The sequence below is a fragment of the Pelobates fuscus genome, chromosome 3 (genome assembly GCF_036172605.1).
Source record: "Pelobates fuscus isolate aPelFus1 chromosome 3, aPelFus1.pri, whole genome shotgun sequence".
Classification (NCBI taxonomy): domain Eukaryota; kingdom Metazoa; phylum Chordata; class Amphibia; order Anura; family Pelobatidae; genus Pelobates; species Pelobates fuscus.
This window is the reverse complement of record NC_086319.1, coordinates 392,081,998-392,154,086: the sequence shown is the minus strand read 5'-3', so window position 1 is coordinate 392,154,086 and position 72,089 is coordinate 392,081,998. Positions and strand designations below refer to the sequence as shown.

Here is a 72,089-nt window from a genome sequence, read left to right as displayed (position 1 = left end):
GCCACCATTTGGAAGACGTAAAACAAGGCATGAGCCAGTATGTTGTGGCGCTGTGGCTTAGTTGGTTAAAGCGCCTGTCTAGTAAACAGGAGATCCTGAGTTCGAATCTCAGCAGTGCCTATTTTAGTTCTAGAATTGGAAAACTATCTTATGTCCCTCATCATTATTGCACCGAATCTACATCTCTTGCGTTATGGCACATAAATCACACAAGAACAACCACTATATATTAAATATATGTTGACTGAAAATTCATCAACCTAAAATTTGTATTTGCTTCTCTGGCAGTTTAAAAAGGAGATACTATATGTGTCTATCTTATTTACTTCACAGGGTCATTCTCAGTTTATTTGATCCCCTAGAATGTTTGATTAAACCTTTTTGTTTCTTGTGAAAGCAAGGCCTTTTTCCCATCAACTTTCTCAAAGGGTTTTCCAAAGAAGACTTCTTCCAGGAGACATATAGCACAGAGACGTGCTTTGGAAGCATAATCTGTGCCCCCGGATTACAACTATAAGGCTCTACGTGTTCAAGTGAGAAAGCCATCCCGTTGGCAACCATCTTTTTAATATCCAGCAAAGATTCCAAGAATTATTCAGCTGCTAATCTGATTTTGGCCATTAAGTAACAGTTCTCTTTTAAAACCTTTCTAAATATTTCCTTGCACATTCTCAATCTATAATTTGAAAGTCCTGAATACTCTCTCTCAATATGCTGGGACCTGTGATGGCAGCTGTGGACAAGATGGAGGCATGGGGAAGAAAGGCAATGGCCATCCATAAAAGTAACCAAAACACAGAATGCAGAGATCCTGAGTTCGAATCTCAGCAGTGCCTATTTTAGTTCTAGAATTGGAAAACTATCTTATGTCCCTCATCATTATTGCACCGAATCTACATCTCTTGCGTTATGGCACATAAATTACACAACCGATCCGTGTCAAAATAAGTTAAGCTTTTCACTTGGTCTCGCATTTAGGATTCCTGGTTTTTCAGACATAGAGGTGAAAACTAATAATTCTAGGAAACCTTTTAAAATGCCAAGAACTTTTGGTTGTCTTGTGTTACCCACTCTAGAGTACAGGTGACAGAGCTTCCCATATGGTCTAGCGGTTAGGATTCCTGGTCTTCTCCCAGGCAGCCCGGGTTCGACTCCCGGTATTGGAATTGTCCTTAGCTTTTCTTCTTTAGTCACCTTTTAATCTCACCCATATAAGTAGATGTCTCCGGTTCACTATTCTATCCGCACCGGATTGAAGATTGCTCCTAGTTAGAATATAGAAATAAACCTCGTCTTCCAATACATCCTGGATGAGAGAATTTACTACCCGTTTCATTTTATGTGCACAGAACAGGACTTTTCTAAAGAACACATCAACATTCAATAAACCTAATGTTAGTATTTGGCAGGGAAAAAATGACTTTTGCTTGAAATGGAAATTGTCGCTTCTGCCTAAAGCACAAGAAAGCAGCCCTTGAGGATTATATGCAGATAGTTTTTTACCAATCCAGGACCTTCCAATGAAGTCATGTCTTGCAAACATGTCAAAAATTTAGATTCAAGGCACCTTACATTAACATCAAGACACTGACACTCTAATAGTTTTACTCGCCTAAACCCTTTTAAGGCATATTGCTGATATCAAAGAAGGCCACGCCACCTTTGCAAAAACGTACTTCCTCCAAGAGCACATTAGACAGGGTGCTTTTAGCTTCCGCAAGGTTGCCAAAACTTTCTTTTCGGTGATAGATTTTACTCCCAAGTATCTTTTGGACACAAGGAACATGACGGCAAACGTGCAGAAAGGTCTCCAAAAATGTCAGCATTTCATTATATGGGAAAATCAGCCAATCCAAAGATTCTCCAGAGAAGCTAAGCGATTTACCATTTAACCAGGCATGGCAAGGGTTTGCATTTGGCGTATTGCTTAAGGTTCTTCTTGATTTTTCACTCAGGTGGTAGAACATCATGCTTGGCTTTTCTTTCTTTTCTTTCTCCAAGCGTCTGTGTGTCAGACTCACAGTAGATACTGTGCCCACTTGCCCAGTGCCACCACTCATATCTGGTGTCACAATAGCTTGCATTTAAAAACAATTTTTTTTTTTACACTGTAATAGATTAATTAGCAGTTAGTTGTCTGTTAGCGTCTGTGTGTCAGGCCAACAGCGTGTACTCTGCCAGTGTGCACAGTGCCACTCATATCTGGTGGCACAATAGCGTGCATTTAAAAACCCACAAACTTGTTTTCACTGTAATAGATTGAATAGCAGTTAGTTGTCTGCAAGCGTCTGTGTGTCAGGCTCACAGTGGATACTTTGCCCACCTGCCCAGTGCCACCACTCATATCTGGTGTCACAATAGCTTGCATTAAATTTTTTTAATTTTTTTATTTTTTTTAAATTCTTTATTTTTGTCGTGCACGTATCAACAATAATTACACAGAGCCAGACAAGCGTCTGTGTGCATCTTACAGTATTTGAGAACGTAATAGGTTAATACAGCACATTTTTAAGGCATAAGTGTAAAAAAGGAAAATCATAACACACAATTCTATTTGGGAACAGTGAGTTGGATGACATGCAGCACTCCATACATAAGCAAAATCGGATTCCGTGATGATGGGTAATGGCAGCCTAGCTACTTGCGTAGTATGTTGATATAAAAAGAGGCACTACGGCTATGATATAAACCCAGGATAAATCGGGGAAATAATGGAAACAATACATTCATTGCACCTGACCACAATGTATATTGGTATATTGACATCACATGCCATTCCCTGATATGTGTCCAAGGTGTCCGCTGTCTAAAGTTTGGTATTGTAGTGTGCTACTTGTATGGCAGCTAGACAGCGATCCCAATCCACGTGAGTGCCCAACCTGCTCACAGACTACATTGTTCATCCAACCGTATCTTCGCATCTGAAGGAGGTGTAAAAGAGGAAAAAAAAAACTCCACTCATGGAGAGACCAGAGGGAGGGGAGAGAGAAAATTTAAAAACAAGAAAAAGGGTGAGACTGGAAAAAGTGAAAAGCCAGAGCAAAGAGAGAGGAAAAAGGTGAGGCCGCCGGAGCATAAAGAGCAGGGTAGGGGCGAGGAGAGAAGGAAAGAGAGAGAGAGAGGGGGGGGGGCTCCGCAAACAAAAAGCAGCGCCGTCAAACACTGCTCAAACCCAGCAGGCTATTGTCCCACGGTTCCCATGTCTTTTGAAACAATGCCATCGTCCCCCGCACTCTAGCAGTTAAGTCATCCATTATTCTACATTCCCTAATCCTAGATATCACTCCGGGGAAGTTCGGGCCCTCCGGGGAAAGCCGCGCAAACGGTATAGCACGGCGCTCGCTTAGGGTTATTTTACGTACCAAGTTTTGTTCCCTCCTGGTCCAACCATCGAGAGATCTATTGAGTAGATATACCCAGGGATCCATACGAAGGGGTCTGTTGAATGTCTGCCTTAAGAGGTCTTCTACTGACCTCCAGAAGCCGGTGAGTTTCGGACATTCCCACCACATGTGGATATACGTGCCCCGGGAACCACAGCCCCGCCAGCAATCATCATTATCTAATTTGTGCATGCGAAAAAGTTTTAAAAGGATTTATAAACATGCGAAAAAGCTTTAAAAGGATTTATATACATGCTGTGGGAATGTCAATTTTCATTGTATTTCAATTTAATGCACAGTTTATTGATATATGTTTTTTCATTTATGCCCCAATCATTTTTTCTGCATGCTTGACACAAATGAGTACATCTTTACAATATACAAGATATATGTACATCCTTCTACTTGCCTAATACAAATTGTAAAAAAAAAATATGGGTTAAAGAGCATAAGGGAAGTGACAGACACGAATATAGGATACTCTGCTACTTTCCCTACTTATTGCCCACAAGTAAAATGGGGACTGCAATACCAGAAGTGATGTCACTTCCTGTTACAAACAGAAAAAAAAAAAAACGATTTTGACAAGCCACACTACACTCCCCCCAAACGAGTGATGTGATTGGCTAACCAATGAGGAAATCTACCAATGAAGAACCGGACCAGGATATTTAAACCAGAATGAGGAGGAGAGCAGTGAACACCGATTGAGAAAGCCCTCAAGTAGGGTGAAACGCGTCTCGGAAGTGAAGGATATTTATGGGACATTTTTTTATTCTATTTTATTTGTTTGTATTTTACTGCCTGCTGGCAAAATACATTTTTATTTTTAATTCAAGTCTCCTCTGATCTTCACCAAACCTGCTTCAAGAAGGGAAAGTGTTTCCCTTATTGACACTCAAGCTGGTAAACTCAGAGCAGAGTACCTGGCTCTGAATAAGGTGAGCACCTATTTAAAGATACAGTATACTCACCTTTATAACCTAAGTTACTACACTATATTATCTCCTATTACGTTTTCTTTGTATCTCTTATCTCTGAGGGATTCCACCAACGCTTCAAAAAAAGGGGACAAGTACCACCAGACGGTACTAAAGCGCAAGTGATTTGAGCCTATCCCATCTTAGGCTCTAAAAAATGTGAGTTAGCATTCTGTTTTGATCACTGCACAACGGTTAATTACCATACAGATTTGCACTATTATTTCCCTGTATATGTTTTTCTTTCTATGTATATATAGGCTGAATTTAAAGTGATACTGCAACAATATCAGGACTAGACAACCCTTGTTATAGGGTAGGTATCCATTATTATCACTGTATGCTCCACTCATATAGGTGAACTGCCTCTCGCTTTTCTACCTTTCTTCTAGTTTCTACAATTTGAGGTGGGTGTGAGGGACCCCCACAAGAGTGTTGTAGCATCTACACTATTTTCAATATTTCATAAGCGCCTTTTATACACAGTTTTATTAATCTTTTTCTCTACAATTGGTTGTGTCTCTCTCACACTGTGTGGCTGCTCAATTTAAAATCAGTATGTTTTCCCACCGTATGCAATGTGGCAAAAATATAGATCTGATGTTTGATGAACAAACAACCCCTATGGATAACATAGGTGATAACATTGATACCCAGAATTGTCAATATAAATTAGAAAAAGCATTATGGAGAGAAATGAAAATAAAATTGAAAGTGGCAACAATGGAGAAGTATATTAGGGAGAAAATCACCCCTAGGGGCCTCAGATTTACAAAAAATCCATCCTTTGATCAGGACGAGTAGGAATTTGTAGAGGAATGGATTAATATGCTGGAGAGTTTTTCTTTTGGGCTAATGGGCTTAATTGTCAAAAGAAGAACCAGCACTCTCAAAAAAATTGATAATGAAATCAATACTTTACAGGATATATTGAACACGAATATGTCATCTGATAGATATTCCACCATGGTAGATAACATTCAAATTAATATTAGCAAATTAGAAAAAACAGTAATAGCAACTAAAAAAAGGAAATACGTCAGGGATAAGAATGATTATGCTCGTAACCAAGTTCGTTCTTACTCTAAAACACAATCCAGACATAGAACTGAAGACCGCAATAATTATGGTCCAAAATATAAACAGGTGGATAGGAGGTACCAACCATATGTTCCTAATACACTACAACAACACCATATGAGATATACTGCTGGAAATAGAGATTCGGGGTCCATACACACCACAAAGGTGTCAGGATCGGGACAGGGATCCAACACGCAGAGTACTAACAGTAGAAAGGTACGTATACCGGGCCTTAGAATGGCCGGACTAACGTACAAAGAATAGTCAGAGACAAGCCGAGGTCGGGGGAACGAGAAGACAGGTAAGCGAGAGACAAGCCGGGTCAGAGGGATAACAGAGATAAGCAGAATAGTACAACAAGCCGGGTCAGAACCAAAGAGAATACTAGAATACAAGAGCACTGAGTGACTAGACAAGCTAGAACCACGACAGGGCAATGAGCTGACGAGTGAAGCCAGCTTAAATACCCTGAGTCCAGAGAGTAGGCACGCCTCAGCTGAGTGCTGATAGGCTAAAGTCCATAGAGTGGCAGGTCGCTCGGAATAGCGTCACGACGTCACGTATCGAGCGTCATGTTAGAAAAGGAAGCGGATCCCTTGCGGCCAGCGTTAGAATGACTGGATGGACCGCGAGGAACGGGAGATATGGCGTGTCTGGAAGGATAAACAACCAAGTCTCTACCCTTCTCAGAGGTAGAGACATCAGGTACCCTGACAAAAGGTTAGGGACCATTCCAAAGGGAGGAACCCTTCAGCACACACAAATACTTGCACCCCTGAACAGGTAGTAAGAAGAAGGGAACCCAATAGATCACTCCAATACACATTTCCAACAAAAAGCCAATCACCATCAAAAATCTTTTATTCCCCTCCAGAATAGATTTAGCAACTTGGAGGTGTCCCCGGGAAGGGGGGATTTTCAAGTGACTTATACCAGGGACAAGCACAAGGATATACCAAAGAGATCTTTGGGGAAAAGAACGAGGAGTTTAGAAGAAGGGGAAGTAGAGGAGGAACAGCAATACAGAAGAGAAAGACAAGGCAGATGGGATCCATAGAATCTGAAGGTATCTTCAACCTTACAACCCGAGTATTAACTAACACGCAAATTACACTTTTATCGAAAGGTTTAAAGTATGCTCCAACTAAACCAATAGATAAATTCAATGTGTATGTGGATCTTCAAAAATTTAAAAGGAAATTGTGCCTAAAAAAGTTTTTTTCTAAAAAACCCAATGAACTCCATTGATCCTCCTCAAGATGACTTCATTCACTCTAATCTTAAAGAACCGTCCACTTTCTATCCCCACTCTCTGATTTCAGAGGAGATCATTACATTTGAAAAGATGGTAATGAAGGAAGTTAAAAATCTCAAAGCACCAAAAACATGGGAACATAATCTTAATAATAAAGAAAGAAATACCCTTAAAGATCTTAAGAAGGATGACACATTGGTAATCAAACCAGCTGATAAGGGAGGGGGAATAGTTCTAATGGAAAAAGACAACTACGTTAAAGAATGTCAAAGATTATTGATGGATGAAAAAACATACAAAAAATTACCAAAAGACCCCATTAATGATATAAAAATAACTTATAATCAACTTCTAGACCAGGGTAAACTACTGGGGATTCTAAACAATAAGGAACAAAAGTTCCTTGATGTTCACCATCCAAGAACCCCAGTATTTTACCAACTCCCTAAAATACATAAGGATAAAAGTCACCCCCCAGGAAGACCTATTGTATCTGGCATAGGCTCTATATCTAGCCGTTTGTCTCAGTATATAGATAGGTGCCTTCAATCTGCAGTCCCACGCTGCCCCAGCCATCTTAAAGACACATTAAGTATACTTAACATCTTGAAAAATCAGATATGGGAAGATAACTTTTTCTTGGTAACAGCAGATGTGAGTTCACTCTACACCATCATCTCCCATGAACGAGGATGCCAGGCCACTAGGTTTTTCTTGGAAGAATTTGGGGAATTCCCTGGTGATCAGATAGATTTCATCATTGAGGGAATCAGATGGATCCTTACCAATAATTACTTTTGGTTTGGAGGTGATTTTTTCCTTCAGGTCTGTGGTACGGCGATGGGCACCAGATTCGCCCCCAGTTACGCCAATTTGTTCATGTCATTTTGGGAACATCAACATGTATACACGAGGCGGGACTGGGAGGCGAGTCTGGTGCTCTATCGCCGTTACATAGACGATATTTTTTTAATCTGGAGGGGAGACGAAGAGTCCCTACTATCCTTCTTGTCAGAACTTAATGACAACACATGGGGTATTAAATTGGAGAGTAACTACAGCCGTCAGTCCATTGATTTTTTGGACCTTCAAATATACATAGATGACGGAGAAATTAAAACTAATTTCAAAAAGGTAGATGTCAATAGTTATATTGAGGAGACAAGTTGCCATTTTTCACCCTGCCTTACCAACGCACCTAAAGCACAATTGATGAGGATCAGGCGAAACTGTACTGATAATGAAGTTTTTAATATCCAATCTTGCAAAATTCTAAATGATTTTAAACAAAAAGGCTATAAAGCCCAACTATTAGATAAAGCTCAACGTGAAGTTGCTCTAAAGGATAGAGAGTCACTCCTACAGTATAAAACACCGCCCACTGAGACAGAGGAACGTAATCTAGCGTTCATTTGTGATTTCAGCTGCCAGAGTTATACATTAAAAAGAATTTTCCAGAAATACTGGCCAATTCTACAAAATGATACGTTCCTGAATAAGGTCTTACCAAATAAACCTATTTTCACCTATAGAGGAGTTCCCAGTTTAAGGACCAATTTAGTACGTAATCATATAAAAGAACGTGCAACGATTAAAAATGTCTTTAACCAAAAGAATGGCTTCTATGGCTGTGGCACATGTGGTGCTTGCAGAAATAGCGGCCAAAAAAAAGAGACATATAACTTCATTCTCTACCTGCGAGTCTCAATTTCAAAGCAAACAGCCTAACAACTATAAAATAAATCAACTTATAACTTGCTATTCGAAACGAGTCATCTATCTTATCACATGTCAATGTGGTTTAAGTTATGTAGGTAGGACCAATAGATCCCTCTATATAAGAATACAGGAGCATATCCGTAATATTAGGAAGGGTTTTGATAAACACAGCCTTTCAGCACATTTTAAACACAAGCACAATTGTGACCCAACCCAATTGACATTTATGGGTATTCAAATTGTTAACATCAATTGGAGGGGTGAGGATCCAATAAGGAAGATGGGACAACAAGAGATGAGATGGATTTTCAATCTCAACACTATGATTCCCACCGGCCTTAATGGCGATTTTGAAATGTGTCATTTTTTAATGATATTATCCCGAACAGCATGTATTAACCCTCTATGTTTATTATGTATTTGGAGTGAATAGATCCATTTCCCTTTATAAGATGCTTATCACATCTACTCTATACGATTCAAGTGAAACTTTAATCACAGGGGATTTAAAATTATTATTACTAACTAAGTTGAATCTTATCTCACTATATAATATATGTATGTAGCTACTGCTTTAAAGCTTTAAAAGGATTTATATACATGCTGTGGGAATGTCAATTTTCATTGTATTTCAATTTAATGCACAGTTTATTGATATATGTTTTTTTATTTATGCCCCAATCATTTTTTCTGCATGCTTGACACAAATGAGGACATCTTTACACTATACAAGAGATATGTACATCCTTCTACTTGCCTAATACAAATTGTAAAAAAATATGGGTTAAAGAGCATAAGGGAAGTGACAGACACGAATATAGGATACTCTGCTACTTTCCCTACTTATTGCCCACAAGTAAAATGGCGACTGCAATACCAGAAGTGATGTCACTTCCTGTTACAAAGAGAAAAAAAAAAAAAAGATTTTGACAAGCCACACTACACTCCCCCCAAACGAGTGATGTGATTGGCTAACCAATGAGGAAATCTACCAATGAAGAACCGGACCAGGATATTTAAACCAGAATGAGGAGGAGAGCAGTGAACACCGATTGAGAAAGCCCTCAAGTAGGGTGAAACGCGTCTTGGAAGTGAAGGATATTTATGCGAAAAAGTTTGCCTAGAAATTCTGTGCCTCTTTTTCTGCCAAATTAAGTCCCCCATTGATCGTTGCAGAGGGGCCAGTTGAGTTTTCGTGACTCGGATGGGAAGAGCCTGAAACAAAAACAATATGCGTGGCATAAAAAAATGAGAAAAAGGAAGAAGAAGAAAAATAGAATAGGGAAAGAAAAAACAGCGTCTGGACTCAGTCCAATGCCAGGCATCTCTGGTCTTACCAAACGCCAGAGCGTTTCAGGAACGTGCTCCCACAGTCCAGCCACAATCAACGTTGGGAGGAACAATGGGTCAGTGAGCTCCCAAACCCAGGTGCCTCCCTTCCCTATATCGGCGCTCTCATCTCAGCATCAGTGGTAGCTCCTGGGAAGTAGGGCCGTCCCCTGCTAGCGTCCCAGGCCTCGGTGTAGTAGGGAGGAAAAATTGAGGCCCCATCGAGGGTGTCGGCCATTGAATCAGAAAAGGCAGAGCAAGTGGGACCGGAAGTCGAATATGTTGAAACGATATAACTTAACACAATATAACATAATATAGTACGATATAAGAGGGGAAATTGGGGCATTTTATATTCTTTTCATTTTTATATTTCATTATTTACGTTTTATCATTTTTTTTGTTGTTGTTGTTGTTATTATTTATATTTCCCACTCCCGTTTTGGCTGTTTGGGAAAACGAGAGTCACAGCATGAAAAAGGCCGGATTCCCCCAATCCCCAGACCCCCAATCCCAAAAGGTCCTGCTCGCCCAAGTTAAAGGGGCACACAATAAGAAAAACTGCCCAGCGGGGGTACATCATCCCCAGACCAACTAGGGACCCCCCAAATACAAAGGTGGATCCCCCCCCCCCCATGAAAAAGAGAAAAAAAAAACTTCGCGCCATTCAACTTGTAGTTGTGGAAGCTCTCCCGGGTACATCGCGACCGTCGGCAGGTCCGGAGGCGTCTGGATTCCCAGTCCCTGGAAAAAACGTTTCGGGTCTCCACCAGGTACGAGAATGTGCGCTCTCCCATCCCGGAACACCATCAGCTTGAAGGGGAAGACCCAGGCATATTTAAGGCCTGCACCCCTCAGTGCTCCAGTAATCGGCCTCCAGTACCTCCGTCGCTGTAATGTTGAAGGGGCCAGATCTTGGTAGAGGGAGATCGTGGTACCTTCATGTCGGATCGGCCCCTCCCGGCTCCTCATCATTAAGACTTCTTTGGTGCGAAAAACAAAATATTTTTTTCACTGTAATAGATTAATTAGCAGTTAGTTGTCTGCAAGTGTCTGTGTGTCAGGCCAACAGCGTGTACTCTGCCAGTGTGCACAGTGCCACTCATTTTTGGTGGCACAATAGCGTGCATTTAAAAAAACACAAACTTTTTTCACTGTAATAGATTGAATAGCAGTTAGTTGTCTGCAAGCGTCTGTGTGTCAGGCTCACATTGGATACTGTGCCCACTTTCCGAGTGCCACCACTCATATCTGGTGTCACAATAGCGTGCATTTAAAAACAAAAAACCTTTTTCACTGTTATAGATTTAATAGCAGTTAGTTGTCTGCAAGCGTATGTGTGTCAAGCCAACAGCGTGTACTCTGCCAGTGCACAGTGCCACTCATATCTGGTGGAACAATAGCGTGCATTTAAAAACAAAAAACTTTTTCACTGTTATAGATTGAATAGCAGTTAGTTGTCTGCAAGTGTCTGTGTGTCAGGCCAACAGTGTGTACTCTGCCAACCTCTGCCAGTGCACATTGCCCCTCATATCTGGTGTCACAATAGCGTGCATTTAAAAACAAAAAACTTTTTTCACTGTTATAGATTGAATAGCAGTTAGTTGTCTGCAAGCGTCTGTGTGTCAGGCTCACAGTGGATACTGTGCCCACTTGCCCAGTGCCACCACTCATATCTGGTGTCACAATAGCTTGCATTTAAAAAAAAATGTTTTTTCACTGTAATAGATTAATTAGCAGTTAGTTGTCTGCAAGCGTCTGTGTGTCAGGCCAACAGCGTGTACTCTGCCAGTGTGCACAGTGCCACTCATCTCTGGTGGCACAATAACGTGCATTTAAAAACCCACAAACTTTTTTTTCACTGTAAACGATTGAATAGCAGTTAGTTGTCTGCAAGCGTCTGTGTGTCAGGCTCACAGTGGATACTGTGCCCACTTGCCCAGTGCCACCACTCATATCTGGTGTCACAATAGCTTGCATTTAAAAAAAAATATTTTTCACTGTAATAGATTAATTAGCAGTTAGTTGTCTGCAAGTGTCTGTGTGTCAGGCCAACAGCGTGTACTCTGCCAGTGCCACTCATATATGGTGGCACAATAGCGTGCATTTAAAACCCCAAAAACTTTTTTCACTGTTATAGATTGAATAGCAGTTAGTTGTCTGCAAGCGTCTGTGTGTCAGGCCAACAGCGTGTACTCTGCCAACCTCTGCCAGTGCACATTGCCACTCATATCTGGTATCACAATAGCGCGCATTTAAAACCAAAAAACTTTTCTCACTGTTATAGATTGAATAGCAGTTAGTTGTCTTCAAGCAGGTGTGTCAGGCCAACAGCGTGTACTCTGCCAACCTCTGCCACTGCACAGTGCCACTCATATCTGGTCTTACAGTAGCTTGCACGCATAGTACCACTAATCCCAAAAAATGACAGGCAGTGGCAGGCCACCCCGCAGGGGCCATCGTGGTCATGGTGCTGTGATTCCCCTTTGCCCTAGAATAATGCCCAGTTTTCAGAGGCCACGCACCATGAACTTCTGAGGACATAGTTGACTGGCTAACACAGGACACCCAATCTTCTACAGCTTCCGCTCGGAACCTTGACGCACCATCCTCCTCCAGCTTAGCTTCGGGCACCTCTCAAGATACCACTCACCCGCCTGCCGCCACCACCAACACTAGCACCACAGCCGCTTCACTTGGTATGTCAGAGGAGTTATTTACACATCCGTTTGAAGAAATGAGTGATGCGCAACCATTATTGCCAAAGGATGTAGATAACAGGGATATGTCTCAGGCAGGCAGCATTACACACATGGACGTACGGTGTGATGATGATGATGTTGTACCCGCTGCTGCTTCCTTTACTGAGTTTTTAGATACAAGTGAAGCAGTTGATGATGACGATGCATCCATGGATGTCACGTGAGTGCCTGCTCGGCAAGAAGAAGAACAGGGCGAAAGTTCAGATGGGGAGACAGAGAGGAGGAGGAGGAGACGAGTTAGAAGCAGGGGGAGGTCGTCGCAAGGAGCTAGTGGCACAGTTAGACAGCATGCATCGGCACCCGGGGTCAGCCCGACAGCACGCCAATCAACGCATGCTGTGTCCACCACCAGAATGCGGTCATTGCAGAGCTCAGCAGGGTGGCATTTTTTGTGTGTGTCTGCCTCTGACAACAGCGATGCCATTTACAACCTGTGCCAAAAGAAACTGAGTCGTGGGAAGTCCAACACCCACCTAGGTACAACTGCTTTGCGTAGGCACATGATCGCACATCACAAACGCCTATGGGATCAACACATGAGTACAAGCAGCACACAAACTCAAAGTCGCCATCCTCCTCCTGGTCCAGCATCTTCAGCCACGTCAACCACTGCTGTCCTTCTTGCCCCCTCTCAACCATCCGCCACTCCGTCTCTCGCCTTGAGCAGTTCCCGCTCATCTGCCCACAGTCAGGTGTCTGTCAAGGACATGTTTGAGCGTAAGAAGCCAATGTCAGAAAGTCACCCCCTTGCCCAGCGTCTGACAGCTGGCTTGTCTGAACTATTAGCCCGCCAGCTTTTACCATACAAGCTGGTGGAGTCTGAGGCATTCCAAAAATTTGTGGCTATTGGAATGCCGCAGTGGAAGGTACCCGGACGAAATTTCTTTGCACCAAAAGGCAATCCCCAACCTGTACTCGATTGTGCAAAAGGAAGTAATGGCATGTCTGGCACACAGTGTTGGGGCAAGGGTCCCTCTGACCACTGATACCTGGTCTGCAAAGCATGGTCAGGGCAGGTATATCACCTACACTGCGCATTGGGTAAACCTGCTGACGGCTGCCAAGCATGGAATGCGTGGCTCTGCAGAGGAGTTGGTGACACCGCCACGACTTGAAGGCAGGCCTGCTGCCACCTCCTTTACTCCTCCTACTCCATCCTCTTCCATAACCTCCTCGGCTGAGTCCTCTTCTGCTGCTGCGACTTGCTCCACATCAATGGCACCCCCCCAGCTCCCCAGGTACTATTACACATCCCGGATACGGCAGTGTCACGCCGTCTTGGGTTTGACTTGCTTGAAAGCAGAGAGTCACACCGTACAAGCACTCCTGTCCGCCCTGAACGCACAGGTGGAAAAGTGGCTGACTCCGCAGCAACTGGATATCGGCAAAGTGGTTTGTGACAATTGAAGTTGGGCAAGTTGACACATGTGCCGTGCATCACCACCAGAAACAGCCTTATCAGCATCGCTTGCTGGACCTGCGGCAACGCTGGAAGAGGATTGTGAGGAAGAGGAGTCAGAGGAAGAATGTGGCTTTGAGGAGGAGGAGGAAGACCAACCACAACAGGCATCCCAGGGTGCTCGTTGTCACCTATCTGGTACCCGTGGTGTTGTACGTGGCTGGGGGAAGAACATACCTTCATTGAGATCACTGAGGAGGAGGAACGGGAAATGAGTAGCTCGGCATCCAACCTTGTGCAAATGGGGTCTTTCATGCTGTCGTGCCTGTTGAGGGACCCTCATATAAAAAGGCTGAAGGAGAACGACCTGTACTGGGTGTAACGGACCGTTTCAGCAGACAAGGGGTTAAAATCCGTTTAGGCGATAATCCCCTTTTTGAGACACAGCTACTGCAGAACACCAAACTCCCGAACTGGATACAAGATAACACTCCGAACTGGAACAGCTGAACAAGAAAAGCATACAATCCGCTTACACTCCTGGCAGTCAGCTTACAATCCAATTTCCCCCAAGAACGAGACGACACTTCATTTTGAGGTTTAAACAGGAACTGAGGACTGGCTCATCCAGCCTGGCTTTTATTTCCAACTCACACATACAGGCCACACCCAGGGGGAGGCATAAAAGAACCAATGACATAGATGTTACCTCCCACACATCCCCTCCCCTTAGTGTGACACATAATCCCATTATGCATACAGTTTAAAATATACTTTTACACAACTTTCCTAACTCTAAAACCATACATCACATTCACATAAAAATACATATCCACAATCAATCCATTCAGGGGAACAACATATTAAAAAAATGGCATGGATCAGACCAGTGGTTCAAAAGTTAGTAAAGTATCTTTTAAAACCCCTAGCTTCCCAGCTCAGACTGTTTTTTACAGAGCCTTCTCTGTGCTGGAGAAGTAATCTAATTATCTCCAGCACAGAGACAGACTCCATTGACCACATGGTTACAGAAAGACATAAAACACTTTAAAATACAGAAAGTTACTTTTTAACCATAACACACAGACATTTCACATATCCCCAGATAGCTGGGATCTGAGCGCACAAAACTACCGAATAGCGCGCAGAACCTATTCACACAGTACAATTGCCATGGAGCTAAAGTCTTTCCCATAGTCTTTCATTATATGAATAGGCTCCATGGTATAGCTATCTGGGGTATCACATTCCCATAAAGTCTGGTCCATAGTCCAAAGGCAGCAGGCGGGCAACCAGGCTTCTCCAGTTCGCAGTGGCGAAGTCGGTTTCGCCACACTGGGTGTCCACGCTACTAGACCCCCGGTATAAGCAGAAAGTGACTGAAATTTTACCAAATTACAAGTCGGAAAGGATGCAGCATTTGCAAAATAAATTAAAAAGTATGCTTTACACAGCATATAAGGGTGATGTCACAGCACAACGGGAATCTAACAGGGGAAGAGGTGAAAGTAATCCTTCTCCTCCCACGACCACGACGGCAAGGACAGGACGCTTTAAAGACGTGTTGTTGATGGAGGACATGCGGAGCTTTTTAAGTCCTATGCATCGCCACAGCCCTTCGGGATCCACCCTCAGAGAGCGACTCGACCGACAGGTAGCAGACTACCTCGCCTTAACTGCAGATATCGACACTCTGAGGAGCTATGAACCCCTTGACTACTGGGTGTGCAGGCTTGACCTGTGGCCCTAGCTATCCCAATTTGCGATAGAACTTCTGGCCTGCCCCGCTTCAAGTGTCCTGTCAGAAAGGACCTTCAGTGCAGCAGGAGGTATTGTCACTGAGAAGAGAAGTCGCCTAGGTCAAAAAAGTCTAGATTACCTTACCTTTATTAAGATGAATGAGGGATGGATCCCGAAGGGACTGACAGTGGGCGATACATTAGACTAAAAAAGGCCCGATGAGATGAGCTGCCTTGGGCTAAAATTGGTGACCCTATGTAGGAGGAACAGTCCCTATTCTGCTCGGTGTCTGTGTGTATCAGGGTCCCTGAGGACAGGTGTCAATCCATATATGCCAAGTGACCCTATGTAGGGGGAACAGTCCCTATTCTGCTCTGTGTCAGTGTGTATCAGGGTCCCTGAGGACAGGTGTCAATCCATATCTGCCAAGTGACCCTATGTAGGAGGAACAGTCCCTATTCTGCTCTGTGTCAGTGTGTATCAGGGTCCCTGAGGACAGGTGTCCATCCATATCTGCCAAGTGACCCTATGTAGGGGGAACAGTCCCTATTCTGCTCAGTGTCAGTGTGTATCAGGGTCCCTGAGGACAGGTGTCAATCCATATCTGCCAAGTGACCCTATGTAGGGGGAACAGTCACTATTCTGCTCTGTGTCAGTGTGTATCAGGGATCCTTAGGATAGGTGTCAATCCATATCTGCCAAGTGACCCTATGTAGGGGGAACAGTCCCTATTCTGCTCTGTGTCAGTGTGTATCAGGGTCCCTGAGGACAGGTGTCCATCCATTTCTGCCAAGTGACCGTATGTAGGGGGAACAGTCCCTATTCTGCTCAGTGTCAGTGTGTATCAGGGTCCCTGAGGACAGGTGTCAATCCATATCTGCCAAGTTACCCTATGTAGGGGGAACAGTCCCTATTCTGCTCTGTGTCAGTGTGTATCAGGGATCCTTAGGATAGGTGTCAATCCATATCTGCCAAGTGACCCTATGTAGGGGGAACAGTCCCTATTCTGCTCTGTGTCAGTGTGTATCAGGGTCCCTGAGGACAGGTGTCAATCCATATCTGCCAAGTGACCCTATGTAGGGGGAACAGTCCCTATTCTGCTCTGTGTCAGTGTGTATCAGAGATCCTTAGGATAGGTGTCAATCCATATCTGCCAAGTGACCCTATGTAGGGGGAACAGTCCCTATTCTGCTCTGTGTCAGTGTGTATCAGGGTCCCTGAGGACAGGTGTCAATCCATATCTGCCAAGTGACCCTATGTAGGGGGAACAGTCCCTATTCTGCTCTGTGTCAGTGTGTATCAGGGTCCCTGAGGACAGGTGTCAATCCATATCTGCCAAGTGACCCTATGTAGGGGGAACAGTCCCTATTCTGCTCTGTGTCAGTGTGCATCAGGGTCCCTGAGGACAGGTGTCAATCCATATCTGCCAAGTGACCCTATGTAGGGGGAACAGTCCCTATGCTCTGTGTCAGTGCGTATCAGGGATCCTGAGGACAGGTGTCAATCCATATCTGCCAAGTGACCCTATGTAGGGGGAACAGTCCCTATTCTGCTCTCTGTCAGTGTGTATCAGGGTCTCTGAGGACAGGTGTCAATCCATATGTCAAGGTGTCAATATGTCATATGTCAGGTGTCAATCTATATCCATTGTGATTTAGGAATGTTAGGTGATTTATGCCCTTTATGGATTAAAACCAGACTCTGCATCAACTGTGTAATTTTCCATTGGAGTTTTGCCATGGATCCCCCTCCGGCATGCCACAGTCCAGGTGTTACCCCTTGAAACAACTTTTCCATCACTATTGTGGCCAGAAAGAGTCCCTGTGGGTTCGCGAACGTTTGAGGAAGTTCACGTTCGCCGTTCGCGAACCGAAAATTTTATGTCCGCAACATAACTATTGCCCAGTACTCACAATTACTTCCTTTGTAATCCAGAGCTGAAAGTCAAATGTTACTGCGACCTGTTAGAATAAACTCACAATGTGATCCCTCCGTATTCAGTTAGTGTGTTTGTGCAAGAGTTCAGGAGACTAAACTGCTAGAATCTTCTCAGTTGATTCTCTAATATTCACACTCTGCAGAACACTAAAATTTGATTAACTTAGCTTATCTCTTGCATTAGTTACTATGGAGTTGAGGGAGAATGGTGGACACACACTCACTGCAGTGCCTGCTCTGTCTGCAGCCAAATGTAACGATGTATGAACTGTCTCTGTATTCATGCAGGCTGCATAACTTCTCTCTGCTTAGAAACTTTCTTCTCCCATCTCCAAGTGTGTTCCAACTTCACATGTTTTTCTTAGCAGCATCATGTGCTTCCTCCCCAAGAATACTTCCTCCTTCCCCTTCCCCGATAGCATGTCTCTCCTTTAATAGAGTTATTACAGCAGCCATCTTGGATAAGGGTAAGAGTCTTAGATTTGGATGGATAATTTCTTTCGGACATAGGTTAAAAAGCATTTGCTTTTTTCATCCCATCTGACACACATATGTGCAGAAGTCTAGAACACATCATGTGATTATTAAGTGTGTGAGGAATTTTGCCTGTCCTCGCACATGTGCGAAAGTACAACACGGATGTCTATAGAGGATTCTGCAAGATTGAGATTTGCCATATTATTTGAAAGATATTTCCCCATTTAGAAAATGTCCTCAGTTTTGTTTGGAATTGTGGATAATAATCATGAGAATGGACATGTTCAGACCAAGCTAACTGACCTTCAAAAACAGTCTGAGAAAAGTTTAAGAATTTTTCGGATTACCTTATTTTTCCATCTAAAATTTATAATTAGTTAGTTATGCTCAGTTTAGTGAGTAAACAAAAATATGAAAGAAAAAAAATCTTCCAATCTCATTAGTTAGAGAAACATGGCGGGGCTCAGCATTCCTTAAAGGGAAACTATAGGCACCCAGGCCACTTCGGCTTATTGAAGTGGTCTGTATACAGTGTCCCTAGTGCACTTAGTGCTGTAGTTTTAGGGAAACTATGTGGTTTACATTGCAGCACTAAGACAGCCTCTAGTCGCTGTCTACCAGGCAGCCACTAGATGCTCTTCCAGAATGTTATCGGACTTTTGGTCCGGTAAATGACGCTGGATGTTCTCACACTCTGCACATGGACATCCAGCAGCAACTATTTACCCACAGGTACATTGGCGCTGGGATCATGTAAGTAAATAGCAGTTTTTAACCCTTTATTCGTAGCACCGGGGGTGGGGGGGGGGGGCAAAGGGAGATGTAGTGAGCTATAGGGAGCAATACAGCTCCCTATAGCTCACTATAAAGAAATGTTATTGTACATCAGTTAGAAAAAGGAAAAAAATTATTTTATTGATAATCAATAATGAACTAGGTCAACCCACCCTGGCTATCTTTAGTCTGCTAATAGCTATCAAAACCTCGAGGACCTTTCTAGAGGTACTTCTCAGTTACGGCAGGTATTTCCATATCCCATTCAGTTATCACTACTCTCCTCCCGTCATCCTTGTCTACACTGATCTTCACCACTGTGAATTTTTGATTGAAGCTGCTGGGTTTAAATTCCATTTGTAGACAGGAAGCCGTAATAATGGGGACTTAGTGCAGGACATATTGTGACTTCAAGCAGTATAACAATGGTATATAGACACTATACCCTATAAATACTGCTTTTGATACTGCTGTGATCAAAATATTATAAAATACACACACACACACACACACACTTAGTAACCTTTATATTAGGAATGCCTGTTCATTAACGTAAATATCGAAATCAGCCAATCATGTGGCAGCAACTCTGCGTTAAAGAATACTGTGGCTACTTTCAGCAAGAAAAGATCACATCAAGTGGGCTACGTGATTATGACGCTAAATTTACAATACTCCAATAGCCTCCACTGTCACCAGATTACATGCCAGCTTGGGGACATTGTGTGTAGCGGAACGCAGTAAGCCTGTCCTGCAAAATGCCTGTGTGACTATAGTCGTTATAATTTTGCCTGTGTTGAATTGCTATTCGTCTATTTAAAGTGTGAATTGTATGTTATTCGGTAGTTTCCATCCGTACTATATGCTTATGGAAACTACCGAATGGAGGGACCACCCCGGAGAGAAGTGTGCCAGCAATTAAGGTTCACATTCTTTCCAAACCGCAAGTTAACCGGCTCATTAAAATTGTATCTGGGTGGCCGCCATTCGGCATGCGTACACGTGGCGGCGGCCATCTTACGCATGAAAATCTCAGCGGTGTTTGGTCGTCGAGTGTCTGGAACTCAAATCGGACACTCAAACAACCAAACACCGCTGAGACCTCCAGAGCTCCGTAACTGCCGAACGGAGAGACCTAACGAATCCCCATTCGGTAGTAACAAAGTACCGAATGAGGGAATCACTATCTAGGTGAATTAAAGTATGGATGGCAATTATAAATGTCTGTTTTAACTGCCGAACGGAGACCGACCGCAGGGCCCATTCTCATGGAACCCTTTTCGGATACCAACTCGTGTGCGGTCGGTCAAACTTCACCTTCCTGTAACTACCGAACCACTGGTCCGATCTGGGTGAATTTTGGATATTATATTCACCCAGATCAGGGCTACCTAGCGGTACCCTAATATTAAGGATATGTGATGGTTTAGGGGTACATCCAAGTTTGGGGTAAAGTACTGTACAAGTTAAGGGGATTATGACTCACTCTGAGGGGAGGAGATGTGTGGGAGGTAACAAGCACTGTATTGGTTACTGTCATAATTACTGTAGTTCCCTCCCTTGCATGGGAGCAGGCTTTATAAGAAACCTTGGAATAAACGATTGTCAGTTCTACTCCTGAAACGGTGTGTCGTCCAGTTATTGGGAGTGCTGTGGGGATATTGCTGTACCTTTTTACCTGCTGGAAACTCTGCTGTGGATTTACTAATGACTTGTTCCTGAGCCTTCCTTGGATCTAAAGTGGAGAATAGCTGTGAGAAATCAGCTCTCCGCTACATTGGTTGGCAGCGCTGGGATCCAGACTCACAGAGGAACAAGGATTAATGGAGATTGACCTTTCTACGCTAAAGAGAACCACATTGAAAGACCTTCTGGAAGCGAAAGGTGTTTCTGCCAGCAGCAAATCCAAAGCAACGCTTATCACCGAAGTAATGGCAGAGTACAGAGCAGAAGAGGTCCAGGCCACGGAACAAAGACCTGAAACAGAACAGGAGGAGTTCCAAAGGCATTTACAATTCAGACTGGCCTTTTATGGGAAAAAACCACCAACAGAGATCATCTCTAAAACAATGACAGAGGTGCAAGAGTTTATGATGAGAAACAGGAGACCACAAACACCGGAAAGAAGTGCAGCAGGAGCTGTGACACAAGAGGGTAAGCCCAAAATTCCCTATCAAGCTTTTAAAACGTATGTGGAAGCAGAGGAGGATATAGATGCCTTCCTCCAAGACTTTGAGAGACTGTGTACGCTGCATAACATACCAAGGGAAGAGTGGGTACCCATATTAGCAGGACGGCTGTCAGGAAGGGCAGCTGAAGCCTACCGCACTGTACCTGATGTTGAAATTAGGAACTATAGCCGGGTAAAAGAGATTATCCTGGCCCGGTATGCAATAACACCAGAGGCATACCGGAGGCGCTTCAGGGAATTGAAAAAGGCAGACAAAGATTCGCACGCAGAGTGGGCTTGCCGACTAGAAAGGGCAGCTCTTGGGTGGATGCAGTCGAGTAAAGAGCGGTCCATGGAGGACTTGTTACAAATGCTGCTGTTGGAGCAGTTTTATGAGGGGATATCCTCAGAACTACAGGAATGGGTAAGGGATCGTAACCCCACCACCCTCACCGAGGCTGCCAAAAAGGCAGATGATTTTATGGATGCTCGCAGACAAACCAAGGCAGTGAGTACCAAACCTGCCATGCGGCCACTAGGGGGGAATTCCTTCTCTCCTAACCCTCAACCCCCACCAAGACAACTTCCACCACCACCACCGAGAGCAGCAGCGCATCACTACCAGGACGAGGTACCACTTCCCTACAGCTCTGCCGTTCCAGTCACGACTGTGGAACAGTGGGAAGTGCTACATGAGGCCAACCCCTTACAAGCACAGGCGGATAATCGACAGCACCCTAGGCAGACCGTGTATCTGGAAGGGAAGCCTATGCAGGGGCTCAGAGACTCGGGAGCCACCATCACCCTGGTGCAAAGTCATTTGGTTTCTGACAAAGCCAAACTGAATAAGACTGTGGCTGTCAGGGTTGCAGGGGGAGCCGTGTATCGGCTAGACACAGCCAGGGTACACTTGCATTGGGGTGCGGGGTTCGGGAATGTGGAAGTGGGACTAATGCCGCAATTACCTGCTGAGGTGGTCCTAGGGAATGATCTGGGCAAACTCACCTCCGCATTTGAACCACAAACTACTGAGGAAGCACACCCAGTAGTCACCAGGCAACAGGCCCGCACCCAACACAACAACGCACTGCCGGAGGTCCAGGTAAGAGATTCCTCCCCTTCCCTAGACTGTATCCCTTGGGCCCCTCCTGACGAGTTTGTAGCCGAGGTGATCACTGACCCTACCTTACAGGTATACCGAGACAAGGTCACCTCTATCCAACCGGGGGCGGAGGGGGAAAGATTTGTATGGGACCGACAGTTATTATACCGGGAAACAAGTAAACAGATAGCTGGGTCAGACCCCATTGCTACAAGACAGCTGGTGGTACCTCAGAGGTACCGAACCGAATTACTCCGGATAGCGCACGATATTCCGCTATCCGGACATTTGGGGGTCAGCCGTACCAGATATCGGCTGACCCAAAGTTTCTTCTGGCCAGGGATTAGCCAGGAGGTGCGCAGGTATTGTAATACCTGCGATACATGCCAGAGGGTGGGAAAGAGGGGGATAAGCGTAAGGCGAAGCTGCACCCCCTACCCATAATTGAGGAACCCTTTCATAGGGTTGCCGTAGATATTGTAGGCCCCTTCTGGAAGCCTAGCCCATCGGGCAAACGGTACATTTTGACCGTAGTGGACTACGCCACTCGCTACCCCGAGGCGGTAGCCTTAACTAATATACATGCAGAGACGGTGGCTGAGGCGCTGATGCAGATTTTCTCCCGGATGGGGTTACCCAGGGAGATCATCTCGGATCAGGGCACTCAGTTCACGGCAGAGGTCACCCAACAGCTCTGGAAGTTCTGTAAAATTAAGCCCATAATTAGTGCTCCGTACCACCCCCAGACTAATGGGCTCTGCGAACGGTTCAATGGCACCATAAAACAGATGCTCCGAACCTTCGCAGAGACTCACCGAGACTGGGAAAAATTCCTGCCGCACTTACTGTTCGCTTACAGGGAGGTGCCGCAGGAATCTACGGGATTTTCCACCTTTGAACTGCTATTCGGGAGGAGAGTAAGGGGACCCCTGAACTTGATTAGAGAACACTGGGAGGGAGACCGTAGCGCTGACGGCACCACTATTGTACCCTATGTGTTGGCCCTCCGAGATCGCCTGGAAGCACTCACAAAGACGGTAAAGGAAAACCTACAGGCAGCTCAGACGCGTCAGCGCACCTGGTACGATAGAGGCGCCAGGGACCGCAGCTTTCAGGTCGGACAGAAAGTTTTAATTTTAAAACCTGTCCAACACGATAAGCTACAGGCCGCCTGGCAAGGCCCTTATAAAGTGGTAGAACAACGATGTGACACCACTTATATAATTGGCCACTGCGCAGGGAATGGGGGGCGACGCATGATCCATGTGAACATGCTGAAGCCTTACCAGGAACGTTCAGAGGAGGTGACAGCTATCTGCGCCCCCACCTCTGAAGAAGGCGACAGCCTACCCCTCCCCGATCTGTTAGAGGACGGACAGCTGGCTGGGGATTTAGGAGCAGTTGTATTGGGGGATCGGTTGAGCCCACAGGAGCGTATCGAGGTACAACAACTACTGCAAGAAAAGCAGGAGACCTTTTCTAATGTACCTGGATACACCCCTCTGGCTACCCACCGAGTAGAAACCCCAGGTCAACTTCCCATGCGCCAGACCCCGTACCGCATCCCTGAAGCGGTACGGGAGAATATGCGCAAAGAGATTGAGGAGATGATACAGTTAGGAGTAATTGAGCCCTCAGATAGCCCCTGGGCCTCTCCAGTGGTCCTCGTACCAAAGCGGGACGGCACGACCCGCTTTTGCGTGGACTACAGGAGATTGAATGAGAAGACCGTATCCGACGCATACCCGATGCCTGAGTTACTGGACCGGATGGCCAGGGGTCAATACCTTACCACTATTGATTTGTGTAAAGGGTATTGGCAGATTCCCTTGGCCCCGGACACCATCCCTAAGTCCGCCTTTGTCACCCCATTCGGCCTGTACCAATTTAAGGTCATGCCGTTTGGGATGAAAAACGCGCCGGCTACCTTCCAGCGGATGGTGGACCGCCTCCTAGATGGGTTCCAAGACTATACCTGCGCATATCTCCATATCTATGATATTGCCATATTTAGCGATACCTGGCAGGAACACTTGGCCCATGTAGGAGCGGTTCTAGACAGGATCAGGGAGGCTGGTTTGACCCTAAAACCAGCAAAATGTAGCATTGGGATGGCCGAGGTACAGTACCTGGGCCACAGAGTGGGCTGTGGTAAGCAAAAGCCGGAACCAGCCAAAGTAGAGGCGGTATCACAGTGGCCTACCCCGAAAACTAAAACCCAGGTGTTAGCCTTCCTAGGGACAGCAGGGTATTACCGGAAGTTTGTGCCCAATTATAGTGCCCTGGCCAAACCCCTCACTGACCTGACACGTAAAAACCTTCCCCGCCAAGTAACCTGGACCCCGGAGTGTGAGCAGGCATTCCAACACTTGAAAGATGCACTTGTTAATGCCCCTGTCTTGGCCGCTCCCAATCCAACTAAACGTTTTCTTGTTCACACAGACGCTTCTATGTTTGGATTGGGGGCAGTACTGAGCCAAGTCGGGGCCGATGGCGGAGAACATCCAGTGGCTTACATCAGTCGCAAACTTTTACCCCGGGAAGTAAGCTACGCCGCCATCGAGAAGGAATGCCTGGCTGTGGTGTGGGCCTTGAAGAAATTGCAACCCTATTTGTATGGACAGGCTTTTTCTTTGCTCACGGATCACAACCCGTTAGTCTGGCTGAACCGGGTGGCTGGGGACAATGCCAGGCTGCTGCGCTGGAGTTTGGCGCTGCAGCCCTTTGACTTTAACATTCAATACCGCCCGGGTAAGCAAAATGGAAACGCCGACGGGTTGTCACGACAAACTGATCTGGAGAAATGATCCGTGAGCACCCCGGTCATCCCCAAGCCGATCCGTGTGGGATCAGACTGTGTATGCCGGCTTGTGGGCAAGGGGGAGCAGTGTAGCAGAACGCAGTAAGCCTGTCCTGCAAAATGCCTGTGTGACTATAGTCGTTATAATTTTGCCTGTGTTGAATTGCTATTCGTCTATTTAAAGTGTGAATTGTATGTTATTCGGTAGTTTCCATCCGTACTATATGCTTATGGAAACTACCGAATGGAGGGACCACCCCGGAGAGAAGTGTGCCAGCAATTAAGGTTCACATTCTTTCCAAACCGCAAGTTAACCGGCTCATTAAAATTGTATCTGGGTGGCCGCCATTCGGCATGCGTACACGTGGCGGCGGCCATCTTACGCATGAAAATCTCAGCGGTGTTTGGTCGTCGAGTGTCTGGAACTCAAATCGGACACTCAAACAACCAAACACCGCTGAGACCTCCAGAGCTCCGTAACTGCCGAACGGAGAGACCTAACGAATCCCCATTCGGTAGTAACAAAGTACCGAATGAGGGAATCACTATCTAGGTGAATTAAAGTATGGATGGCAATTATAAATGTCTGTTTTAACTGCCGAACGGAGACCGACCGCAGGGCCCATTCTCATGGAACCCTTTTCGGATACCAACTCGTGTGCGGTCGGTCAAACTTCACCTTCCTGTAACTACCGAACCACTGGTCCGATCTGGGTGAATTTTGGATATTATATTCACCCAGATATTAAGGATATGTGATGGTTTAGGGGTACATCCAAGTTTGGGGTAAAGTACTGTACAAGTTAAGGGGATTATGACTCACTCTGAGGGGAGGAGATGTGTGGGAGGTAACAAGCACTGTATTGGTTACTGTCATAATTACTGTAGTTCCCTCCCTTGCATGGGAGCAGGCTTGGAATAAACGATTGTCAGTTCTACTCCTGAAACTGTGTGTCGTCCAGTTATTGGGAGTGCTGTGGGGATATTGCTGTACCTTTTTACCTGCTGGAAACTCTGCTGTGGATTTACTAATGACTTGTTCCTGAGCCTTCCTTGGATCTAAAGTGGAGAATAGCTGTGAGAAATCAGCTCTCCGCTACATTGTGGAATAGGATATTCATAGCATAACAAGGCAATGCTATCATGTCAACCTGGTTCCAGAATCTTAAAAGGGACACTATAGTCACCAGAACAACTACAGCTTATTGTATTTGTTCTGGTGAGTATAGTCAGTCCCTGCAGCCTTTTTGCAGTAAACACTGTCTTTTCAGAGAAAATGCAGTGTTTACATTACAGCCTAGTGATACCTCCACGGGCCACACCACAGATGGCTACTAGAGGTGCTTCCTGGTACTGCGCACTAACATTCAGTGTCTCCGCCCTTTGCATAGAGACACTGAACTTTCCTCATAGAGATGCATTGATTCAATTCATCTCTATGAGGAGATGCTGATTGGCCTGTGCTGTGTTTGACTTGTGCTGGCTCTGCCCCTGATCTGCCTCCTTGACAATCCTATGGGGAAGCATTGTGATTGGCTAAGACATTCACTTCTGATTATGTCAGCCAAACAGGCAGATCATTGTCAGAGCCAGCACCACCAGGCTGGAAAAAAAAGTAAGATTTTACTTTATTTCGGGGGCAGGCGGGCTAAATAGTGGTTTTAACACTATAGGGTCAGGAATACATGTTTGTGTTCCTGACCCTATAGCATTCCTTTAAGAACTGAGCCAAATGTACACGTTGTGATCAAAACAAAACGTAAACAAAAACTTGAATTTGCGCTATATGTCTGTTCAGGCGTAATTTTATAACATGACAGGAGGCTTCCTATTTTGCATTAACTCTCTTTACTAAACTCCATAGCAGTAAAGAAAAACGTAAAGAATAACAATAAATCAATGAGCAGCATAGGCTATATAAGGGTCATGCTGCCTGAACACTTCCTCTTTCTTTACTTCTCCAACGCAGACAGGTCAGACTTTTGGCTCCCCCATATATTGTTATTTATTGTTCTTATTCTTATGGGCAGTGGGTTTATTGGCTGGGTTTTATAGGATTTTTTTCCTCCCTTTCCCTGTCACCTTGTCGCCCCTTGGACCCTGGTTACACCCTCAGTTACTCCCCCTGAGTTTACCCTTCTGCCCTGGCACCTTGGAGCCCCTTCTGGGCGCCCTCCTTCTCGGACGCGAACCTTCGCACCGCCCTTTTTCGCCCACAACCGGGCTATAATTTAGTCCCCGGCTTGCGGTCTACACGCACGGGGGCCATCTTAGATTGCGCATCTCGCGAGATCCATGTGGCCATCTTGGTTTTACCGCGTGTGTACCGCGAATGGACTGTATACCCCTTCTATCCCTGCTAGTAGCTGAGCTTACCTCCTTCAAGTGTGGAGAACCTTTTCACATTCTGTGAGTGCCAGTATTTCATTATACTTGTCAGCACTTGGTTTTATAGAAAGCTTCTACAGTACCTGTTAATGTGATTTGCCATACCTTGGTACTCCTGTGCTTCTGTGCCTGCTACATCACCAAGAAGATTCCTGCATTCATTTGGCTGGGTCAGTCAGGTCAGTGCTGCTGCCTGTATATAACTTGTGACCTGCACTTAAGGGTTCCAATCCCTGTGCATCCGGGGTGAACCCACATTATATGTACCTAAGTACTGTGCTGCTTATTGGGAGACTAGCTTTTGCAGTTCTCTCTAACTGGGTTTACTACGTTTTTACTAAGGTCACCAACTATAACCTGCTGGGGTTTTACTGGACGGAATTATTACCCACCATAATCACTACATTAACTGACCCGACGCCTTACGCTATTCCTAAGACCTGGGTGCCATTAATAGTGCCTATCAGTGACGTGTATCACAAGCCTACCCTATACTATGGAAGACTCCTAGAATCCCCCTGTGGACTTCCAGGCTATGATTAATGCAACTGTCGCTGCTTCTGTGGAGAAGGCACTTTCCAAAGTGCGAGCTGCGGCTCCTGATTTACCCAAATCTTCTCGCAGATGCCCACGACACGAGTCAGACTCCGATGTCTCGGACTACCATACCAGGGAGGACTCCCACCCCAGTAAACGCCACTGGAAAGGCGAGGACACTACACCCAAACCATCCAAGGGTAAGGCGCCTGCCAAACATAAAAAACCCTCCAAATTCAGTACCCCGGCCCCGCGTCAGGATCACTCTTCTGACGAAGACCAAGCATTGTCGCACTCCATGTCAGTTCTGGACGAGTGGCAGGCAGACCTATCCGACTCGGACTATGACGCTTGGGGTTCGGATGATAAGTCTATCTCCGCTTTTATGCGTGAGACCCTCCTTGGTGCAGCCCAGATGGAGAGGAGCGAGGGTACTGTGGACGCAGACCCCCCACTTGACTCAGACACCATATTGGACCCTACGGGTCAGGCTATGTTCGATCCTCGCAACATATGCCACCCCAGATCAGGAGACTGGTCACCACCGGATCACCTCTCCAGGTTCATGCACCTGTGGCTCCGCAAACCTCTGGACAAAGAGGTACGCAGCCGACTTAGGTCGGAATGCCCACACCCTTCCCTTCCAGACAAGGTGGCTCAAACCCCTGAGTTTGACAAGGTTATGACAATCTTCATGATGCGGAGCAGACAAGACCCTTGCAGAGGGGTGGAGAAAGGACTGTGGGGCGCTCAAGACAATCTGCTGGATTCCGTAGGCCCCCTTTCCCGCATCATGTACTTGGCGGACGATGCATATGCCAAGGCCGATTCCTTTACTGCCAACAACATCAGGGAATGGGCACATGACGTCCGTGAGTGGGCACAACTATGCTTTTGTTTCATTGGAAACACAAATGTTACGCTCTCTTCTGAGAGATGAAAAGCAGCGCTATACCGTATTAACACCGAGCTTGGCACAAAGAAAATAGGGCCCCAGGCACAAGGGAAACTGTTTGAGGAACCGTTCCTCAAAGAACTCAACAAACACGTGAATGTGTTTAGCTCACTCAACAAAGAGCAGTCCTCTATGTGCCGAGTCTTCAGAGGCAACCCCATGAGAGGGTTTTTTGGAAGGGCTGGCCGGCAACGGGGCCGTGCCGCCAGCCGGTTCTGGCCTTTCAGGCCCCCACACCTAGCCGACACCGTTCTACCCATCCAGGGATTACATGCAACCGCCCGCCTACTCCAGAGGCTCGTACAGAGGCAGTGGACCACATGGACGCGAACGTTCCCGATTCGCTGCAGGTAAGCAAACTTATTCCACCTCTCTTACCATGCACCCGCACTGCGGGCCGTATTTCCCTTTCTTTCCAGAATTGTGCCGCCCTGTCGTCAGACACGTGGATTCTGCAAACGGTACAGGGCTGCATCATAGACCTGGTGGGGACTCTCCCGCGCCCCATCTATCTGTCATTGCACGACCACGATCTTGTCGACATGGAACTGCACGAACTACGGGACAAGGGAGCCATCCAGCCGGCCGACGGCTTTGGAGGCTTTTTCAGCAATATCTTTCTGGTCCGCAAAAAGACAGGAGAATTCCGGCCTGTCATCAACCTGCGCAACCTCAACGCATACCTGGTGTACCGCCACTTCAAGATGGAGGGCATCCATCTTTTGCGAGATCTCCTGCGAGACAATGTTTTGGTTTACCAGGCTCGACCTAAGAGACGCATACCTGTGTGTCCCAGTGCACCCAGACTGCCGACCTCTCCTTCGATTCCTCTGGCACGACTGTCCTTGGCAATTCACCTGCCTCCTTTTTGGGCTCAGCTCGGCCCCACGGTGTTTCACCAAACTCCTGAAACCAGTGGTAGCCCACCTGCGGTCCAGAGGCATCCGGTGCATCATTTACCTGGACGACATCCTTCTCTTCTGCTCCGAGGAGTTCAGGCTATGTCAACACACTTGTCTTGCAGTGACGCCACTGGAATCCCTGGGTTTCGTGGTGAACTACCAGAAATTGGAATTGGCTCCCTCTCAGACAATACAATTCCTGGGTTTCGAGATCGACTCCACATCGTGCACTCTGAGACTACCATCCTCAAAGATCTCGTCTATTCGCAAGGAAATCCGCAGAGTACTCCATCCCGTTACACAACCAGAATCGTGGGACTCCTCTCCACTTCCATGCAGACCATATTCCCGGGCCCCCTCCATTACAGGGCCATGCAACGACTCAAAGCGAGATTCCTGCGCCGCAGGCCCACGTACGATCAACCCGTCCCAGTGAGGGTGGAGGTTTGCGAAGAACTGTCATGGTGGCTGGACAGCATGCAGGCCTGGAATGGCAGGGCCATATTCAGAGATTCCCCGGATTTTATACTGGAGTCCGACGCCAGCTTGTGGGGCTGGGGCACTACCAGCGGAACCCCCTTACACTGGGGGAACATGGGCGACACAGGAGCTCTCCATGCACATAAATTGCCTAGAACTCCTGGCAGGGTCCTTCGCGATCCGCAGCCTGGCTCGGGAGAAATCCAACTGTTGCATCCTCCTTCACATGGACAACGTCTCCGCAGTCCGATATATCAATCGCCTGGGGGGTGCACGCTCCCGCCTTCAGTCGGACATCACAAAAGACATCTTCGACTTCTGTCTCCCCCGCAACATCGCACTCCAGGCCGAATACCTCCCCGGAGAGATCAACCTCACGGCGGACTGTTTCTCCCGTCATTGGAGGGACGTCAACAACTAGAAGCTGGACACATGAGTATTCCGGGCCATCGCAGCTTGGAGGGGTCCTTTTCATCTGGATCTGTTTGCCTTCCGCAACAACCTCCAGACCTCGGAATTCTTCAGCTGGCTCCCGGACCCGGAGAGCAAGGCGATGGATGCATCTCTCCAACGTTGGCCGACCAACGGGGCCTACATCTTTCCCCCATTCGCCATGATTGCGAGAACACTGCACCAGCTCCGAACACAGCAAGTGACACTGACTCTCATCACGCCCTTGTTTCAGAGCCAGCCATGGTTCCCGGACCTCCTGGGTTCCTCATGCAAGGACCCTCTACTCCTACCGTCCTTCCCGGACCTACTCACGGATCCCAAAGGGAATCTTCACCCATTACTCCTGGAAGACCGTCTGCCCCTTGTGGCTTAGACTCTTTCAGAGGTTCCTGGCAAATCGGCGGACTATCGCAGGCTGCTAGGGACATCTTATGGGATTCCTGGGCCCCCAGAACTAGACAGGCCGTTCCTACCGCTCCATTAACGTTGTTTGTTCGGCGATTTCTGCGGCCCACACTCCTGTCAGGGACCTCCCGGTTGGCAAAGACCCTCTAGTTTGCCGCCTTCTCTGAGGTATGCGACCCCCAAATACACCCACCTCTGGGACGTCGGGCTGGTTCTCTGCTTCATCCGGGATTGGCACCCTAACGAACAATTGTCTCTCCGACAATTGTCGGCTAAGTTCGCTTTCCTGCTTTGCCTAGGGTCTTTCCGTTGAGTGTCGGATGTGCGAGCCTTCGACGTCGACGCTTTCGATTTCGCCCCCGATGGGGTCATATTCCGTTTCTCCTGACATACCAAGTCAGATTCAACGTTGTTTTTTTACCCCTGTTTTCCAGACGACCCGTAGCTTTGTGTGGTATCTACTCTTCGCAGATACGTCACGGTTACCTCCTCTCTTCGGAACTCAGCGTTGGGCCAACTCCTTGTGTCCTACGTTCTGCCCCACGCTCCGATCTCAGTCACCACGCTAGCTCGATGGATTCACTGGATCCTTTCTCTCGCCGGTATAGATCCATCTTTCGGCGCTCACTCCGTACACGGAGCGGCTGCCTCCTCAGCCTTCCTAGTGGGGGTGTCTTTGTCGGATATTCTGCGGGTGGCGGATTGGTCTAGGGAATCTACCTTTCGTACCTTCTATTTCCGCACTCCTCCTTTTGCTGGGATATCTCTAGTTCAGAGTTAAAAGTGCAAAATAGGAAGCCTCCTGTCATGTTATAAAATTGAAGATTATGCTAGCTTTAGTGTACTAATAATCTCAATTTTAATAAGAACAGGAGGCAAGTATTTTCCCTCCCTTCTGTTCCCTCCCTTGAAACACCTCAGGGGGGTGGATCTCAAGGTTACGGATGTTAATTTTCACTGGTTAAATTTGTTGTTTTCCTATCTCATCATATTGTGGTCTACTCTGGTTCCCGCTTTGGTACACGTTATAGGTTCCTGACATCATATCGTTTTCAGGAGCATGTTTTAGTGTATAATATTATTATTGTCGTCTGCTCCGTATTAATTTCATCTTGAAAGCATGCTGATAAAGGCTCATTTGCTTGACCAGTTACGGTTCAGTACCTAACCTGCTTTATACTCTCCTTTTAGTGTTACCCTCTTCAAAACCTCCACTGGTTGTCATTTTGGGATAACTCACGCCTGATTGGTTGATTACTTCGTTTGTCTCATGTTCTTAGTTTCGATGATCGGGAGTCTCCTCAAGTTCAGCGCTTCCCAGAGGATGCTTCTACTGGTTTTCTGGTTGATTTCGGGTTCAGTCAGGACTTGGATGTCGCTTAAAGAAAGAGGAAGTGTGCAGGCATCATGACCCTTATATAGACTATGCTGCTCATTGATTTATTGTTATTCTTTAAGTTTTTCTTTACTGCTATGGAGTTTAGTAAAGAGAGTTAATGCAAAACAGGAAGCCTCCTGTCCTTATTAAAATTAAGATTATTAGTACACTAAAGCTAGCATAATCTTCAATTTGCCTCTTTCATATTATGTGCACCCACACTTATTATATATCATTTTATTCAGGGGAAACAGGGCTTTAATTTAACATCAAATATTTAGGTATGAAACATAATTTAATATGAATAAAAAATAAACAAATGGGAGAAAATAGTTTTTTCACATTGAAATTCGCCAGGTTGGTTATGTTGCCTTTGAGACCGTATGATAGCCCAGGAATAAGAATTACCCTCATGATGGCATACCATTTGCAAAAGTAGACAACCCAATGTATTGCAAATGGGGTATGTCCAGTTTTTTTAGAAGCCACAAACACTGGCCAAAGTTAGTGTTAATATTTGTTTGTGTGTGAAAAACAACAAACTAACAGCCTAATGTCTGCTCTTATGAGATTAACCCCCTCACTTGGGGAAAAAAATTAATCTGGGGCTCTCTGCAGTACAAGGCTAAATAGGGCCCTGGGATGAGGCACCTGTGACAGGGAGGGGTGCAAAACCAAGGAATTGGCTAGACTCCTATATATATATATATAACAAGGAGGATTGGCTGCACTCACCTGAACATGCATAAATGGGGGTGCTGCTGGGGGCCAATTAGGGCAGAAATTAGGTTGTTAGTGTAGGACCCGCCAAAGATGGGGTACATTGACATTGGCAGGCTTATGCAATGTATGATCATATAATGTAACTAAACCCCCATTATTTTTGCCTAGATTAGGTGTTTTAAAAAAAAACAAATAAAATCTTTCAACATTGAAGTTGCTGTTTAGTGGATAGGTGAGTGCGCTGGATCTTGTGTATTGTATAATTTGGCCCCCAGCAGCAACGAAACTTTTGTAAAACTTTTTTTTACAGATTTAACATTTGTATAAGCTTTTTTTTTTTTTTTTTACTGTTAACCCCTAACTAGCAGTAAGCACCACTAACGGTAAATTCCCCAATTTCCCATAACTCCCACCCACCCCAGCTAGCAAAATATATTATTTTAAAATATTTATATTAATTAATTAAATAAATTGAGCCCTTGAGGGTTAAAAAATAAATTTAAAAAATCAGATCACAGTAGAATACTGTGATCTGTATTTTGATCACTGTACCTAGTGATCAACTGGCAGGGAAGGGGTTAATTTTTATTAGGACTGGGTAAAGGAGGGTGGGATTTTTTTCCTTTTTTATAAAATGTTATTAAAACATTTTACTTTGTAAAAACTTTTTTTTAACGTTAACCCCTATCGAGCTTAACACCAAATTCCTCAATTCCCCACTAACTTCCACCCACCCCAGTTAGCTAAATATACAATTTTAATATTTTTAAATGAATTGATAAAAAAAAAAATTAAGGGGTTAGAGGTTTAAAATAAATTAGATCATAATAAAATGTATACTCTGCCAATTGATCACTGTAGTCAGTGATCAATTGGCAGGGAAGGGGTTAATTCTTACTTTAAAGGGGTAAATGGGGGTGGGATTTTAATTTAACTTTATTTAAATTTTTTTACAGGGAGAAGATCACTGCTGATCCGTCTCCCTGAACTTCACACAGAACCCGGAAGTCAGGGAGGTGGATGGTAAGTCCCTGCAGCACATGTGCTCGCTCTGGTGGCCTGTCAGAGCGAGCACTGCTGCAGGGGCAGCGCGATCCGGTGCTCCAGGTCTGCCTCTAATACAGAGGCAGACCAGAGCATCGTTAACCCGTCACCCGGCGTTAAGGGTCTCCCTAGGATGACGGACCTCGTCCGTCACCTGTTATGAAGGGGTTAAGAAATGTTTCCAGCACATTGCTGATTCTATGCCACAAAGCAATTAAGCTGTTCTGGGGATAAAGTTGGTGCAAACCAGTATGGAAAAGGTGACCCCCAATAAAGTGATTTATAGTAAATAATCTGTGTATTATGACTTTTTGGAAAAGGAAAAAAAATGCACATAATCCTACTTGGGATAAGAAAACCAACCCACATGGTGGTTCTGATCGTTTTCTTAGATAAAAGATACATGACAACACTCATTAACTTTAATGCATTTTTTCACGTTCTTCTCACTTGTAAAGGAAATAGAAAAGAAAAAAAAAGGAAGGGAAATAAACATGTACTCCTAAGCAGACCGTCCCGTTCTCTGAAACTGCTATGTTTTCAGCTGCAGGGTTAAAACTAGAGGGACCTGGCATCCAGACCACTTCATTGAGCTGAAGTGGTCTGGGTGACTATAGTGGTCCTTTAAATCATTAATAGTTCAATATATCTTCCCTGCCTGGTCTCTTTTTAAAAAATTAAATAAAAAAAAATTGGTTTAAAAATGAAATTAATTGTCTTGAACCACCAGTTAAAGGGACTCTCCAGTGCCAGGAAAACAAACCATATTCCTGGCACTGCAGGTCCCCTCTCCCTACCACCCCCCATCCCAAGTTGCTGAAGGGGTTAAAACCGATGTCCCTCGGCGCTGGGTCAGGGTCCACCCACCCTCCTCCCCGCCGACGTCATCTGGCGGGGGAGACCTATTGAGCATGCGCAGCCGGGGGTGGGGGAGACCAAATGCGTTGCCGCGCACACGGAATTAGACCTCCCCATAGGAAAGCATTGAATAATGCTTTCAATGCTTTCCTATGGGGATTTCAGCGACGCTGGAGGTCCTCATATAGTGTCCTCTAGTGGCTGTCTAGTAGAGGACTTAACCCTTCAAGGTAAATAATGCAGTTTATAAAAACTGCAATAATTACACTTGCAGGGTTAGGAGTAGTGGGAGTTGGCACCCAGACCATTCCAATGGGCAGAAGTGGTCTGGGTGCCTGGAGTGTCCCTGTAAGTCCCTCTCAGAAATATTTGAACAAACAGATTACACTCATTTAGTTTAGAAATGTAAAAAACTAGTTTATAAGGCTCAGATTAAATCAATTCCCCCGGTAATTGCTAAATGGAATTACGACTTGAAAACACGTATAAATATTAAAGAATGGAATAACTCTCTTCCGACATTATATAAAACTTGTCACTGTTTAAATATACATGAAATTCATTATAATATATTAAACAGATGCTATAGAACCCCCCCCCCCCCCCCCAAAAAAAAATTGCAAAAATGTATCTTGCAGCCTCTTTTAATGACTTGAGATGCTGGAGAGTCATCTGCAGATTTTAAACACTTTTGGTGTGATTGCCCAATAATTACACATCTCTGGGAGACGACAAATCATTATTTATCACATTTATTTAAATGAAGTTTAAACTGACCCCGAATATGGCTTTATTACACATGAATATGGGGATGATTAATAGAGAGTCTAGATCAGTTATCTTACATATTCTAATAGCTGTCAAAACATCTATAGCCAGAAACTGGAAGTCTTCTAAGGTGGGTAGCTGGTAAAAGATTTATACTCAAAGTATTATACAATGTAAAATGGAGCGTGCTATCGCTAAGTGTTTCCCATTGAAGGGTTGTCAATATAGTTTTTGGGACAGATGGATTAAAAAATTGGATCCTGGACAGTGACTCTTTTCATTTACTCTCAACTGATCAATTACCTTTTTAAACTATATGATTATGTGGATACCCCCTGCCTCGAGCCCTTCGTCTGATTAATTTTTTTTTTTTTTTATAGCTATGTTTCCGAACACTGCAACTGAACAAATGTCTGTCTAGGTTAGTTTGATGTTTGTATTTAATTGTTAAATAAAATTACAGAAAGAAAAGATGACTAAAACAAAGAAAAAAAAGAAAAGTATAAGTACGAAATAACAAATGATGATTTGGTATTTGATATTGTTAACCCTGATGTTTACAAAATATGAAACAACAAATACCATCTTCTGATGTACAAAAAATAAAAAAAAATAAAAAAATAAATGCATGCATGTTTTCTTTTTTGGGGGGGCATATGTACTAAACAGTGTTTTTTAACTTTTTTGCATGTTGGAAGCAGAGTATCCCTTTAATATATCTATCTCACACAATTGTCCCATTCCTAAACTTCATGAAATACGTCCTACCCCTTATTAAAAAAAAAAATAGTAAGGGGAAAATAAACTAAGGAAAATAACACACCACAAAGGGAATTTGGTTAAACAGCATTTATTGTAATATTTATGTTGTAGGAAAGTGGAGGGGGGGAACCAGGGGTAAGAGGAGAACAAGGAGAGAGGGGGAGATTTACCCTACTGCCTGCGGCTGCAAACCTCCCCCTCCAAATGAGACACTGCCGGCAATGAGGAACATAACGGAATGTACGGGAGGCAGAGGGAGTTCTATCTCAGCTATGTGACTTATTGCCCTGGCTGGTGGCAGCTACATATTAAATGACCCTCAATACCAACAACTCTTATTAACACTTTGTGTAGTAGAGGGTGGGTGCAAATGTTGCCCTCCTCCAGCTACCCCGAATGGGTATTGCTTAGCAACTGCCACCATCCCACAAAGACAATTCATTCAATTTTGAACACTGCAGCTGTAAGCCCCAAATCATCATCCATCCCTGCATCAACGCCTTTTCATTTTGATCACTGCATCTGTAAGGTACGGACTGAGATGGAGAAGATATTCAACCAGATTTCTTTCATCTTATTACTGGATTATTACTTTACTATAACGATGCTACCAGTTTACTACTGTAATATTTTGTACTTGCTGCTGCTACATGTAGTTATTAATAATCTTGCTGTTAGAATTTTGGTTGGCAAATACTTTTTTTTTTTTACTCAGCTTTACCCACTCGCCCATCCTGGTTCCTTCTAACCATATAGCATGCTCTTCCAGCTGATTGGAACCATAGCCAATCACCTCCTCATTCCCTTCACATGTTATTAGCTGCTGCAGTTATACTATTAACTCTCTCTGCCATCACATACAAATCCCTCTGCTACCTCTTGTCTCCTCTCCCCAGTTTAACCTTTAGATTGTAAGCTCATGGGCAGGGCCCCCTGCCTGTTGTGTCGGTCTGTTCCTATTGAGTTGTCTTTCCCAATTGTACAGCGCTGCAGAATAAGGTTGGCACTTTATAAATGCCAGTAATAAATAAAATTAATTCTGCAGTGACCCTTACCTCTATTACTATATTGATTCTCCCCTTTAGCATACAAACACATACATTCTCACACACACACACACACACCCACACACAAACAGCTGTCACTCCATTTTGCCCCTCTGCTATTCCTGCATTGCCCTCCTTCCCACACCCCTCACCTACACATTACCGTCACTCCTTTCCTGCCCCTTTAATATTGTCCCCATACCCACAAACAGCACTCCCATCCAGCCCCTCTGCTATTTTTGTACTGGACCTCCCACCCACACAGCCAGTGGCTCCAGTGATGTTCTCTCAGCTAATCCTGCAGTCAACCTCCCCAGACCCCATACACTCATAAGCTACCCAACTTCCGCCCACTGCTTATTCTATGATGTGCCGGATGACGAGCCTCCTGCAAGGCTAGCACATGGCACACCAGATAAACAGGAAGTTGAGGTACCGATTTAAGATAGTGGCAGGGTAAATGACCCTCCCCTGCGCAAGCAACTTTTTTTTGTGTTTTTTTTTGTATGTATTAAGGCTGATGTGTACTATAGTCATTGCTCCCAAGAGTAGTGGGAGTTTTAGCGCAGAACTTAAGTTTGTATGTTTGAATTTGCTTTTGTAGTACACAGCCATGTTACAATGCCGTCACCCACCCCATGTGTTCCATATTAGGAGTTAATGAGTGTGTAGGGTTTTTAAAAATACTCCTCTCTCTCTCTCATTAAAGCTTTTACCTTTTATCTAAAAGCAGCAAGGTGAATTGTTAATGTGGGACTCACCTAAGAGATTTTGCATTCACCTGGCAGATGAGCTTATGCTTGAATGACAATTGTAGTGATACTAAAAAAAAAAAACTCCAGTTACTTAAAGTGCATAGGGATTTGGGATAGTGTGCAGCGCAAGTAACTTTTCTCTTTGGTTTTTATGTATGTATTAGGGATGATGTGTACTTTAGTCTCCCCTGCAGGTAATAACATTACAGTGTCACAGGGAAAAGTTAGAGGGGATCCAGTCCAGTATTTACAAACAGGAGCCAGACAGAGGGGGAGCATCTGCACAACATTGGATCCCCACTTCCCTGTGTTAGAGGATGAGGGGAGAGGCAGGAGGGGGGATTAATGTTGAAGTTTGTCTGGTCCCAGCTGGGGGTAGATGAGAGATCCGGCGAGGGGAAGAAGTAGAGACGGGGAGAGCGCGTTTTCTTTAGGTAGTGAAGTAAACTGAAGGAGGAAAGATAAAAACAAAAATAGCGACAGGGGGGTAAGGGTTCAGTAAAGGGGTTTGGGGCAGAATGGGGTTAAAAAAAGGAAAATAAAGCCATACCGATTCAGGGAAAAGGAAAAGAGAAGAAAGTAGATGGATGTAGAAACGAGGCAGAAGAAAGAATCGGATGAAAGATGAAGATGTAAAGAAAGGGAGACAAGATTGGTGTACAGGAGGAAAATGAAAGGCAGATTTTAGAAGATGAGAAAATGAAGGTGCAGATGATGAGAATATGAAGAAGCAGAGATCAAGTGAAAAAGAATGGGAAGCGAAAAATTGAAAGAGGGGCCAATGAATGAGATGGAATTGGTGGAAGAAGATAAGGAATAAATGGAGAAGACAAGCAGTATGGACAAAAGAGGAGGGAAAGAAAGAGAGGGACATACAACAAGGTAGGAAACGAGTCAGGGAGGACAGAAGGAAAATGCAGGAAAAGGAGAGGAACGGCATACAATGAAGACAAAAATAGAAAAGAAGAAAGCAAAGGGGTTGTTACAAGGTAGTCAAATAAAAATGATAGAACAGAGAAGGGAGAGAGGGATAGAGGGATAGAGGGATAGAGGGATAGAGGGATAGAGGGATAGAGGGAGAGAGGGATAGAGGGGGTAGAGGGGGAGAGAGAGAGAGAGAGAGAGAGAATGGAGAAAGATAAGAGGAAAAAAAGAGGTTAGTACAGTCAGTCTAGTGTACACAGCACAGATACAAGAAACAAGTATATACTCACACACATCACATAAAGACAACTTACCAATTATTATGATGAGGATCATGACACACATCACACCCATAATTATCATCATCTGTGGAGAGACATTGTAACCATTAGTTGGAATTATAACAGAAGGAGAGAAGAGACGGGGAACGCAGTTAAAGGCCTAGCAGGGAATGCATTAAGAAACAATAAGACAACAACTGAACAAAGATGAGAGCCAGCACAAGAGTACAGGAAATATGTTTGATTAACATCAAAGAGGACGTAAAGTGAGAGAAAACTTGTGCAAGAAAGATTAGGCTGAGAAAAAAGACGGAGAGAGGACTCAACAAAAGGTCTCTTTGGTCTCCTCAAAAACAATCGGAAAACATGTTAGAGAAGGGATAGGAATGGTACAAACTTTATTCAACAAAACAAGAGTGGTGACTGACAGGGCTCAAGGTGGGATCATTGCAAGCCATATTTCTACATGTTTAAAGCAGACAGAATGTGATGTACCAGAGTAAATACTAGGAAAAGAGAGTATGAGCTCAATGAATGACAGAGTCATGGTTCCGTGGAGAGAGCATCATAACACAGAAAAAAAAAAGAAGAGAACATGTCAGAGCAAGAGAGAATATCATGGACGATAAAGTAAGCTCCATACCAGAGTAAAAAGAAAGTGCAACTGACTAAAAAGGAAAGGGAGACAGCACACTGGACAAAAAGAAGCAAAATTTATATCAGGGAGACGAAAGTATGAATCTTGGGAACCAAGAGTGACAATGTCACAGTGAGAAGACAGGGACAGGAGATTTTTTGAGAGTTGCAGAGTGTAAATGGAAATTATAAGGCAAAGTTATACCTTGAGGTTCTTCCACCAGTACTTGCGCTTGAGTTTTGCCGCACTGGTCTCAAACTGCAAGGCCCCGGCCTGCAGAGCGTCCGCGCGCTCATCCACTTCGGACAGCTTCTGATCTCTTAGCATAACCTTATCTACATTCACACGCACTAGATCCACCACCTTAGAGTATAGAGAGGACACAAGAGACAGGCAGATAGCCAGACAACTCCATTTCTAAGCAACCCACCCAGTGCAGAAAAAAATATTCACTCACCGCATCCACCTGTGCTTGAGTATGCTCAAGCTTCTTGTTGCTGGCTTGGGGAGCTCCAGGATCTCCTTCTCCGGGGGCAGCAGGTGGGCTAGCAGGTGGTCCAGACCTGACGTAGAAGAAAATTTATTGTCAAAAGAGTAGCAGAATGATCTCTAGGAATGAGGGACAGGTTGTCTCAAGTATTTGAATAAAACAGGAGTTGAACACAAAACATAAACAGCACAAATATAAATATTTATGACACAAAGGTCCAAGGAGAGGAATCATTCTGTAAGAAAAGAAAGGCTTTGTGGATACCGGAAGGGATAGATCACAAAAGTGACATGATGTAGGGAATATGGCCTTTTTGGGAATGGGGAGACATGACAGATAGAAGAGATGGGAAGGGTATGGCATAGTTAACATAGTGAGACACATGTAACAGAATAGCAGATGAGGAGATGTGGAATGCATGTAACGTAATATCAGAGGAGGAGATGTGGAATGCATGTAACGTAATATCAGAGAAGGAGATGTGGGATGCATGTAACGGAATAGCAGAGGAGGAGATGTGAGATATATGTTACGGAATAGCAGAGGAGGAGATGTGGGATATATGTAATGGGATAGCAGAGGAGGAGATGTGGGATATATGTTACGGAATAGCAGGGGAGGAGATGTGGGATATATGTAATGGAATAGCAGGGGAGGAGATGTGGGATATATGTTATGGAATAGCAGGGGAGGAGATGTGGGATATATTTAATGGGATAGCAGAGGAGGAGATGTGGGATATATGTAATGGGATAGCAGGGGAGGAGATGTGGGATATATGTAATGGGATAGCAGAGGAGGAGATGTGGGATATATGTAATGGGATAGCAGAAGAGGAGATGTGGGATATATGTAATGGAATAGCAGAGGAGGAGATGTGGGATATATGTTACGGAATAGCAGAGGAGGAGATGTGGGATATATGTTACAGAATAGCAGAGGAGGAGATGTGGGATATATGTTATGGAATAGCAGAGGAGGAGATGTGGGATGTATGCAACGTGATAGCAGAGGGGGTGATGTGGGATATTGTTGATTAACTACGCCTAGTACTCACAAGCAACCAGGTCCATGCAGAATCTTCTAAGCGGAGGTATCATCTCGGGAAGATCTATTCAAGAATTACTGTACTACTTATTGTTTCCTTTTATTTCTTAATTTCAAATTGTGTTCTATTCCGCCTCCCACCTTTTTATTTTATGTTCATTCTCTATGACTTTTTGTTAATTGTTTGTTTAGCTAGTGTTACTTCTTTCACTGATAATCTTGTAAATTTATGTTCACTTTTTATGACATCACCTATCTGATCCTTCCCATACTTTTATCCCAAATGTTATCTCTCTGGTTTTTCATCATTAATTACCTCAATATCTCCATGTCTCCGCACCCATAATAGTGGGTTTGTTTCTTATTTTTTCTAACCCCAGACTTTATATTTCAGACTGGGCCCCTAAAAACAGCATTGATTAACTACCCAGTACACATAGGCAACCAGGCCCTGCAGAATTTTCTAAGCAGAGGTATCATCTTTGGATTTTCAAAACACACAAATCAAGTCACTAAACCTCTCCTCACCTGAAATCCCTCTGTTAACAAACTGCACCCTTAACCATGGTTTAATCACTCATAGGTGTATGTGTAAATATCCCTATCCTTCTGCTCACCTGTCCCTGACAACATCATCTTCATTACTTCCACTTTACTCCCCTCTCCATTCATCCCATAATCTCTACATATACCTGTCCAGCCCATCTCCTTCAACTCCTCACAAGTCCTCTATATACATACACTCCTACAAAACTTTAAAATTCTACTCCCACTTTCACTTCCTTTCTATCCTTCTGCTCCTAGGAGCTGGCGATGTCTCTCCAAACCCGTGTCCCATCTCAGCAAACTCAACACTTACTAACTCAAGGAACCACACCAATGTCATACCCATCTCATGTTACTCTTCCTTTAAACCCTCCTTCATTACTGCCCTCTGGAATGCACGCTCTGTTTACAATATTACAAAACCCACTGCTGTCCACAAACTTTTCATCTCTCGTTCCCTAGATTTACTAGCCTTAATAAAAACATGGCTCTTCCCCTCTGACACTGCTACCCCTGCATCTTTTTCCATTGGTGGTCTTCAACTTACCCACAACCAAAGACTCTCTGAATGTAAGGTGGGGGTGTAGGGTTTCTCCTCTCACCTCACTGCTCCTTCAAACCTCTACCCACCCCTCTTCCCTCTCTTTCCCATCATTCAAAATTAATTTGATTCACCTTTTCAAACCCTTCTCTGCTAACATTGCTGTTTCTTATCGCCCCCCTGGTGCCCTCTCCTCTTCCTTGACCACTTTGCTGCCTGACTACCCTATTTCCTCTCTTCTAATATTCCATCCCTAATTCTCGGGGACTTCAATATTTCCATTAACCCACCTTTGACCTCAGCAGCCTCTAAACTACTTTCAATTACTTCCTCCATGGGCTATCACAGTGGGCCAATTCTCCCACCCATGTAGCTGGCAATACCCTCAACCTAATTTTCTCTGATGCATGTAAAGTATATAATATCCGCAACACTCCATTTCCTCTCTCTAATCATTTGCTCTCAAGTACCGCCTCACCTAACAACCTCAGCCTAACCCCCCTCAACTCAGGAGGAACCTTAATTCTATTGACCTCCAGCAGCTGTCAGCGGATATTGATTCACGACTACTATCCATCCCTTCCATCTCCTGTCCCTCACTGGCCATCTCCACATATAACACTACCCTCACCTCTGGCTTCAACGCTGCAGCCCTGCTCCAAACATGCACCTCGAGGAGGGCGTTCCCCCGAACGTGGCATACTAAATCAACACGCTACCTGCAAAGATGAGCAAGTTGTGCTGAATGCTCCTGGAGGAATTTTCGCACCCAATCAGACTTTCTCCAATATAGATTCATATTGTGTTCATACAGCGCAGCCGTTGCCCTCGCCAAACAGTCATACTTTTCCTCTCTCATTAGTTCATGCTCCCGCAATCCCAAGGCAACACCTTTAATTCTCTTCTTCGCCCTGCTGTGGCCACCCCCCAAACTAACCTTACAGCCGATAGCTTTGCTTGTTACTTTACCGACAAGATTGAACAGCTAAGGAAAGAATTCTCGCCACCCTGCCTTTCCCTTTCTCAACCACAAGTAGATCATGTTTTTCCTACTCTTCAGACTTTCTCCCCAGCTACTGAACAAGTGGTGGCTGCGCTTCTCCTTTCTTCTCGCCCCACCACTTGCCTGATCAATCCTATCCCATCTCACCTTATCAGAACTCTCTCCCCATGTCCTGCGCCTTCCTTAACACACTGTCAGGATCCCGCGGGCGGCTGCGAGAGGAGGCTGCAGTCCGCTCACGGCACTCACCCTCCAGCCGTCCACGGGTCCTTTCCCGGCATACGCTCGCTGGGCGGCATCCTCCCAGCCTCGGATGCCGCCCGCGTCCTCCTCTCCATCCCCCAGCGGCAGCATGCAAGACGCTGAACGCTGGGGGACCGCCCACTGTTGTACAGGCCGCGGTCAGCCACCTGACCCAGCATTAAAGGCACAGTGCCTCAATCACAGTGGGAGGTATACATATCTCCCACGTGTGATTACTAATTCTGATTGGAAATTATCCAATCAGAATTAATCTAATGGTTTAAATACTTACCTTTCCTGTTCCTCCCTGCCCTGTTGTGGTCTTTGCTTACTACTTTTGCTACTGAACTTGTGTTTCTGGTTACGTACTCTCTGGCTTGTTAAACTGACTTTGTGACTTTCTCCTACCCTTTGACCTCGGCTTGTTTCTCGTTATTCTGTCTTCTGGTCCCCCTTACTCGGCTTGTCTCCTGACTATTCTTTGTGTGCTTAGCCCGGCCACTCTAAGGTCCGGTACTGCACCTTTTCTGTGTGTGTGTGTGTGTGTTAGCGTGTTGGGTTCCCCGAATCATGACATTACAACAGGACCATAATGGAACCTGCTGACATACCACAGCTCTTAGTTAATCAGGAGGCTAGAATGGATGGTTTAGACCACCGTATGGATCAGTTTGCTCAAGCTTTGCAAACCAGACAGGCTCGTACTGCACACTTGCAACCTGCCGTTCAGGAGGTTGCTGCTGCTGTGCCCGAACCCATTTCGACTCCAGTACCCGTTCCTGCTCATGTAGTTCATATGACGCTGCCACAGCGCTACAGCGGTGACGCAGCATTGTGTCATGATTTCCTCAACCAAATTGACATCCATTTAGTGATGAATCCACGTTCCTACCCCACTGACAGATCTAAAATCGCTTTTTTGATTAACCACTTGTCCGGGAGAGCTTTAGCATGGGCCAACCCCATGTGGGAGAATAAGTCTCCTATGTCCTTTGCAGATTTTTTGACAGCTTTCAAACACACGTTTGATCAACCCGGTAGGGTTGCTTCTGCTGGCAAAGCTCTGCTAAGGGTCCGACAGGATAACAGATCTGTAGCGGATTACACTATCGAATTCTGCACTCTAGCAGCTGAAGTGGTTTGGAATAATGAAGCCCTCGTGACAGCCTTTCAGGAGGGTTTGGCCGCTTACATACTGGATGAAATAGCATCCAGGGAATTGCCTGTTCTTCTGGATGATGTTATAGACTATATGATTCTTATTGATAAACGTATTAGAGAGAGGCGTAGTCAAGGACGGCTGGATACACGGGTGTTACCTGCTCTACCCAGTACTGCATTACTGGCATTACCCGCTCCTAGGCCACCATCCCCTGAACCCATGCAATTGGGTGCTACGGGATTAACTGAGGCTGAAAGAGCGTACCGTGGAAGGGAGGGGTTATGCATTTATTGTGGAAAGAGGGGCACCACTGTAAAGCCTGCCCTAAGGTACAGGGAAACTACAGCACCTAAGGCCTAGAGAGGGGTCGGCTTCGGGTGTTATGACTTTGTCCCCTCATATGTCCATCCCCAGACCGTTTATTACGGTTTCTCTTTTGGTCTATAACAACTAAAGCCTTGATCGATTCAGGTGCGGCAGACAACCTTATGGATGAGAACTTTGCCAAAACCGCAACCTTGACTTTGATCCAAAAGGCCACACCCTTGGCCGTTGAGGCCATAGATGGTAGACCGCTTGAGAAACCTCTGGTAACCCATGAAACCCAAGAAATAGTTATGTCTGTGGGTGCTTTGCACAAGGAAAGGCTAACCTTCCAAATAATTGACTCCCCTACTGCCTCCATCGTTCTGGGTTTTCCCTGGTTAGTTAAACACAACCCTGTACTTGATTGGGGTTGTTTGGATATACACCCCATGGGGGAATCTTGTCAACGAGACTGTATGGCTCATGTACGTCCTGTTTGTTCATGTGCCCACGGCTAAACCACTTTCTGTTTCTGTCCCGTCTGTATATGCAGACCTTGCATTGTTTTTTGAAAAAAGGGAGGCAGATAAGCTACCGCCACATCGGGAGTAGGACTGTGCCATAAACCTGTAACCGGGTACTATGCCTCCTAGGGGTAAGGTCTACCCTCTTTCTGAGAAAGAAAACCAGATCATGGAGGAGTACATACGGGAATCCTTAAGTAAAAGGTTTAATTAGAAGGTCCTCCTCTCCTGCTGGTGCTGGTTTCTTTTTTGTGGCAAAGAAGGAGGGCGACTTGAGGCCATGTATAGACTACAGGGGTCTGAACAACATAACGATTAAAAATGCCTACCCTATCCCCCTCATCACTGAGTTGTTTGATCGTGTGAAAGGTTCTAAGTTCTTCACTAAATTAGACCTCAGGGGGGCTTATAACCTTGTCCGTATAAAGGAGAATGACGAGTGGAAGACAGCATTTAATATGCGCAGTGGGCATTACGAATATCTGGTCATGCCTTTTGGACTGTGTAATGCTCCTGCTGTGTTTCAGGACCTCATAAACGATGTCCTTAGGGATCTATTGCATGTCTGTGCCGTGGTGTACCTTGACGACATACTTGTGTATTCTCCTGATTTGAAGTCACACCATAACCATGTTAGGATGGTGCTCAAGAAGTTATTACAGAATGGACTCTACTGTGAGTTAGAAATGTTTTTGTTCGATCAGACCTCTGTGCAATTTCTTGGATATATAATTACTGAACAGGGTTTCAGTATGGATACTGCTAAATTGGAAGCCATACTGTCCTGGCCACTTCCCCAAGGACTTAAGGCTATCCAGCGTTTTATAGGATTTGCCAACTATTATAGGAAGTTTATAAAAAACTTTTCACCACTTATCTCTCCTATAACGAAGCGGACTAAAAAAGGTCTACACCCTAGGGTTTGGACTCCCGAAGCCCTTAAGGCCTTCGAAACTCTCAAGAAGGCATTTGCCTCTGCTCCAGTGCTGCACCACCCTAATCCTTCTCTTCCCTTTGTTATGGAGGTAGACGCTTCTGAATCGGGTGTGGGAGCAGTACTGTCACAGAGGTTGTCGTATGACAAGCCCCTCCATCCCTGTTGTTTCTTTTCAAAAAGGTTGTCTGATTCAGAAAAGAATTACGATGTTGGGAACAGGGAACTATTAGCTATTGTGTTAGCTTTTAAGGAATGGAGGTACTTATTAGAGGGTTCTAGACACAAAATCATGGTTATAACAGATCATAAGAACCTCTCCTATATAGCTGACGCTAGAAGGTTATCTGCCCGGCCGGCTAGATGGTCTCTATTTCTTTCACGTTTCCAATACGTTATTACCTATAGACCTGGTTGCCGTAATGCCAAAGCTGATGCTATCTCTCGACAGCATGAACCGTTAGAATTTGTTAACCCGACTCCTGTACCTATTGTACCTGCGTCTCAGATAATAGCTGCTACCCGTTTGGTTGTTTCGTCTCCTTTCCTTAATAGTATTAAGACTTACCAAACCCAAGCACCCCCTGAGACGCCGGCTGGTAAACTATACGTTAAAACTATACGTTAAAACAAAGGACAGAAAAAAGTTGTTCACTTTATTTCACACCGCCAAAACTGCTGGTCATCCGGGGGTTACCAAAACCTATAAGGGCCTCCTTCACTTAAGCAAGACGTAGTGGATTTTGTACAGGCTTGTCGTGTCTGTACGCAGTGTAAGTCCCCTAATGTGAGACCCCAGGGTCTACTCATGCCTCTGTCTATTCCCAAGAAACCATGGACCCACTTATCCATGGATTTCATTGTAGACCTTCCTCTTTCTGATGGTCAGACAGTGATATTGACTGTGACAGATAGGTTCTCTAAAATGGCGCACTTTATTCCGCTTAAGAAGCTACCTTCTGCGGTTCAGTTGGCTCAGGTGTTTGCCAAAGAAGTGTTCCGCTTGCATGGGGTACCTCAGGATATCATGTCTGACAGGGGCCCTCAATTTGTCTCTCGGTTTTGGAGGGGCTTTTGTGCTGAGATGGGGGTCTCCTTGTCGTTCACTTCCTCCTATCACCCGCAATCTAATGGTGCAGCCGAACGTGCTAATCAGTCTGTGGAATTGTATTTGCGCTGCTTCACTAATGCGCACCAGGACGAGTGGTCTCGCCTCCTTCCATGGGCTGAATTTGCCAGGAATACGGTGTCTCATTCGTCTACTGGCTTAAGTCCTTTTGAGGTTGCTTATGGGTTTCGGCCTACTGTCCTTCCCGGTGCATTCTCCGACAAGGGAATGCCCGCCTTGGACCAGCACCTCGCTTCTTTGCGGAAGATGTGGGATCAGGTCCATCACTGTCTGGTTCGGTGGCTGCTCAGAAGAGGTTTGCTGATCGCCATAGAGGTGCGGCCCGTTCTTATGCTCCGGGTGATAGGGTGTGGTTGTCCTCCAGGAATCTCCGTCTCAAGGTCTCCCTCGATGAAGTTTGCTCCCCGGTTTCTTGGCCCCTACAAGGTGTTGCGTAGGGTTAACACTGTTTCCTACTCCCTGGACTTTCCTCCTTCCATGCGTATTCCGAACACGTTTCACACCTCCCTTTTGAAGTCCTTACTGTGTAACCGGTTCTCTCGTCCCCTCGCGCTGTCTCTAGTGACGTGTACAAGGTGGCTGCCCTCCTCGACTCTCGTGTTTCTAGGGGTGGGTTGCAATATCTGGTGGATTGGAAGGGGTACGGCCCCGAGGAGCGGTCTTGGGTTTCGGTCTCTGATTTGCACGCTCCCTCTCTGGTCCGCTCCTTTCATGCCTGGTTTCCTCTGAAGCCTTCTGCTTCCCGCCCTCCGGGCAGTCTTCGAGGGGGGGTAATGTCAGAATCCCGCGGGCGGCTGCGAGGGGAGGCTGCAGTCCGCTCGCGGCACTCACCCTCCAGTCGTCTGCGGGTCCTTTCCCGGCATACGCTCGCTGGGCGGCATCCTCCCAGCCTCGGATGCCGCCCGCGTCCTGTAGATTACATCCTGTATATTACATCTTAAAAACATAGCCCGCATCCGCCCCTTTCTTATGCAAGATTTTGTCATTTCCTGCATGGATTAATGTAACCCTCTCCTAATTGGTCATCCCAATTGCCATATTGCCCCGCTACAATCTGTAATGAATGCTGCTGCCAGACTGATTTTTCTCTCAAACGGAATAGCAGAGGAAGAGATGTTTGATGTATGTAATGGAATAGCAGAGGAGGAGATTTAGGATGCATGTAATGACCTAGCACAGTTCCCCCATACCCCCATCATGGTGGGGCATCTATTAAAATAATTAAAGAGGGGACATAGTGTTTGTGGTGACAAAGATAGCCATGAAACTGTCCTGTCATAAACACAAAAACTGAAAGTAACAAATACCTTTTCCTACCTGAATGAATGACAATATGTTGTGACGATCATAAGTTATAGTTATACGAACATTTTTCCTGTTACAATAAATATTAATATTCTGCAACAACTTCCCTGATTGAAATTAGTTTTGCTAGCAAAGAAATCGTGTCGGGAACAGAAGTTTTTGTTAGTAAAAGAATAAAAGAGCTTTGTCAAACATAACAGGTGATTAAATGATAAGTGGGGCAGGACTGAGAGAGAGTCTGTGTGTTTGGAGGCTGCTTGAAAGGTTGTTTGTAGGGATGATGCTTGAAAATGAAAGAAAAAATAAATAAATTTAAAAAAGAAAAAAAAATCGCGCTTGCAATATAAAAGTAGATACTGTGGCAAAGGTGGGCGGTAAGGACATTTTACCATCAACAAAGATACAAAAGTGGGTGGTAGGTATTAAAAGGTTGACTACCCCTGGCTTAGAGGGGTAGCGTCTCTAGTGTGTTTTTATGGATATAGTGGATGTAGAGTATATTGCGTTGGATATTGTTTGTAGTGTTTATGTTGGGGGTGGGGTGCTGCACTGTGTATTTGGAGTTGATGGGGATATTTCCTAATACTCCACCAAGAGCACTTAGAGGGTTAAACATTAAGTGGTCAGAGGGCAAGGTCATGACCCCAGACATCCACTGTGTATCTCTTCCCAGTATATATGTAATTTGTGTCTACATGCATTCAATGTATATCTTTCTCTGCTCGGTGTATATCCGTTGTGTCTACATGTGTGCACTATATAGCTTTCTGTGTTCTCGGTGTTTGCTATATACCGCGTGTTACTTTTTTTCTGCACTGTAGTTCTCTCTGTTAAAGGGACACTATAGTCACCTGAACAACTTTAGTTTAATGAAGCAGTTTTGGTGTATAGAACATGCCCCTGCAGCCTCACTGCTCAATCCTCTGCCATTTAGGAGTTAAATCCCTTTGTTTATGAACCCTAGTCACACCTCCCTGCATGTGACTTGCACAGCCTTCCATAAACACTTCCTGTAAAGAGAGCCCTATTTAGGCTTTCTTTATTGCAAGTTCTGTTTAATTAACATTTTCTTATCCCCTGCTATGTGAATAGCTTGCTAGACCCTGCAAGAGCCTCCTGTATGTGATTAAAGTTCCATTTAGAGATTGAGATACAATTATTTAAGTTAAATTACATCTGTTTGAAAGTGAAACCAGTTTTTTTTTTCATGCAGGCTCTGTCAATCATAGCCAGGGGAGGTGTGGCTAGGGCTGCATAAACAGAAACAAAGTGATTTAACTCCTAAATGACAGTGAATTGAGCAGTGAAATTGCAGGGGAATGATCTATACACTAAAACTGCTTTATTTAGCTAAAGTAATTTAGGTGACTATAGTGTTCCTTTAATTCTATATGCTCTGTCTATCTCTGTCACCCTGCACTGTAGATTTCTGTTTTCTCAGTCCATTGTATCGTGTGTATGTTTTTTTGTGTGTCCTGTGTCAGTCTCGAGCTATTTTCTTGATGTATTTGTGCATGCTCCCTCTATGTGCTATCCATCTCTTGCATGGTTAATGTACTCCTTTCCTTGCACATTGTGAAGTTTAGCAACCTTCCTGAGACGGATAAATTCAACCCTGCCCTTTCTTTTTTTGTAGATTGGAAAAGTCAAGTAGCTGTGGTGGGGTTTATCTGTGCTTGAGAGAAGGCAGGTAGCTGGGGAAGGGGGTTACATGTAGGTGGGAGAAGGCAAGTAGTTATAGGGGGTTAATATGTGGATGGGAAAGTGCAGCAATCTGTGTGGGTTAATATGTAGGCTGGAGAAAGCAGGTAGCTGCAGTGGGGTTGATATATATTTGAGAGAAGGCAGGTAACTGTGGTGGTTAAAGGACCACTCTAGTGCCAGGAAAGCATACTCGTTTTCCTGGCACTAGAGTGCCCTGAGGGTGCCCCCACCCTCAGGGTCCCCCTCCCGCCCGGCTCTGGAAAGGGGAAAGGGGTAAAAACTTACCTTTTTCCAGCGCTGGGCGGGGAGCTCTCCTCCTCCTCTCCGCCTCCGTTCCTCCCCGTCGGCTGAATGCGCACGCGCGGCAAGAGCTGCGCGCGCATTCAGCCGGTCACATAGGAAAGCATTCATAATGCTTTCCTATGGACGCATGCGTGCTCTCAATGTGATTTTCACAGTGAGAATCACGCAAGCGCCTCTAGCGGCTGTCAGTGAGACAGCCACTAGAGGATTAGGGGGAAGGCTTAACTAATTGATAAACATAGCAGTTTCTCTGAAACTGCTATGTTTATAAAACAATTAGTTAACCCTAGCTGGACCTGGCACCCAGACCACTTCATTAAGCTGAAGTGGTCTGGGTGCCTAGAGTGGTCCTTTAATACATTGGTAAGAGAAGGCAGATAACTGCAGTTGGGATAATACATAGGTGAGAGAAGGTAGGTAGTTGGGTGGTTAGTCTGTGGGTGAGCTGCAGTGGGCTTAAAATATAGGTGAGAGAAGATAGGTAGGTGTGGTCCTGTTAATACACAAGTGAGAGAAGGTAGGTGTGGTTGGGTTAATATGTAGGTGATAGGTAAATAAGTACATTGGTGGTAAATGAATGGTTGAGCAAGTACAACATGTGCACTAACACTTCAGCAGATGGGATTCATTCAGTTCGGTAGGGAAGGAGCAGCATCGATAGCAGGGAAGAGGTAGAAAGAGGAAAGCACAGGGGGTGAGAACATTTCAGATGTTCTGTCGGTGGAACTGTCTGCCTAACTGGCCCTGTCACAGCAATAATCAGGATGCAAAGAGCTACCATATCCACATCAGAGTGCCCAGCCTTCAAGAACGCATGTATTTATCAGGTTCCACCACCAGGGGTGGTACAGCAGGCATCGCTATGCCTCCTGGCTTCTACACACTTCATTGGTAAGAGACCAGCATTGAAATGGTGTTGCAACCAGGGAATTGGTGTAGGAAGGGGGTGAAAGGTTGGGAGAGAACAAATCCCCACAGGCCATGCTGCCCCTCTCTTGTTTGTCGCCTCGAGGCCATGGCCTTGGTGAACTTTTGGGAAACCTTGCCCTGAGCCCTTTACCTGCTTAAACAGCATAGACAGACACACAGGCAACCCCTCCATCCTTCCATCTGCATTCATATATAAATGTCTCTCCATTTTGATAATGTGACGTGTTTGACCCCTCCCAATGTGGGATCCTCTTTTATCCCATATATCATATACACGTAATATAAGGCCAGACATCTGAACAGAATGGAACAGGACGTGACAGAAACAATCTCTAGGTAGCTGGTATGTGTCAAGTAACATCCACATGAATTCCAGGATCTAAGGTTTCCCAGCAGAACATAAGACTGCCTCTGCCGGACTGCCTGCTTTCTTCTTGTAGTGCATCTTGCTGCCATCTTTTCCCTAGGTAAATTACGCATGTAGCGGATTGCGTTTTGTTGTCCCTAACTATTATGGTTGCAACGTTATTTCCCTATCATTTATTCCTTTGGATACAATGTATTGTATGAAACATTCGTCTGGTTGTTCGATAGAAACGCAATGGATACCCAGTTGAATATCTCCGTTCGACATACAAACAAACTACCGAACAACCAGACCACCTCGGAGAGAAGTGTGTCTATAATTTACCTCCCTCATCGGTATTAACACCAGCCTAATTGCCAATTACACGAATGTACTGTGTGTTCCCTGGGTGGGCTCCATTCGACATACGAACACGTGGCGGCAGCCATCTTGCCATACGAACGTCCAGCGGTGTTTGGTCGTCGAGTGTCTGGAACCCAAATCGGACACTCGACTACGCGAACACCGCAGAGACCTAGGTAAATGACGCATGTAGTGGATTGCGTGTTGGGTACGTCTTGTTGGGTACAGTATCCATGATGCTGACATCTTGCTAGTTGGAGTGTGTGTGGATGTGGGTGAAACACTAGCTCGCTGTTTGTCATGTGGGTGAGATATTGGCTGGGTGTAGTGTGTGATTGTGTTTAGAATACTGGATCACTGGGTGCTGTGTGTATGTGTATTGATTGCGGCTGAGACAGTAGTTAATCAGGTGTGCAAAACTGTGGGTGAGACACAGCCACAATCGTACACTCTACACCCAGCCAACTATTGTTTCATCCACAGTCACACACTACATCCAGCCAACTAGTATTTCACCCACAGTTACACACTACACCCAGCTAACTAATGTTTCACCCACAGTCACACACTAAACCTAGCCAACGATTGTGGGTGTACTAGCTGGCTGGATACAGTGTGTGACTGTGTGTGTGACACTAGTTGGCTAATGTGTACGATTGTGGGTGAACCACAAGTTTGCTGGATGTAATGTGTACGATTGTGGGTGAGACACTAGTTGGCTGGGTGTAGTGTGTAGTGATGTCACGAACATAAAATTTTCCGTTCGCGAATGGCGAACGCGAACTTCCGCAAATGTTCGCGAACGGGCGAACCGGGCGAACCGCCATAGACTTCAATAGGCAGGCGAATTTTAAAATCCACAGCGACTCGTTCTGGCCACAATAGTGATGGCGAAGTTGTTTCAAGGGGACTAACACCTGGACTGTGGCATGCCGGAGGGAGATCCATGGCAAAACTCCCATGGAAAATTACATAGTTGATGCAGAGTCTGGTTTTAATCCATAAAGGGCATAAATCACCTAACACTCCTAAATTGTTTGGAATAACGTGCTTTAAAACATCAGGTATGATGTTGTATCGATCAGGTAGTGTAAGGCCCGCTTCACAGTGACAGACCAATCTCCCCGTTTAACGCACCGCAAACAACCGCAAACAGTCCATTTGCACAACCGCAAACTCCCCATTTGCACAAGGTTGGATACCAAGCTAGCCATGTCCCGTTCCTTGTCCTCACTGATGTCATTGAAGGTCTCTTCCTCCACCCAGCCACGTACAACACCAAGGGTCCCCGAAAGGTGACAACAAGCCCCCTGGGACGCCTGCTGTGTTTGGTCTTCCACCTCCTCAAAGACACCTTCCTCCTCTGACTCCTCTTCTTCAGACTCCTCTCTCTGCGTTGCCTCTCACAAATTTTTGGAACGCCTCAGACTCCACCAGCTCGTATGGTAAAAGCAGCCGGGCAAAGAGTTCAGACAAGCCAGCTGTCAGATGTCAAAAGGCCTCTGAGGCACACGCGGAGAGACGAGAGGCACCGGACCGGACCCGCGAGACGGACCGACCGGGCCCAGCAGCCGAAAACACCGGGGCCGACCTACAGCCCCTTCTGCAGGTACGAGACCGGACCGGCATCCTTACCAAGCACTGCAGTGCTGCTCCATGCGCCAGCCTCAGACCCAGGCCCCGAACGGGCATAGGATGACTGGGCAGTACCATGACTTTGGAGGACCAGCACCGGGCTTTATGGACTCTAGCCCACCAGGAGGCTACAGGACTCACCCACCGAATAGCATTTGCAACAATACCCGGCAATCTATGGCTCCTGAATAGCATTGGCAACAATACCCGGCAATCTATGGCTCCTGAATAGCATTGGCCACAATGCCCGGCAATCTATGGCTCCTGAATAGCAGTCGCAGAGATACAGCACCCACGGACTGGTGATCCTTAAGGTGCAGCTAAAGCCACTTCATCTATAGACAGTCATAACAGTTAACCTTTCCACATCATATACATGTCGCAATGCAGAGTCTCTGAGAGCGGCTGATCACGATTCATACTAGGATGTCTTCCATGTTTTAGTGCAAACTAGTCTAACTACTAATATAGTTGAAACATGCTACTTTTATTCATGCCAGACAACCATGCAGGCCAGACTAATAAACATGCCAGGGCCAATCATAGTTAACCACCTCAGATAGTAACATGGCTCCCTCTATATACAGAGTAACATGGCTCCCTCTATATACAGTGTAACATGGCTCCCTCTATATACAGTGTAACATGGCTCCCTCTATATACAGTGTAAACATGGCTCCCTCTATATACAGAGTAACATGGCTCCCCTCTATATACAGTGTAAACATTGATCCTCTCCAGAGGCGGCCCTCTAATTAGGCGGTTTAGGCGGCCGCCTAAGGCCTCGCGCTGGCTGGGGCCTCGCGGCCGCCTAAACCGCCTGTTGGCAGAGTGTGTCAGGTCCTCGGTCAGTGACCGAGGACCTGACACCAGGAGGGGGCCCGGCGGGTTGCCCGGTATGCCGCCGGGTGCGAGGCCCCTCCTGGCTGCCCGGCCACCGCAGACACCGGTCTGCAGCTCCGCAGTCAGCAGAGCTGCAGACCATGTGTCTCGCGAGAACCGGCCAATCAGAGCGTTGCCGCGGGTTACCACGGCAACGCTCTGACATCTCGCGAGATTACATGGTCTGCAGCTCTGTGGAGCTGCAGATCGGAAGGCAGCAATGGCCACCAGACCACCAGGGAGCCCACACTGGACCACCAGGGAAGGGTGACCACCAGGAAAGGTAGGCTCTCACCCCCCTCAGCCTTACCCTCAGCCTCACCACCCACACCACCCTCAGCCTCACTACCCCTCAGCCTCACTACCCCTCAGCCTCACTACCCCCCACACCAACCTCAGCCTCACTACCCCCCCACCACCCTCAGCCTCACTACCCCCACCACCCTCAGCCTCACTACCCCCACCACCCTCAGCCTCACTACCCCCACCACCCTCAGCCTTACTAACCCCACCAGCCTCAGCCTCACTACCCCTCAGCCTCACTACCCACCACCCTCAGCCTCACTACCCCCACCACCCTCAGCCTCACTAACCCCACCACCCTCAGCCTCACTACCCCCCACACCACCCTCAGCCTCACTACCCCCCAAACCACCCTCAGCCTCACCCCCCACCACCCCCCAAACCACCCTCAGCCTCACCCCCCACCACCCTCAGCCTCACCCCCACCACCCTCAGCCTCACCCCCACCACCCTTAGCCTCACTACCCCCCCACCACCCTCAGCCTCACTATCCCTCACACCACCCTCAGCCTCACTACCCCCCACACCAACCTCAGCCTTACTAACCCCACCAGCCTCATCCTCACTACCCCCACCCTCAGCCTCACCATCCCCCCACCCTCAGCCTCACTACCCCCACCACCCTCAGCCTCACTACCCCCACCACCCTCAGCCTCAATACCCCACCACCCTCAGCCTCAATACCCCACCACCCTCAGCCTCACTAACCCCACCACCCTCAGCCTCACTACCCCCACCACCCTCAGCCTCACTACCCCCACCACCCTCAGCCTCACTAACCTCACTACCCCCCACCCTCAGCCTCATTCCCCCTACCACCCTCAGCCTCACTACCCCCCCACCACCCTCAGCCTCACTATCCCTCACACCAGCCTCACTATCCCTCACACCAGCCTCACTACCCCACACACCAACCTCAGCCTCACTACCCCCACACCAACCTCAGCCTCACTACCCCCCACCACCCTCAGCCTCACTACCCCCCCACCACCCTCAGCCTCACTACCCCTCCACCACCCTCAGCCTCACTACCCCCACCACCCTCAGCCTCACTACCCCCACCACCCTCAGCCTCACTACCCCCACCACCCTCAGCCTCACTAACCCCACCACCCTCAGCCTCACTAACCCCACCACCCTCAGCCTCACTAACCCCACCAGCCTCAGCCTCACTACCCCTCAGCCTCACTACCCACCACCCTCAGCCTCACTAACCCCACCACCCTCAGCCTCACTACCCCCCACACCACCCTCAGCCTCACTACCCCCCACACCACCCTCAGCCTCACTACCCCCCAAACCACCCTCAGCCTCACCCCCCACCACCCCCCAAACCACCCTCAGCCTCACCCCCCACCACCCTCAGCCTCACCCCCACCACCCTTAGCCTCACTACCCCCCCACCACCCTCAGCCTCACTATCCCTCACACCACCCTCAGCCTCACTACCCCCCACACCAACCTCAGCCTTACTAACCCCACCAGCCTCAGCCTCACTACCCCCACCCTCAGCCTCACCATCCCCCCACCCTCAGCCTCACCATCCCCCCCACCCTCAGCCTCACTACCCCCACCACCCTCAGCCTCACTACCCCCACCACCCTCAGCCTCAATACCCCACCACCCTCAGCCTCACTAACCCCACCACCCTCAGCCTCACTAACCCCACCACCCTCAGCCTCACTACCCCCACCACCCTCAGCCTCACTAACCTCACTACCCCCCACCCTCAGCCTCATTCCCCCTACCACCCTCAGCCTCACTACCCCCCCACCACCCTCAGCCTCACTATCCCTCACACCAGCCTCACTACCCCCCACACCAACCTCAGCCTCACTACCCCCACACCAACCTCAGCCTCACTACCCCCACACCAACCTCAGCCTCACTACCCCCACACAACCTCAGCCTCACTACCCCCACCACCCTCAGCCTCACTACCCCCACCACCCTCAGCCTCACTACCCCCACCACCCTCAGCCTCACTAACCCCACCAGCCTCAGCCTCACTACCCCTCAGCCTCACTACCCACCACCCTCAGCCTCACTACCCCCACCACCCTCAGCCTCACTAACCCCACCACCCTCAGCCTCACTACCCCCCACACCACCCTCAGCCTCACTACCCCCCACACCACCCTCAGCCTCACTACCCCCCAAACCACCCTCAGCCTCACCCCCCACCACCCCCCAAACCACCCTCAGCCTCACCCCCCACCACCCTCAGCCTCACCCCCACCACCCTCAGCCTCACCCCCACCACCCTTAGCCTCACTACCCCCCCACCACCCTCAGCCTCACTACCCCCCACACCACCCTCAGCCTCACTACCCCCCACACCAACCTCAGCCTCACTACCCCCCACACCACCCTCAGCCTCACTACCCCCCAAACCACCCTCAGCCTCACCCCCACCACCCTCAGCCTCACCCCCCACCACCCTTAGCCTCACTACCCCCACACCACCCACAGCATCACCACCCCCAACCACCCCCCTCAGCCTCACTACCCCCCACACCACCCTCAGCATCACCACCCCAACCACCCTCAGCCTCACTACCCCCCACCACCCTCAGCCTCACTACCCCCCACACCACCCTCAGCCTCACTACCCCCCATACCAACCTCAGCCTCACTACCGCCCACACCACCCTCAGCATCACAACCCCCAACCACCCTCAGCCTCACTACCCCCACCACCCTCAGCCTCACTACCACCCTCAGCCTCACTACCCCCCACACCACCCTCAGCCTCACTACCCCCCACACCACCCTCAGCCTCACTACCCCCCACACCACCCTCAGCCTCACTACCACCCTCAGCCTCACTACCCCCCACACCACCCTCAGCCTTACTACCCCCCACACCACCCTCAGCATCAGGCACCACCATCCCCCACCACCCTCAGCCTCACCATCCCCCACCACCCTCAGCATCACCCCTCACCACCCTCAGCATCAACCCCCCTCACCATCAACCCTCACATCACCCCCCTCCCTCTCACATCACCCCCCTCCCTCACACATCACCCCCCTCCCTCACACATCACCCCCCTCCCTCACACATCACCCCCCTCCCTCACACATCACCCCCCTCCCTCACACATCACCCCCCTCCCTCACACATCACCCCCTCCCTCTCACATCACCCCCCTCCCTCTCACATCACCTCCCTCCCTCTCACATCACCCCCCTCCCTCTCACATCACCCCCTCCCTCTCACATCACCCCCTCCCTCTCACATCACCCCCTCCCTCTCACATCACCCCCTCCCTCTCACATCACCCCCCTCCCTCTCACATCACCCCCCCTCCTTCTCACATCACCCCCCTCCTTCTCACATCACCCCCCCTCCTTCTCACATCACCCCACCCTCCTTCTCACATCACCCCCCCTCCTTCTCACATCACCCCCCTCCCTCTCACATCACCCCCCTCTCTCTCACATCACCCCCCTTCCTCTCACATCACCCCCCTCCCTCTCACATCACCCCCCTCCCTCTCACATCACCCCCCTCCCTCTCACATCACCCCCCCTCCCTCTCACATCACCCCCCTCCCTCTCACATCACCCCCCTCCCTCTCACATCACCCCCTCCCTCTCACATCACCCCCCTCCCTCTCACATCATCCCCCTCCTCTCACATCACCCCCTCCTTCTCACATCACCCCCTCCTTCTCACATCACCCCCTCCTTCTCACATCACCCCCTCCTTCTCACATCACCCCCCCCTTCTCACATCACCCCCCCCTCCTTCTCACATCACCCCCCCTCCTTCTCACATCACCCCCCCTCCTTCTGACATCACATCCCCTCCTTCTGACATCACCCCCCTCCTTCTGACATCACCCCCCCTCCTTCTGACATCACCCCCCCCCTCCTTCTGACATCACCCCCCCTCCTTCTGACATCACCCCCCCTCCTTCTGACATCACCCCCCCTCCTTCTGACATCACCCCCCCCTCCTTCTGACATCACCCCCTCCTTCTGACATCACCCCCTCCTTCTCACATCACCCCCCCTCCTTCTCACATCACCCCCCCTCCTTCTCACATCACCCCCCCTCCTTCTCACATCACCCCCCCTCCTTCTCACATCACCCCCCCTCCTTCTCACATCACCCCCCCTCCTTCTCACATCACCCCCCCTCCTTCTCACATCACCCCCCCTCCTTCTCACATCACCATCACCCCTCTCACATTACAATCACCCCCCACACCATCACCTTCCTGTCACCATCACCCCCTCTCACCATCACCCGCCTCTCCTTCTCACCATCACCCTCCTATACACACAACACACTTCAAGCAGCTACCCCATACACATAGGGTCTCAGACAAAAATGCAAACATGCTCACAGAGACATACATTCACACACAAGGATACTCCGTCAGACACACTCTCAGGCACATACACAGGTAAACTGTGCATCAATGTGTATATGTGACACTTTTTTGTTAGTGGGGCCTCATGTTTGAGTTTCGCCTAAGGCCTCATAAAGTCTAGAGCCGCCTCTGATCCTCTCTATATACAGAGTAACATGGCTCCCTTTATATACAGTGTAACAAGGCTCCCCTCTATATACAGAGTAACATGACTCCCCTCTATATACAGTGTAAACATGGCTCCTCTATATATACAGAGTAACATGGCTCCCTCTATATACAGAGTAACATGGCTCCCCTCTATATACAGAGTAACATGGCTCCCCTCTATATACAGAGTAACATGGCTCCCCTCTATATACAGTGTAAACATGGCTCCCCTCTATATACAGTGTAAACATGGCTCCCCTCTATATACAGGGTAACATGGCTCCCTCTACATACAGTGTAAACATGGCTCCTCTCTATATACAGAGTAACATGGCTCCCTCTATATACAGTATAAACATGGCTCCTCTCTATATACAGAGTAACATGGCTTCCCTCTATATACCGTGTAAACATGGCTCCCTCTATATACAGAGTAACATGGCTCCCTCTATATACAGAGTAACACGGCTCCCCTCTATATACAGTGTAAACATGGCTCCTCTCTATATACAGAGTAACATGGCTCCTTCTATATACAGAGTAACATGGCTCCCTCTATATACAGAGTAACATGGCTCCCCTCTATATACAGAGTAACATGGCTCCCCTCTATATACAGAGTAACATGGCTCCCCTCTATATACAGTGTAAACATGGCTCCTCTCTATATACAGAGTAACATGGCTCCCTCTATATACAGTGTAACACGGCTCCCCTCTATATACAGAGTAACATGGCTCCCCTCTATATACAGTATAAACATGGCTCCTCTCTATATACAGAGTAACATGGCTCCATCTATATACAGTGTAAACATGGCTCCTCTCTATATACAGAGTATCATGGCTCCCCTCTATATACCGTGTAAACATGGCTCCCTCTATATACAGAGTAACATGGCTCCCTCTATATACAGAGTAACATGGCTCCCCCCCTATATACAGTGTAACATGGCTCCCCTCTATATACCGTGTAAACATGGCTCCCTCTATATACAGAGTAACATGGCTCCTGAGCTGCGGGTGGGGGCCCTATAAAATAATAATGGGGGGTGCGGACCTACTGTCCTACCCCCACCCCTGCGCGGCAGGTGGGGGCCCTAAGTTACAATAAGAGTGGGGGACCTATAAAAGAATAATGGGGGGGGGACCTACTGTCCTCCCCCCCGGGCACCACCCCTGCGCGGCGGGTGGGGGCCCTAAGTTACAATAAGGGGGGGGACCTACTGTCCTCCCCCCGGCCCCCACCCTTGCACGGTGGGTGGGGGCCCTAAAAAAACTATAAAAAAAAACGACGCTCAAAAAATTAATCCATCCTCACCCATGAGCTCTGCAGGGCGGGGGAAGGCCACAGAGACTTCACCTACCCACACAAAGATGGCAGCGCCCTGAATATAGATCGGGGCAGAAAATACAGATTAATAAATAGGTAATCTGGGGGGCTTAGGGGCATTTGGGGGTGACTAAGGGGTCAATTGGATGTAGTGGAGGCGGAAGGGGGGTTAAAAAAAAAACGGGATTCGGCATGACAGTGCCGCTTTAAATTCAAAGTTCTTAAAATATCTAAATGTAGATATATATACTCACGCACTGCTTAATATAACGTATTCACTGTGACGTAAGCTTAAGCCTGTTTAAATTCAAAGATGTTCTTAAATTGTCTAAGCCTTTCTAAACACTACCAAGTTGTTGAATCTGACTGACAAACCTCATAATAATTTAAGTGCACGTATTAACATATACCCTATTGTTACAATTGTTACTTGAAAAGCATGAGGAATGCCATTGGGGTACCACATGCTCATTTGTTATACCTCCATGCACTACAAAAATAAAGAATTTAAATAAATAAATAAATAAAAATAATAATTTAAAAAAAATGTATGCAGCTTCCGAATGAATCTAAAATGGATGCTGTCCAGGAGGTGGGAGGGTCTGCTGCTGATTGGCTGGAATGTGTCTGCTGACTGTAAGGTACAGGGTCATTTACTCAATGATGACGAATAGGGGGCGGACCGAACATCACATATGTTCGCCGTCTGTGGCGAACGCGAACACGCTATGTTTGCCAGGAACTATTCGCCAGCGAACCGTTCGGGACATCTCTAGTAGTGTGTGCAATTATGGTTGAGACACTAGTTGGCTGGGTGTAATGTGTACGATTGTGTTCGAGACACTAGTTGGCTGGGTGTAATGTGTAAGATTGTGATTGAGACACTAGTCGGCTGGGTGTAATGTGTAAGATTGTGGGTGAGACACTAGTTGGCTGGGTGTAGTATGTATAATTGTGGGTGAGACACTAGTTGGCTGGGTGTAGTGTGTGTAATTGTGGATGAAACACAAATTGGCTGGATATAATGTGTATGCTTGTGGTTGAGACACTAGTTAGTTGGGTGTAGTGTATACGATTGTGGGTGAGATATTTGTTAGCCTGGTACATGAGTGTAATTGAGACAGTGGCAGGGTGCAGGTGTGTGTGTGTATGTGTAATTATGGGTGAGACAGCTGCAGTATGTGATTGTGGGAGAGACACTAGTGTTGGCAGGGTGCAGTGTGTGTGATTGTGGGTGAGACACTAGAGTTTGCAGGGTGCAGTGTGTGTCATTGTGGGTAAGATACTTGTTAGCCTGGTACAGTGAGTGTAATTGAGATACTGGCAGGGTGCAGTGTGTGTGTGTGTGTGTGTAATTATGGGTGAGACAGCTGCAGTATGTGATTGTGGGAGAGACACTAGAGTTGGCAGGGTGCAGTGTGTGTGATTGTGGGTGAGACACTGGCTGGCTGGGTGCAGTGTTTGATTTGGGGCATGACGTTGGCTGGGTGCAGTGTGTGATTTTGGGTGTAGTACTGGCCAGCTGCATGCACCATGTGTGATTGTGGATAAGACACCAACTGTCTGGGTGCAGTTTGCGTCTTTTTGGGCATGGCGCTGGCAGGGTGCAATTGTGGATTTTGGGCATGACGCTGGCAGGGTGCAGTGTGTGATTTTGTGTGAGACAGGCTGGCTGGATGCAGTGTGTGTTATTGTGGATGAGACTGGCTGGGAGCAGTGTGTGTGATTGTGGATGATACTGGGTAGTTGGGTGGAGTGTGTATTACTGTGGATGAGACTGGCTGGATGGGGAAAGTGTGTTATTGTGGATGAGACTGGCTGAGAGCAGTGTGTGTGATTGTGGGTGAGACTGGCTGGGAGTAGTGTGTGTGATTGTGGATGAGAGTGGCTGGGAGTAGTGTGTGTGATTGTGGATGAGAGTGGGTGTGTGCAGGGGATACTCACATGTTGCTGGGTGCTGCTGTTCAGTCTCTGATACTGTGGCTGCTGCTTCTACTCCTGGCTCTGACAAAAGATGAATGACTCACTATGACGTCATTACCATCAAAAGGGGGGGGAGCGGGGTAGCAAAGAGGAAGAGGGGAAGGAGTGATGAGTGTTATGTTTTGGAAAAGTGTGTACATGTCTTTTATTAACAAAAATGTCTGTTCTTGAATTTCTCTGTTAGCAAACATCACTTCAATCAGGGAAGTTGTTGCAGAATATTAATATTTATTGTAACAGGAATTTTTTTATATAGCATCGCTCACAACTGGAAGACTCAGTTATACAACACCTTGTCACTGATTTACCTGGGAAGAGGTATTGTCGCTTACAGTTTTTGTGTTTATGATAGGACATTTCAGTCCCATTACCTTGATATCTTATGAAAAGCTTGGTAATGGGACTCAAACGCGGACTGTATTTTGTTGAACTTCTGCTTAAAATAAACGGGTTATTGTGCTTATTCTTAAAGGGATCCTATAGTGCCAGGAATACAAACCCATTTTCCTGGCACTATAGGCTCCTGGAGTGCCCCCCTCCCTCGAGGCCCCCCACCCGCAGTCTGGGTGCCTACAGTGTCCCTTTAACCCCTTAAGGACACATGACATGTGTGACATGTCATGATTCCCTTTTATTCCAGAAGTTTGGTCCTTAAGGGGTTAAAGAAAGAGACACTCTGGACTCCAGCCACTTGAGCTCTCTGAAGTGCTATAGGGCATAACTGCATGTCCCTTTTGTTAGTTACTCATAAGCAACTCACATTAGTGACCCAACAGCCCCACCCAGCTCCATCTCCCTCTCCTCTCCAGCTCCATCTCCCTCTCCTCTCCAGCTCCATCTCCCTCTCCTCTCCAGCTCCATCTCCCTCTCCTCTCCAGCTCCATCTCCCTCTCCTCTCCAGCTCCATCTCCCTCTCCTCTCCAGCTCCCTCTCCCTCTCCTCTCCAGCTCCCTCTCCCTCTCCTCTCCAGCTCCCTCTCCTCTCCATCTCCCTCTCCTCTCCAGCTCCATCTCCCTCTCCTCTCCATCTCCCTCTCCTCTCCAGCTCCATCTCCCTCTCTCCCACCCTACTCCATCTCCCTCTCTCCCACCCTACTCCATCTCCCTCACTCCCACCCAACTCCATCTACCTCTCTCCCCATCTCCATTTCCCTCTCCCCTCCAGCTCTATCTCCCTCTCCCCTCCAGCTCCATCTCCCTCTCCCCTCCAGCTCCATCTCCCTCTCCTCTCCAGCTCCATCTCCCTCTCCTCTCCAGCTCCATCTCCCTCTCCTCTCCAGCTCCATCTCCCTCTCCTCTCCAGCTCCATCTCCCTCTCCTCTCCAGCTCCATCTCCCTCTCCCCTCCAGCTCCATCTCCCCTCCAGCTCCATCTCCCCTCCAGCTCTATCTCCCTCTCCCCTCCAGCTCTATCTCCCTCTCCCCTCCAGCTCTATCTCCCTCTCCCCTCCAGCTCCATCTCCCTCTCTCCCACCCTACTCCATCTCCCTCTCTCCCACCCAACTCCATCTCCCTCTCTCCCACCCAACTCCATCTCCCTCTCTCCCACCCAACTCCATCTCCCTCTCTCCCTCATCTCCATCTCCTTCTCTCCCCATCTCCATCTCCTTCTCTCCCCATCTCCATCTCCCTCTCTCCCCCATCTCCCCTCCAACTACATCTCCCTCTCTCCCCTCTAGCTCCATCCTCCATATCCCCCAGCTCCATCCCCCTCTCTCCCCTCTAGCTCCATTTCCCCCTCTCCCCTCTAGCTCCATCTCCCTCTCCCCTCCATCTCTCCCATTCAGCTCCATCTCCCTCAGCCACCTCCATCTCCCTTCCTCCATGTGGCGAAAGTAACCTTGCCCCGGGCTCCTGGAGAAGCCTGCTTGCCAGCCTCTTGCCCCAGCACTATGGGCCCTGTAAAAGCCACATGAAAAGACTTGGTTTGTGGGATTTTATATTTGGTTCGGGAACCAAACCAACTCCCGAACTAAAGACAACCCGGGAGCTTGTTAAACATTATTGACAGCTTGCAGCGTGTTCATCTGGGTGGCCACCGTTCGTATGCCCGAACACGTGAACGCAGGCAGCGGTGTTTGGTCATCTAGTGCATGGAACTAAAATCGGACACTCGACCTTGCGAACACTGCTTAACTTCCATCCCGCCTGCGTTCAATATTTTACATCCTGGAAGAGCGCTGTTCGGTGGGATAGTTCGTCTGAATGAGGTGAACAAGTACCACATTAAACTTATGGATTAGGTTCTGTATCCCCTCCAGCTCCATCTTCCCCAGCAGATTAAATTGTTAGGCCATTTCATGTACCCTGGTGGTCCAGTGCCCCTGCCAGCTGGGAGCTGCATTCTGTTCTTCCCCTTCTTGACAGAGCAACTCCCATGCAGTCTGTGAGGAAGCTTTACTGAAGAAGGGGCTCAAAACACTTCTTGCTACTTCCCTCAGTAAGGCTCCCTGGTAGATTGATTGCACTGTGAAAGAGATAGCCGGTGTTCACAGTCAGGTACAGACCGGCTCCTTCACAGATACACAGCACAGCTAAGCTCTCTTAAATGATTGCAGGCAAACTCTTATCATTATGAAGCAATCGGCATATTTTCTAGTTCTCCTCCCATATCTGTGGCTGTAAGGAACAACCCAGACTACAGAAGCCCACCAGAAAATTTCCTGGGAATTCTGGTGGGCCAGTCTGACTCTGCTTCAAGTTCACTCACACATCCCACCAGGAGGACGGGGCTTCCATAATCGATGTGATCTCTCTCACATAGTGGCTTTACTAAATCCCATTCCTTCTCAAGAATAAAACAAAACGATATGTAGTCTTGTCATTTGAATGACTTAGATACATAGTTGCTTTTCTCTTTTCTCTTTTCTAATTTTTCCGTTAGTTACAAAATTTCTCTCAGTGTCCGAAATGAGTTCCCTGTGGATGATGACGAACACCGCTGGGCGTTCGACTGTCCAAGATTAGGTAAACCACAATGATAATAAGGTCAGAAAGGTTAACGAGCAGCACATTTCCCTGCTGGGTGGCCCGCCATTCGGTAGTTAGTTCGTCTTTTAGGGAATGCAACCAGCAAACACACAAACAACCGGGGACTGGCGAACAAACAGACTAAATAGTCTCAAATAATAATCCAGAGGCAGGGAGGTCTGCCACAGGGCACCTACAAGGCCTGTCCAATGGAATGTGTAAGTGTCCAGGAAACTATAGTAATCCAGCATCTCCAAACCAAATCATGCATACTAAAAAGTTTTCATATTGATACATCAATAGTTACATTTGAAGAAAAATTAACTGAATGGTCTGACGGTAGTCAGCATCACCAGGAGCTTCAGATGAACAATTCAATTAGGTCCCTGGATGACTCCTACGTTTAAGTCACCCTGTGCCCATTGTGAGTGCATTGTGAGTGATGTGGTTGTTTGGGGTTAAAGGACCACTATAGTGCCAGGAAAACAAACTCGTTTTCCTGGCACTTTAGTGCCCTGAGGGTGGCCCCCCCCTCAGGGTCCCACTCCCGCCTGGCTATATGGGGAGGAAGGGGGTTAAACACTCACTTTTCTCCAGCTCCGGGCTCCCTCGGCGCTGGGGACTCTCCTCCCTCTTCTGATGTCATCAGCTGAATGCGAGAGTCGCGCGCACATTCAGCCAGTCCATAGGAAAGCACTCTCAATGGAGGCTGGCGTCTTTTTACTGTGAAGTGCCTCTAGCGGCTGTCAATGAGAGGCTGGATTAACCCTAAAGTAAACATAGCAGGAGGGGGGACACTTTTTTTTTTTTTTTTTTTACAGTGAGCAGCCACAGGCTGTTTAATAGACATGCCCCTACTCGCGGTATAGCGAGTAGGGGCAGAATTTACTAATACTAAGTAATTTTTACTTAGTATTAGTAAATTTGGCTGAAAGACCAATTAAGGTCTTTCAGCCTTTTGGTAGATAACTCCCTAATACCGTGGGAATTAGAGAGTTATCTACTAAGCGGCTGCAAGAGAAGTCCCGAAATTCTGAAGTTCCTATTCATGTATTTCTGCCCGGGCGTTCAGTAGATCCTATCTACCGAACAAACAGCCGTCTATTGGCCTCCCAGGAGCCGCGGTTAGCTGGCAGGCGCCGTTAATTGGCCACCGAGAAGCAGGCGAGCGCCGCCAATTGACCACCCAGTAGCTGTGGTTAACCGCAGCTTAATTGACTATACCGGGTGGCCGCGGCTAGGCATACTGAACACTGGATGGCAGCAGTCTGCAGTTCACACGCGGCCGGTTCATTCATGGATTTACTGAATGAACTTGTTTAACCCAGATAGCTATGCCATGGAGCCTATTTGTGTAATAAAAGACTTTGGCTCCATGGCAATTGAACTGTATGTGTGTGGTCTGAGCGCCATTCAGTAATAATGTGCACTCAGACCTAAGCTATCTGGGGATATGTTGCATGTCTGTATTTTATGTAATAAATGTAACCTTGTGAATTTTATTGTATTTTACTGTCTTTTTACTGCCATGTGCTTAATGGAGTTTTGCCTCTGTCCTTGGAGATAATTGGATAACTTCCAAATTATCTCCAGGATAGAGAGGACGGATTGTGATGTCATTGTGGGAGTGTTTATCTGTGTTGTATGTTTTGATTGGATGTTCCACAAAACCCTGTGGGTGGGACTTTGTCTGTAAAATGTGTATATAAGGCCAATAAAGACACAGCTTAGTCTGTTCACTGCTTGACCCTCAACACAGAGCTTTGTCTCGTTCTTGGGGAGGATTTACTGTATGCCGATTGCCAGGAGTGTAAGCCGCTTGGGTGCTTTTCTTGTTCAGCTGCTAGCAGCTATTTGTGAGGTTCCAGTTCGGGAGTTTGGAATGCTACTTTGTATCCTGTTCGGGAGTTTGGGGTTCTGCGGTAGCTGTGCCTGTGTCTCTGGAAGAGGAAGATCTTCTAAATGACGGTTTAACCGCTTTTATGCCTGGGGGTGCCGTTACAATGCTAATCATTTATACACGACTGCGGGGTGTATACATTACAGCCAGTGTGTGTATTTCTGAGTGTGTCTGGCATTGTCTACCTGTGCATGTGCATGAAAGTGTGTGTCTGACAGAGAGTAACCTTGTGTGTAAATCTCTTTATGAGCATGTGTCTGGGACCGTATGTGTGTGGGGTGGCTGCTTGCGGTGTGTGGTGTTTATGGGGGTTGTCTGTGAGGTGAGTAAAGGAGTAACTGTGGCAGGGTGAGTATGACAGGATGAGAGGGGTAAATGAGACAGGGTTGGGGGGGTGAGTGTAACAAAATGATGGAAGGTGAGAATGATAGGGGGCGATTGTGAATTGGTTGGAGGAGGGAGTGTGACAGGATTGGTGGAAGTTAATCTGACAGGCTGCATGTGGCATAGTTGGGGGTGTATCACAGGGTTGGGATGAAAGTGCCATGTTTAGAGGGGGCAGTGTAACAGAATGAGGGAAGGTTAGTGTGACAAGATTAAAGGGGTTAATGTGGCAGGATTAGATTAATGTGGAAGGGTGAGTATGACAGGGTTTGGGTGAGTGTGGCACAGTTGGAGGACAGGATTGGAGGGGCTTAAGTGAGTCTGTCAAGATGACGGGGGTGAGTGGGACAGACTGATAGAGGATGAGTGTGACAAGGTTGGGGACAAGGTGAGTCTGACAGGATTGAGGGGGGTTAATGTGATAGGATAATTGTGGTAAAGCAAGGGCAGGTGAGTTTGAAATGGTTGGAGGGGGTGAAAGTGACAGGATTAGGAGGGTTTAATGTGATTGTGGCTGGGTGAAGGGGGAGACAGTGTGTGGGGTCTGAAAGAGTATGTGTGTGTGGGGGGTTTCATCCCACAGCCAGTAAGGTAGGTTGTGACAGGGTTGGGGGGGACTTAACATGTTGGCAGGTCTGTGACAGGGTGGGGGGGACTGCGACCGGGTGGAAGGGCTGTGAATGGGTGGGTGACTGTGAATGGGTGGGTGTGGGGGCTGTGAGAGGGTAAGGGGGCTGGAGGGGCTGTGACATGATGTGGGGTGGTGTGGCTGTGACTGTGGAGGGGCGGTGACAAAGAGTAGGGGGTGAAGGGGCAGTAACAGGGGATAGGTGGGGTGGAGGGGCAGTAACAGGCAGTGGGGGGGTAGAGGGGAAATAACAGGTGGTAGGGGGTGGAGAGGCAGTGACAGGGGAGTAGTAACCGGGAGTAGGGGGGGCAGTAACAGGGGGTGGAGGGGCTGTGACAGGGGTTCATAAATACCTTCCCTTGTGGTCCTGTGGGCACCCTCTCTCCCCGTAGGTCCGGTTCTCTGGTCTGGAGCTTCGCCGTTATTCAGCTGCAGTCCATATGGTAAATCTCGCGATCTCCAGTCAGAGCATTGCAGTGGTAACCCACGGCAACGCTCTGACAGGTGGGAGATTGCGAGACACTTCAGTCTGCAGCTTACTCCCGGCGGAGCTGCAGACAGGAGGCTGGCTCTCTCCCAGGCAGACTAACTGGAGGGGCCTCGCACCAATCCATGGGCAACCTGCCGGGCCCCCTCCTGTGTCGGGTCCTCGGTCTCTGACATGGTAGTCTTCCCTAAGGTGATCTAGGCGGCCGCGAGGCCCCCATCAGTGTGAGGCCTTAGGCGGCCGTCTAAATCGCCTAATTAGAGAGCCGCCTCTGTGTATGTTGAGCTCTAGTGTTACGAGCTCTAATGACATCATGATGCCGGCTCGCGTGCACATCGCTTAAAAAAGAAGCTGGCGCGCAGCAGCCGGCATCCAGGAGACTGTCTGAGAGAACAGGCAGCGTGGGAGTGGCAGTCCGCCAGATCATAGGAACAGCTGACCAGCGGACCGCCAAAGTAAGTAAATTTTGATTTATTTTTAGTCATAGTCTTTTGACTAAAAAGCCATTTTAGTTTTAGTCGTATTTTATTCATCTGAATTGTTTTAGTTTTAGTCTAGTTTTAGTTGACTAAAACTCAAAATTCTCAGTCGACTAAAATTGTAAGTCGACAAAATTAACACTCCCCCCCCCCCCCATAGGACCACCAGCGGCAATGTCACAGTTGAGGGTCTTTGAATATTATGCTGCTTTAATAGCAGAGCTGCAGGAACTGTTTTAGAAGGTGTAAAACTCAGTGCTATCCCAGATCCTCCAGTGTCTGTGTGTGAGGCTGGACAGGAAGTGGAAGGGATCACTTCCTATCTGTCCACTGACAGCCTCTCACACACGGAATGCCTTGTAGGGGAAGCTTTCACTGATGCACACACTGACTGCAGCCATGATACCACCAATGTGACTGCTCTACTGAAGATATAGGAGGGTGAGTACTTTGCAAATAACCCTTCAAACTCCATCACTCACAGCCTAAACCTGAAAATATTTTTTTTACCTTACTCCTATGTCTAACTCTTCTTAAAAGCTTAACATCCCCTGCTCCCCAATACAAAAATTTAACTCAGCTCTAACCCTAAACTCAATAATCCTAAACAGCCTTTATACTACAACTTTAACCCTTCTCAAGCTGTTAATCCTCTTTACACTGAGCACCCTATGTAACCTTAGTCTGGTATTAACCCACCTTTACCATAACCATCTATATCTATAACCCTGTGTGCATGTATACAGCTGTATACACTCTCTCTGTAGATTGAAACACAATATATTACCAGCAGAACATAAATATGCATATACGGACATATATACGGACATATACGGACATATATACATATCCAGTTGTCAAATATGAATATGGTTTGTTTTTTTTAGATGGTTTTTATGCCTGCAATGTCCAGTTAATTAATTCATTATACCTATTTTATATATTTTGGGGTTGGGGAGTGGGTTTACACTTGACATGTAAATCCGACCCTGCATACTCTACCATAACATTAGTTATAGTGGTATGGCCCTCTGAGCTGCTTTTTCAAGGCCTTCTGTTTTCTGCGAGTACTTTTTCTTACACATTTGAGTGGATCTCCATTTTTAAAGGGGAACTATAGTCATCAGAACAACTACAGCTTATTGTATTTGTTCTGGTGAGCAGAATCATTACCTTCAGGTTTCTTAAAGTAAACGCTGTTTTTTCAGAATAAATGTAGTGTTTACATTACAGCACAGGAATAACTCAACTGGCCACTCCTCAGATACCTGCTAGAGGTGCTTCCTGGGGCAGTGCTGCACAGTGTGACTGAACTTTCCTCGTAGAGATGCATTGATTAAAGTACAGTACAGTAAGAACTTGTTAGTCTGCTCATTTAGGCAGGAAACAGGATGGAGACGGAGCTTTTGGTTTAGAGTAACCAGATTTCTTCTGAGTTGAAGACTGTAGAGGTAGAAGTAGGAACATCAACATCTTCTCAGCAGGCCCTG

The 72,089-nt window shown here is 46.9% G+C and overlaps 1 protein-coding gene and 1 non-coding gene across 2 annotated transcripts; one reads left to right on the top strand and one right to left on the bottom strand.

Annotated features, from left to right (window-relative positions):
• Nucleotides 1-46: 46 nt before the first annotated feature.
• On the top strand, nt 47-120 carry TRNAT-AGU (transfer RNA threonine (anticodon AGU)). The gene has a single exon. It is a non-coding gene; the product is annotated as a tRNA-Thr (tRNA).
• Nucleotides 121-37,619: 37,499 nt separating this feature from the next.
• On the bottom strand, nt 37,620-63,773 carry LOC134601508 (vesicle-associated membrane protein 2-like). Its single transcript, XM_063446012.1, has 5 exons — nt 63,715-63,773; nt 40,665-40,770; nt 40,412-40,570; nt 39,604-39,655; nt 37,620-38,812 (listed from the first exon to the last, which is right to left on the bottom strand). Coding segments are annotated over exons 1-5 (336 nt in total). The 5' UTR covers nt 63,717-63,773; the 3' UTR covers nt 37,620-38,795.
• Between the last annotated feature and the right edge of the window lie 8,316 nt (nt 63,774-72,089).

Coding starts and splice junctions, on each gene's coding strand:
- LOC134601508 (XM_063446012.1), bottom strand. Junction 40,571..40,664: donor CTCAAGCACAGGTGGATGCG/GTGAGTGAATAT, acceptor CTATACTCTAAG/GTGGTGGATCTAGTGCGTGT. Junction 39,656..40,411: donor ACTGGTGGAAGAACCTCAAG/GTATAACTTTGC, acceptor GTCTCTCCACAG/ATGATGATAATTATGGGTGT.